The sequence below is a fragment of the Manacus vitellinus genome, unplaced genomic scaffold (genome assembly GCF_001715985.3).
Source record: "Manacus vitellinus isolate BGI_N305 unplaced genomic scaffold, ASM171598v3 scaffold_3_pilon, whole genome shotgun sequence".
NCBI lineage: Eukaryota > Metazoa > Chordata > Aves > Passeriformes > Pipridae > Manacus > Manacus vitellinus.
The window spans coordinates 12693183-12765271 of NW_021940535.1; the positions used below are offsets into that span (position 1 = coordinate 12693183).

The 72089-nt window shown below is 38.1% G+C and overlaps 1 protein-coding gene across 1 annotated transcript; it reads right to left on the minus strand.

Moving 5' to 3' along the window:
- Positions 1 to 9211: 9211 nt before the first annotated feature.
- On the minus strand, positions 9212 to 60113 carry COL6A6 (collagen type VI alpha 6 chain). Its single transcript, XM_029961757.1, is given in 40 exon segments — positions 9212 to 9490; positions 11390 to 11664; positions 11835 to 11928; positions 12747 to 13418; positions 14465 to 14555; positions 16343 to 16830; positions 16942 to 16953; positions 17514 to 17550; positions 18422 to 18457; positions 20654 to 20716; positions 21035 to 21097; positions 21224 to 21259; positions 23214 to 23264; positions 23699 to 23761; positions 25315 to 25377; positions 26261 to 26323; positions 27032 to 27094; positions 31340 to 31375; positions 32335 to 32388; positions 33559 to 33624; positions 34777 to 34839; positions 35085 to 35138; positions 35356 to 35400; positions 37764 to 37790; positions 38204 to 38275; positions 38771 to 38824; positions 38990 to 39082; positions 39179 to 39324; positions 39900 to 39978; positions 42996 to 43339; positions 43529 to 43536; positions 46867 to 46997; positions 46999 to 47092; positions 47094 to 47169; positions 47172 to 47327; positions 47330 to 47417; positions 47482 to 47489; positions 48300 to 48479; positions 49153 to 49855; positions 59988 to 60113. Coding segments are annotated over 40 exon segments (5046 nt in total). The 3' UTR covers positions 9212 to 9317.
- Between the last annotated feature and the right edge of the window lie 11976 nt (positions 60114 to 72089).

The window sequence follows — 72089 nt, forward strand, 5'->3', positions numbered from 1 at the left end:
TCTTCATTACTCAGGAACATGAGGCACCACTTCCTCTTCCTTACTCCATATACAAATGACAATTTACCAGAAAGCTTTGGGTCAGAGATCTGGCACAAAACCTGTCCACAGGATCTCCAAGCTGTGATGTTCAGCAGAGTGACTCTGCTCTTCATGTGGCAATAGCTCTGCATCCACAGAGAATACAGATGTTAAACAGCCTTATTAGCTGAAGCCTCAAGTGTAATACCAATTTCACAGCTCAGTCCTATTTATGCAATTTTCATTGTTTTCAGAACTGGTTGAGGCATCAACCTCACATTTAGCATGGAAAAAACTTTCAGTCTTTTGTCTGGCCAAATTATTCCACTGGATTGTGAAAATCAGTCTATTTACTCTGCTTTTGAATTAAAGAGTTAAACTAGAGTTATACAGAAGAGCTGACGATGCATAGGAGGTTGTATGAAGTGTGAGCACAAACAAGAAAAAGGTTAATACACACCTAACAAAACATCCATACCATCACCACTCTTGAAAGCGAGACCTTACAAAACCCCCTGTGCTACAGCACTTGGAACTAGAGTTACACCCAGAAAGGAGACAAAGGAGCAAAGGCAGAAAACCTCTCTAAGACAGGTTTTTGCTGATGAAACAACTAGAATTCCTAGGAAGTAAATTATGATAATTCTTAGATTAATAACATTAATTCATACTTAAAAGTTTCTGCATGACCAAATCTGTGACCTTTCTTCTTGTTTTCTGTCTTAGCTTACTACAATAAAACTGTCAAGTCCTTTTTAATAGCTTGTTATTGATAACAACAGCAATGTATTAGGTATGATTGCAGAATTTATCATAGCTTGTAAAAAATACTGATGCAAGAGAAGTGCCTTACACTATCACTTTTTTCTGCATTACTTTCAGAAGGTGGAATTATTAGAAATCTAATATTTTATTGGTAATAATTAAGTTTTATAGATTTTTTTTTAATTTCTTTTGTCTCTTAGCAACATGTATCTCATTTTCTGGTCAAAACCATGTACTGATAAGAAACTTGAAAAACAGTGTTATGAAAAACAGTGTTATGAAAAACATTCAGACTTCAATCCTCTGTTGGTTACACATCCAGTACCTTACAACTAAACAATATGGTATGCTTTCAGTATACCCTTACATCTTGATGACCTAACAGAGAGTAACATGTTGGGATTCATTGTATTGAAAAGGTCTGTTTTATTCTTTACATCTTCCTGCTATGTATAACATATTTTCTTGCATTTACAGATGTCAATGGAGACTCCAGAGGATCTATCTAACCAGTCAGAATGAGCTAGCAATCAACACAGCAAAAACAATTCAGACAGTACTCCTGAAACCATACAGTGGCAATGTTCTTGAAATAAAATCTTGTATGTGGGCACTAAAAATCACTTAATACCATAGTCACTGGGAAAGGCTTGCTGAGCACTAGGCCTAGTGGTAGAAACTGATACAAATGAAAAAAGAAATTTTATATATCTAACAATATTTTTACACAAGCTATAACTACCTAAAATTTGTAGTTTTATCCATGCCATATTTGGAACACACTCCTGCAGGTGGTCAATGTAATCACATGAAGCATACACATAAAAGTTTGTTTCCCCATTTGTCTCCAAAGAAAATCAGAAACCTGGGGGTTCTTGGACAGGGAGCAATACAGAAACAGGCACTGTGCTCTATGTTTTGTTCCATGGGTTTTTTTGTTGCTGTTGCTGTTGGTTTGTTTGTTTGTTTTTTACTAAAGAATAAATTCAAAATGCCTATTGCAACGAAACAGAAAATATTCCAAATATCAAAGAACTTGGCTGGTAGGCTATACCACTGAAAGGCATATGCTAGCACACTTTTCATGTTTTGAATGTAGTAGTGCCTTATCTATGAATGACCAGAGTTTTCTGAGTAGCAATCAGCTCTGAGCCTCCTTGGGCACCTGTATAAGGGCAGGTAGGGTAAGATAGTTTTCTCTGGAAGTGAGGTGCCAAGGAGTTATTTGAGAGTATTGTTTTCCACACTTGAAACGGGTATCCAGTTGCTGCTCTTGAAAGCTCAAATTGTTCATGCACAGATGTGTGTGGTGGCTACTCCCCAGCCTGCCATCCCTAATAGCAGGCATTGAACTGTGGAGGCTAAACTGTGATCGCCTGCTCACAGAGCTGCTCCACGCTTTATAAAAACTTTTCTGATGCTGGCAACACAGACAATTAAAAACCCTCTTGTCTCTTATATGCAACCCTGCCAGGGTTCTACGAAGTTAGGAAGCTTCATATCTATCTTTAACCAAATAAAAATTACTCATATGCAGAAATAACTTGATCCCTCAATAAATCTGAGAAAATGCCCACCTATAAGATGGTATAATAAAAATCTAATTATTCGTCAAATTCTCTTTTCAGTAGATACATCATACAGGCAACTATTTCCTGGATATAAACCCTAGTTTCAAAACTACCCACTGGCTATTCATCAGTAGTTTGCTGTTTTTCAGAAGAGCAAAAATATTGTAAGTCCTATAATATCTCTCCTGATAGGAATTCAAATTAAAAAAAAGTGCAAATAATTTTGTGGTACAAGGGCTATGCCTTGTGCTTGAGAGTTTATTAAAGACATTTCTCACAGGGACAGTTTCATGGAATAGCCATACTGTTGTTCTTAAATTCAAACTCTGGCCAATAAAAGATGACAAAATGTTACCAACACCCAATGTCACCCTTTTCCCTTTTCTTTCCAGGAGCCCCAGGAGATGTCTTAAAGACAAAATATGGTATATTATTTCATTTTTATCGCTCAGTAACTTTGAGGTCGAGAAGGTAAAAGAAAGAAAATAATGTATGTCTTCTCCTCTAATTCCATCCCTCCCATCTTCCCCATTGTCCCTGAAATAATAAAAATGCACATGAATTTTTCACATAAACAACCAACCAACCAACCAACCAGAAAAAAAAACCCCACAAACAAAACCCAGAAGGAAAACAAAAACAACAAAAAACCCTAAACATGGGAATTAATGCTTGAAGTTCAATTTCTTGTATGCTCCCTAGGCACAACCACAAACTGGGCACTGCAGCACACATCAGCAATGCAGCCTAAAAAAAGTAGCATTGATTTAACACTCACTGACATTTCTGAAAAACTCTCAAAATCTTCATTTATTGAAGGACAAAGCCCTAAAGAACACCACATTCACAAATTCAGACTGTATAGAGTAATACTATACCAATAAATCCTTTTGCCAATAAATCCTTGAAACCCCTGAAAAGAAAAAATACAGCAAAAGTTAGAAAAACATGTAATAAAAACATTGAAGAATTATTCTAAATCACAATTAAACCGTATTTTCAGATTTTTTTCTTTAATCTTTAAACCTTTTTTACCTGGACATCCCATGTTACCTTGTCCTCCTTACGGTCCAGGTGGTCCTCTTGGGCTCTGAAAGAGAGAAAAGAGGAATCCATTTGTTTAAATTTATGATGTTTACACAATATGGAAGCTAATTTATCTGTCAGAGAGATCTGGTCCTGTAGTCCCAGAAAATCTTCTTCTCAAGAACTGTGGTTCAAGTAAAGTCTGTGGTTGACTGCGCATAAAGGTTGACTGCTCATGCAGTAGGGAAATGTGCAACCACAAGATCCTCATAATTCACTGACATCCCATTGAAAGATCAAATATATCAGTATCTCAGTAAATGTGAAAACATTTTAAAGCTCTCCTGCTATCATCTTGAAATTTTTTTACCTGTACATATTGTTCTGTTAATATTCATGTTATTACAACCCAAAGTCTACAGTTACAATTTTGACAAATCTGTCTCCTGTGAAAAAATGTCACTATACTAGTGCATCTTATATTTGAAACTACATACAACTATGGAAATCTCACAGAGGAGAACAAATATTTGTGTGTCTAGTTTACAGGAGGTCCATGAAAAATTTCTGCTTGCATAGAAAGTAAAGCAAATACAGCGTGATTATGTCATTACGCAATTGCAGGTCTGGTTTTGGAGTATTGCATCTTATTACTGCTCACAAGTCTCACACCTCAAACTTGTCCTGTTGCCATCCAAACTCAACTTCAGCTATGGTGTATAAAATTTTCTTTGATCTCTCAAGCTACTGGTCACTACTTAGTGCAAAAATGGTGAGCTGAGATCTTTTTTCCCATCAAGAATTGCATTATAAAGAGACAATAAAATACCAGTATTCCAGGGAACAGATATGTGTGGCTTGAACAGGATGAAGAACAAAGCCAGTCATATCTTCAACTCGAGGTAGAGTCCTCTGAGCATCCTCTCTGAGGGAGGTGAAAATGGCCATAGTCAGAAAGTTGAAGAAGCTGTTTTTCAACCATGCATGTGTATCAGGAAGATTCAGCTCTACTGAAGTACAGATGCATTCTGCTTTGTTTTTGTTCTGTTTGGGGGACAGTGGAAAGCACTTAACTAGCTATCTATTAATCAAATGGTAACTATTTTTAAAAATGTGTTTTGAACAGCTATTAACCTTTAATGAATGGGCATGTTTGTGATTTCAGGAAGGCTGGGTATCTTATATTGATATACCAATATCTTCCATAAAAGGTTTTCATATTATTTTTTAAAGTAATCTGTGGTGAAAAAACTTTTACAAAATATTAAGAGATGATTCAAGTTCCACCAATTTTAGTGGGAGCAAGACTGCATTCTGAGGTTTGATTTATCTGAACTTATTTTAGCTAAGAAGAAGAATCTGTTCCTATAAGTCTACTGATGACAGAATACTTGCTGCAACAATTCATTTCTTTTTCAGGACTGTTAGTATGTTATTTACTAAACATGTATGTATAAAAACACAAGTGATTCGGAAATAATTGTCAGTGTAAACTACTGCAATGCAATATTTCTGGGCATAAAACCAGTAACTCTTTTAAAACTCCAGCAAGGCTACAGCCAAGTACTTAAATTCCTTATGAGCTCGGGCTCTGGCAGAGTCTACTGCACTCCATTAGAGATGCTGGGGGTTAATTTAGGCACAGCTGAGATAAGGAGGCAGGACCAAAACAGTGATAGGATAATTGCAATAGGGTCTTCCACTACTAGAACATCTTTGCCAGTGCTGGCAGTCCTGAATTTCAATACTTATTATCTAGAGAGTTGGCTCTTGATAGCCCTTCAGACACACCCTTTCTTGGAGTCGTGGCTGCTAGCTCTGCCTTGCCTTGGGAATTCTGTGGCAACCAAGGTACTTCTTGTCACTGAAAGTGTAAAGATAAGAGAATCTCAGAATTTAAAGCTGTGGATTAAATTAGCCAAGAAAAACTAATTAAAGAAGAGGAATTACATTGTATCTCTTCCTTAGATTCCTCTAGAGAACACTTGGTGTTTTCCTTCACAACACTGTTACAGTAAACCCTTGTCCTCCCTTGCTGTAGATCTAAGTTAATTAGTTTTTCATGTGTTCTCAGCTATTTGTACAAGCTAGCAATAAACATCTGGAAAGGTTTAATACACAGCTCTTACCTAACAAATGTTTTAGTTCAAGGAAAGACATCAAACTGCCCCTGTTTTTCACAATCAAACACTGAATTTTTCAAATGAAACTGAAATGATCTTCCATTAGACACACTTTAGAGCTAGCAATAAGATTTTTTTTTTAATTTATTTTTTTATCAAAAAGCAGGGAATGGGATTTAGAAGTAAGTAATCCTAGATTTTCCTTAAGATCTTAAAAACTGCTGACAGACATTCCTGGAGCATGAAACATGCATTCACACAGAAAGAAAGCAGTCTAGGTAGAAATGGTTCATGCAAAATGCTTCACAGCACTACTTGACCCCAGAAAACAGTGGATGTAGATGACAAAGGTGTCTATTATCCAGCAGGTGCACTGAGGTTTGATGTGAGTTGGACTTAGGCTAGCTGCCTCTAAAGTCACTGAGATCTTTCCTTTGGCTTCGAGTGAGAGACACAGTGATGTGCACCCACTAACAGACTGTCCTGCAGAGTTCTTGGAGATGAGCACTGCTAGGGGGCTGCCAAAACACTTGCTGTAGGGTTCAGAGACTGTTTCGACTCTTCCTTCTCTCTTCTTCTGTCTCATGAGAAAGAGCAGGTCCCTAGAGCGGAGAGCTAACCACGTAGAAAAGAGCACAAAGGTCAGCATGGGAAGGTAAAACAGACAGTTAGGGAACACTGACCTTGCACAAAGTAAAGGTGATACCAATGAACAGAAGGTGACACCTGGATGAACTTGCATCTGCAGAGAACCCCCCTTTGACTAAAGACCCTAGTATGGTGTTACTCTATCAAATCAGCTTCTCAGTTCATGAAAATTCTTGGATTTGTCAATGATGGACAGCCTGATACAACAACATTAGCACAATCTTCAGGGCCTTGGACAGTGCCTTCACTTGACAGGCCTGACCAAGATCTGGACTATGATTATCCAAGCATGAAACTATCAGCCTTCACAGAACTATCATAGACTGCTACCAGATTCTTATAGTAACACAAGCTTTGCTCAGAGATTTGGTCTAGTTGAGGGGAAGAGGAGAGATGGGCAAGAATGGCTGTATGATACAGATGACAACTGTATCATAGCAATTAAAATCTGCAGCCTCTGGAGTACTGCCCACTGGAGCATGTGGATACCCCAGGGAAGCTGTAACTCTGTGGGAAGCCCATGCTGCAGCAGGCTCCTGGCAGGACCTGTGGCCCCATGGAGAGAGGAGTCCACGCTGAAGAAGGTTTGCTGGCAGGACTTGTAACTCTACAGAGATCCCATGCTGGAGCAGCCTGTTCCCAAAGGACTGCACCCTGTGCAAGGGAATCCACACTGAAGCAGGGAAAGAGCATGAGTCCTTCCCCTGAGAAGGAAGGAGTAGCAGAGACAGTGTGTGATGAATTGATCAAAACTGCCATTCCCCATCCCACTATCCTGCTCAGGGGGAGGAGGAGGTAGAGAACTCAAGAATAAAGTTAAGCCTGGAAAGGAGGAAAGGGTGAGGGAAAAGTGTTTTAAGAGATGGCTTTATTTCTCATTGTCCTACTCTGATTTGGCTGGTAATAAATTCAATTACTTTCCCCAAATAGAGACAGTTTTGCTGTGACAATAATTACTGAGTGATCTCTCCCCATCCTTATCTCAATCCACGAGCCTTTCCTTTTATTTTCTCTCCCACGTCCAGCTGAGGAGGGGAGTGATAGAGTGGCTTTGATGGGCACCTGGCATCCAGCCATGGTCAGCCCACTGCCTGTAGGGGTGGAGAATGTGCTGGAGTTGGAGTTGGAGTTGGCTGGGGTAAAGTGCAATTTTCTTTTCAATGGCTGGAACAGAGGTTTAGTTGGGGTTTGTGCTGGAAACAGTGTCAAAAATTCAGGAATGTTTTCATTATTGCTGAGCAGTGCTTGCACGGAGTCAAGGCCTTTTCTGTCTCTCCCCCCACCCCACCATCAAGAAGGCTGGAGGGGCACAAGGTGGGAGGGCACAGATGGGACAGCTCACTCCCACTGACTCAAGGGATACTCCATACTGCATGGCATCATGCTCAGCATCTAAAGCTGGGGAGGAATGAAGGGGTAAATGTTCAGAGTGATGTTTATCTTCCCAAGTAAACATTACATGTGATGTAGCCCTGCTTTCCCGGGGGTGGCTGAATACCTGCCTGCCAGTGGAACATGTTGAATTAATTCCTTGTTTTGCTTTCCTTGTGTGCATGGCTTTTGCTTTATCTATTAAAATGTCTTTGCCTCAAGGCTTGAGTTTTCTCCCTTTTACTCTTCCTATTCTCTTCCCCAGCTGTGTGGGGCTTAGTTGCTGGTTGAGGTTAAACCACGACAGTCCTTTCCAGTTGCTGGGGCTAGCATAGAATGGGTTTGCCTTTGCCTGAGTTAGGAATAACCCACTCAGCTTTCCCCAGCACATTTTCAATATGCACTACAGGAATTCTATCCTCCTCTACAGTATGTAAAAGTTTTGATTTGTCAGGGTCAGTCTGACTGGCAGATTCCCTAGTGCTGACTAACCATGTGGCCTTTGCTAAATGTGTATTCCAATGTTCGAGGGTCCCACCACCCATTGCTCTTGGTGTAGTCTTTAACAGTCTGTTACATTATTCAATCTTTCCAGAGGCTGGTGCATGACAGGGAATGTGATATACCCACTCAAATGCCTGACATATATTGCTTTATATCCAGTGGTATCCATCCTCAGATATAAAATATATATAATTTTTTTCACTTTATTTCACCAGTAGGAAACATTTTCTGTATAATTTTTACAGCTCTTCTTCCAGTTTAATATTTTTCTTCTTTTTTTTTCCAAAGAACCATAAGGAAAACTGCTACTAGATGTAATCTCGTATCATCTTTTAGATGAATACAGAGAAGAACAAAATTCCAGGTGAGTACAGCCACCTCTGCAGAGTGGACCAAGGTGAAGTTAAATGCACCATGACTTCTACAGACATAAAATGGGCAACCGTAAAGTTTGGATAAGTCAACGGAGTGTGAAAGTTTATATAAGTTCCACCCGCCTGCACAGCATTGTATTTATTATCTTTAATCAGATGATGTCCTCAGGATCTTTTCTTCCACTCAAGAGCAACCATGAAAATCTAATGTTCTAAAATAAATGCATTTGTCTAACATCAGGTAACAAGGAAAGGGGACCAATGCTTATTTACAAATGAGATGCCACACAGTGAGAATACAGTTATACTTGTTTCAGGAACTAGGAGCAGAAGTACAATATTTCAGAATTATTGATTTTATTGACATGTTGGATTATTCAGGAAAAAAATAATTAAGAAACCAAGAATGACTCTGTAGTAGAAAATCCTTTAAATCAGAGTGAAATAAGTCCTAGGAAGTCTGTCATTTGAGATCTAAATGCTTTTTGGTATTTTCTATAAACAGGATAAATGTAAGCAAACACATCAAAACATTCTGACATTAGTGTCTTGCGTCCAAAGTTATTTCAGGAAAATCTCTGAGGTACTGTTTTATTTTATGGAGTATATTTGGAAAGTGCACATTTTGGTATTTATGGAAGAAAGTCAAATTTCAGTACTTTCATGCCTTTTAAACAATACATTGTTGGCTAACAAATTTCTCCGTACTCAGTATGTTATGTGAGATCAATGGAGTAATAGCTTAAATTTTAATTTTCACAATTAAGTTACCAGGTAATAACTTTATAATCAAGTATTTCCTTCAACTGAAACATGGGAGCCAAGTGGCTATGTAAAGCCTTCTCTTTGAATTCCTTTTCCGCATCACCCTGATAGTCTAACTGAAGAATTAAAGTAACTTAAGTGTCTCTGCACTAGGAAGACTCTATACACAAGAATCCACATTCTTCTTGTGTTTCAAATCTATTTCTATTGCCTCCGCAGCCCCCATACCAGAACTGACCACACATTTTCTGCTCTTTGTCGTAGTACCACTTCAAAATGTAATTCTGACATTCTCCACTATCTTGAACAAGGTCACATGCATCTGGAAAAGGGAAATAAGAGACAGATTTAATGAAAGAAAGGTCAACCTTTCTTAGCACTGTTAAATTCAGGGAAAACTAACATTCAGTACAAACTGTCAGACAAAATAAGTAGCCAGTGTTCGAGATTTTACAAAGATTTACTAAGTATTCATCTACAAACCCACAGTGTCAGCATGGTCTGAAGACCCTCTTCTTATGATTGCTTTAACCAGAAAGAACATCTGAAATGATGAGATTTCAGTGGCATAAATAGAAGGAATGCTAAAAGGTTTTTAGTCTTCTAACATAGACTTTTTATTAAAATGATTGTAAAATGACTATATGTGGTCCACAGAAACTATGTAAATAAACCTTTTAATAATTTCCCTCTTCTTTATTCCAACTTGTTATACTGGTATCCATCAATAATATTTCATAAACAAACATACACAGGTTGTTAAACTATCCATGATAGTCTCTTAGCCAAATCCAATAATAATACAAATTTAAACTGCATAAATTAGCAAAGTAGGTGAGAGTAGCATACTTTGTAGCAATCTGGCATTCCGTAAGAACAGATCTAATCATCTTTCACTAACGTAAATTCAGAGTTACTCAAAAGAAGACAGAAGGGCAGCTCTAGACGTTCGTGCCTATACAACATTGAAGGGGAAGAACTGAGAAGTAAAGCAAAATCGTGATAAAACTACCCTGCTTAAAGATTTAAAATGATGTGACCTTCTGCTAATCAACTGAAAAGCAATAATCTCAAGCAACAGATCAGTACAAAGTATACCTCTCAAAAGACAAGTTCTGGAACTGGGTTTTTAGAAGTAAACTGTCGGGTCACTAGTTACAACACAGGATCGAGAAAGGCAGTTCGTACCTCTCCTCTAAGTGTTCCAGGTCACTTCTTACATTGGTGCAATGACCCTGACTACTTCCTCAAAGGAAATATTTTATTTGTAAAGTATAAACAGTGACATATCTTCCTGTTACTGGATTTCCTGTGTGACCACAGAGTTCATGAACTGGTCAATAAGAGATTAACAAGACTGTACTCATGCAGTTAGGCAACAGGACCAAATCCTATGGTGCTGAGTAAGCCCATCATGCACTGTGGTTGTATGGTGTTCACAGTGGTACACTAGCTCTTAATTAAAGATCCAATATTAAAACAGTATTGCAAAGGCATTGGTACTTTCTCATCAGGGAAGTGGCCACCAGACACTCTGGAGTCGTATTTGAGTGGAGAAGGATGAAAAACAAAGGGATGACAGCTGCAGCAATGAGCTACCACACCCCAAACTATGCAGACACCTTTTCATTTTTTTCACATAAATTCTCTTTAACTGTATTTTAAACAACAAAAACACTCAATTGTGCTAAAAGAATGTTGATGACAAATTATCTCATAATCAGCTTCCCATACCTGTATCAAATGTCAAATCTGTGAAGAAAAATGCATAATTAGGAAGAAAAGTTAAAAACATGAAGAATATGTATTTTGAGACTTCTACCGAGGGATCCTGTTCTTCCTACAGGAACAGACTGTATCAGAGATATATTTAGTTCCTCCATGTTGACCTAAGTTATCAGTAGGAGTAACTCAGGAATTACAGTGCAACTTGGAATTTAAAATGATCATCTGTTTTAGTAAGGGGGATTAGAACTTTTTATGATATTATCACAAAAAGTTACAAATCAAAACTAAAGTCACAATGACACATATAGTTCAATCTTCAGCTACAGACTCTTACTGTATAAATTTGGACTGAATGCAAACATGATGACCAAATGTTTTGGAAAAGTGTAATTAATGGAAATTCTTCATCATGTGTAAATATTCAACCGAACCCTTTACAATTTAAAGCTTTTTTACTGAATTAAAAAAGGATTTTCATATTCTAAAATCATACCATAATCATTACAGGCAGTTCTAGTTTCTACTGTTGCACCTAAGTTTTCCTTGTTCTCCTCCTGAGCTTCTCCACACTCTTGTGGCTTTTCTCCCGCAGCAGCTCCCTCTGTGACATATTCATTCTTCTCCTCATAATCATATCTCATTTCTGGTATTGTGTATACAAGTTCTTTGGTGTTCTCTTTAATACTCTTCATGACTCTACTTTCAGTTTTTTCAGTGTCTTCCAAACCATAACTGGAACCAAGTTCAGCCATTCCAGGAAAAGGCATCCTTCCAAGAAGAGGGGGAAAAGAAAAATCATTTAACTAACAGTATGACCTTGAAAAATGCATCCTGGTCCCATTTCTATTAAAGGTACTTTAAATACAACTACTGACACAAAGGCAAAAATCTTATATTCAGAGATACACACCCAAAGAGTTAAATAGGCAATTCCAAACCTTTCAATTATAGACACTTGCTGTTGTATGTCTCCCCGATCTAAGTTTTCACACTCTTCTTGAAGTTCAGGTGAAGGATAACTGTTCATTTCTTCTGTGGGGAAAGCCCAGATACCACGGTTGAGTTTTAAAGTCCTCCAAACCACAGTATGTTTAGTAAAAAGCACTATGTGAGTTTTTTGTTGTGAACTGAAGTTTGCATCTTTCAGTAAGTTAACACACAGTATCCAGAGTGACTGGACTATGTCCAGGAAAATGAAAATTATGATAGAGGTTAGCTAGGTGAGAATGACTCCTGAACCAACCTTTCATACTTTTGTCTTGCTCTGTAATAACCTATTTAGCTTCCAAAGAAACTTTCAAGTCTCTAAGTACATACAGGATTTTAAATCAGTGACAATTTCCTTCTTGATATCTTGTTTGTGTTTCAAAGCACCTAAGACCTGCTAATCTGCATGAATGTGTCTTGAAAAGTGAAGAAGTCCTTTTTCTGCTCTGTGGAGGAGGAATAACTGCAATAAAGAGAAAATGTGCTAAATATTTACCTGTTCCAAAGCCTAAATAAGCACAGTAAATCTGGACTTGCCAATGGTCTGAGGAGAAATGTGGACCTAATCAGGAATCAGAACTGTGTTCTCTTAGCTGAGAATAGTCTACCTTTAATGAAAGTGGAGTTCACAAAGCCACACATTAAATAAAAACTTCAGGGAAAAAACCTGCTTAAGACTAGAGTATAATGCTGTTCTGTCATTGCTGGCACTTCCATTAATGTCCAGCATCTGAGGCAAACTAAAGGTGAAAGACTGGCAGTTATGACTAGGAATGATAGCACATATATACTGACTACCTTCTTCTACACAGCATTTCTCTTTCTTTCCATACCTTAAGCAAATGCCATTGTGTGATACTTACGCTGTAGAAGATTCAGAAATGCCCGGCTAAACCTCTGAGCGTACGCCATCTCCGCTGTCGAAACCCTGCCCAGTGTCAGTAGGTGCTGCTCTGTGGGGGAACTTGGCAGCTCCATCAACTCATTGTCACTCACATCACTGCCAAGCGCAAGAGTGAACAAAGTGAATCCTTGGCACTTGGCTCCGAGTGAAATCTCTTTCAGCCTCTCTCTGTCCCACGTGCTTGTTTTGCTTCCAACTATTGTAAATATGACCCTGTGTTTCCTTTGTCTGGGGGCTTTAAAGAATACATTTTCGACTGTCCACTGTAGAGCAGAAGCAATGGCTGATGGCCCTTCCAGTTGGTGAACAGACTCTTGGATGTGTTTCTTCATCAAATCTTTACTGCTGTATGTAACTAGATCAAACTCCAAGGCCACAGGTGTCTGGTTTCTGCCAGGCAGGAAGCCCCTAGGAGCTTGCTGCACCAGTGCCACTCTGATGCCTCCGTATGATTCGTTTGGCTGTAAGGAAACAACAAACTGATCTAGCATGTTGTTCACAAAGTCTTTGGCTCTCTGAAAGTCTTCACTGCTGACACTGCGAGAGCTGTCCATGATGTAAGTGATATCCATATCCATCAGAACTGGGGGAAAAACGGGCACCTCACAGTTGGTTCTTGGTTTGCATTTATCTAGAGAGGAAGAGCAAACAGCAAACTACTTAGCAATACAACAAAAGCAAGAGTTAGGAAAAAAATTCACACAGTCCTATACATTTATTTTATTTTTCTTAAATTTTGATTAAAAAAAATAATCTGGGAACTTTGTTCTAGTAATGAACAGCAGATGAGTCTTGCTGAAGGAGGTTTTGAGATATGGGAAATTATTCAGGCATGAGAACAAAAAAACATTCATAAGGTAAAACTTCATAGATCCATAGTTCCCTTGAGAAATTTTCTTCTGTTGAAATCTAAACATTGTAAAGGACACAGAAACAAACCCTATTTTTCATCTCAGATCACTATTCAACATTCTGAAATATTATCATTTAGTAGCATCTCCTCCCCTCACAGTGTACAATCCACAGCAGATGAGCCTGGGTTCCCAGAATCATAATGCTATTTTAAGTTCATTTCTGTTAAAAAGGAAATGCTAAACACAGTAATTCATTTCACATGTCTGAGACAGAAACTAATTAAACAGCTTTTGTGGTTTTGACAGTCTAATTCTTACCATCCACTGAAGAGGAAATTAAAATTTTAACTCCTCAGCACTGATAACTGTAACCAAGAAATGATCTGTCACAGGGGGCAAGAAGGCCCATTTGCAGAAGAGGTTAAGTTAGCTGGAAGCAGGAATGTCAGAAAAAATCCCTGTCAGGGAGTGAAGTTTCTCTGGGTGATGACAAGAAACAGCTACAGCACTCAGGGCCACCTGTGGGCAGCCAAGCTGGGCTGAGTTGCTCCATGCAACCACTCTTGGGATTGGTGCTGGTGCAAGCATATATAAGGAATCAGCTCTTACATTTTTGCAAACTCCTTGTAGAACCATTTATGGCAGTAGGATTCTGCCCAGTGCATTGTTTATTAATATTTTTCTTTTATATTTAAGCACAAACACATTTAAGGTGTACCATGAAAACTTCCCCAACACCACACTGCAAAATAAATACAATAGAATGTGTTACTGAAAGGCTAAATAGACCAATACAACAGATGGAATTTGTAAAATGTCTTACCAAAGCAAAGTGTACAATATGTGATGCCCTCTAAATTTTCATCCTGTTGTCTTTCCCAAACAAATAATTGAAATCTTCTAGTGTCATCAATCTATGTTTTAAAGCAGACACAAAAGTAACATTTAAAAGACAGGTAAAATATATTACAGTTTTTCTTTTTCTTTTTTCTTTTCTTAATAGGGTGTATTTTTCTACAGAGAAAAGGGCAGGATCTCTTATATCTGGGATAAAGAGTGAAAATGTTTTCTTGGGAGAGAAGATTTTAGCCTTGGAACAATGTATGTGTTGCCTGTAATCAGCTGAAGAAAGACAATCTTCCCCAGTAGAAGATTTGACCACAGAAATGCTTGAGGAACTCTGAAGAAGCTCCAACAACAATCCATAATTTCACTGATCACCCAACCCCATCCAAATGTGATTCAAGGGAAAATGCATTTACTTGTAGACTAAGACTAACAAAAATGGCTGTACATTATACTGTAATGGTGAGTAAAGAATTAATTACTTCTTTGCATTAAACTTCAGCTTAAACTACACAATTAGATTCTGATTAATGTCTGTCAAGAATGTTATAGATAGAACTCTTCAAAGGAATTAGAATTGGCAAGGTTTGAATGATCTCTAAACTGAAACTCCTAAAACAAAGTAACCAAAGGCACTAAGTATCTGTGGCTACAGGCTGGCAGGATCATAAAGATTAAACCATCTCTCAACTACAAGAAAAAGGGAGGTTGTATTTACTCCGGGGGTAGTGGTGAGGTTGGTTGCTTTCCCATCATTGTAAACATAAAGCAGAGCTGCTGCCATGAATTTTTTGCCTTTCCCCCTGCTAAGCAGCTCTTTTAAACTTTTCTTCTCTGAAGACTGATTTATGGATAATTGGCACTTTTGTAAATAACAGACATCATCACATGCATTCAGATTTGTAAACTGCTTATACTAAGTAAACAAAATACTGATGCTTGCTCCTGTTTATCCTGTGGAGCAACCCAGTCAACAAACTATAAGCTTCCTTCTCATATGTTAGCAGAATTATTTCATTCTGCTAAATTAACATCCAGCCATAAAAATACATGAATTGACTAACAGATATGAGGCTGCATGAGAATAAATATAAGAAGAAGATTAAATGGCTACTAGATCAGAAGAGACTCCAAGTTTTGCACCTTTTGTCCTGTGTAAGTGAACATGTTTCCTTTTGGAAGGACAATTACAAAGAAACAGCAGCTTGAAAGAATTTTATTTTGAAAAAGTTCAAACTGAGAACAGATGATACCAAAACAAATTGGAAAGATGGAAACTATGGAATCTATGTTATGAAATCTTAAATAAATTTAGAATTGTTTCCTCTCATACCTTGTAAACTGGACTGTTTATTCTCATTTACTGTCTTTTATATGAAGTCATAAAACAAAATTTCATAATTTTCTCCTGTGCAAACGGCAATACAGATATCAAAAGGAGTTTTGCTTAATTTAATTTTCTTTTGAAAAAAACATGGTGTACTTGAAGACTTCTATTACTTTTTCTAGAAACTAGGGCCACAGTTTCTTAGTTAAATGGTCACTACATGTCACATCTTCAGAAGAGTAATGGCAAAGGTAACTAAGTGAAACTAACACAATGTTATGGAAATTCTGTGATTTGGCCTAAAAGCACAAGCCATTCATAATTCGTGTGCAGAAAGAGGTCAGATGATGATCATTATGGTCAAGTGAATCACCGTTTCTTTGTTGAAGTAATATTCTTTAATGTACCTCTTTCTACTAAAGGATTAGACAGTTCCTAGAACTTACTGGACTGAGAGTAGGATTTACTCAAACAATAGCAGACGCTGAGTAAATGGGTGACTCAATTTTCTATCATCTACCTACTTACTGAGAAGGCACGTCTGACATTTGGCACTTCACTGAAGGCAATGACCACTGGAGTGATATCCAAAGCACTCAACTCAAGCACAGCTGTGCTGATGGCAACATCATCCTGCGATGGACCATTGGCAAAAAATAGGGCTACTTTTCTTGTGAGGATGCCCTGACGAACACGTTTGAAGACATTTCTTGCAACAAATCTCATGGCTGCCCCAATATTTCGCTTTCCAGTGGATCTCTCCAGAGGTATTCTCTGGACTGCTTGTTGCAGCAAGTTGCTTTTTTGGAATTCTGAGAATCGGATGAGATAGCGCATATTGGTGTTGAAAGAAACAACGGAGACACGAGCGCCTGTTGGGCAGTTGCTTTCACTGATCTTAATGGTCCTCAGCAACAACATGACAATGTTTCTCATCCTTTCAAATGCAGCTGGTGTAACATCATCAGACATATCGAAGGCAAACACCACTTCAGTTGGGTAAGCTGGACATGTGTCTGTATATTGAAGCAGAAAATTTCTGTGAGAGCCTTTTCACAACTCAAACGTTGTTAGTTTTTTCTTCAAGTCTATAAAAGAATGGATATGCAGAGGCCAGATGGACTTACCTGATGAGCAAGCTGCAAGGAAGAGAGGGAGAGCAAATAAATTATTTTGGGCCCATATTCATTAATACAGTGACATATTCACTTGCTTTCAACAAAAAGCCTGATTCAAAGCTCAGACAACTGATAGAACCCGCCAGTGCAAGACAACACTCTTCTTCCATAATCAAATACTCAAAATAGTACACTTTTACTGGATGGGAAGTAAAAAAATTGTTCTGGGTTCTGCTGCGCACATATGTCTGAAGGGAACGAACACACCTAATTTGGAGAACAGTACACATACAAGTATTGTCTTCTCTCAGAGAACTCCCCAAAGGGTGTTGGCACAATGCCAAAGAATTATTTTAATCTTTAATGAGGTAAAGAGATATTTGTTATGGGTTTTGTAATTAACAGATTAGAAAAGGAGCAAAAAGAGCAAGTCTGCTTCAAACACCTGCTGAAAACCCCTCACAATTAACAACTACCAGTCAAACGGAACTCAGATACAAACCATCAGTTTACAGTGGAGGCTATTCTGTTTAAGAAGAGTGACTAGGTGTCAGAGGTAAAATAAGATGCTCCCTACTTACGGCAGTTTTTTCTTGTAAAATTCACAAGTTCACAAGGCTGCAGGTTCAAAATAAAAAAGGAATTAATGGCAAATCCCAGACCATCCCAGACTGGGAATCTTACTGGTGTTTGAGATGAAGGTCATATCCCAGTTCCTGAACTAACTCTCATCACAGTAAATCCAGATTCACACAATCCAGTTCCTCTTTATTTCAAATAGTACAGGGACACTCTCACTTGCTGCAGAAACTAGGCATATTTTTCTAGACCTGCTCTGTTGGCATTTATGATGTTCTGGAGTACCAAGAAACCATTTATCCATTCTTTATTTCGTGCTAATAAACTGATCTAGGATGTCACCACTCAGTGGCACTTCCATAAAAGAATGGACATTTCAATAGCGACTCACATAGGAAGAGAGGTCCATGAAGGAGGAGAAGACCTCCTCTGGACACAGAACACACCTGCAATAGTATTGCCTGTAGGTAGTCATCCATGCAAGGGTTAGATGGAACCTTTGCTCAGAAGTGCTCATTTTATAGGGGATTACGATTCTGAAGAAATCTTGTACTTCTATTCCCAGTGAAAATAACTGTTGCTGAAGAAATGCCTTCCTTTACAAGAGGGGAAAAAGTAACCCTAAACATGAGCTAGTGTGTAAACTGATGTGAGTAAAGAAACAGGTAAATGAATATTAATGGTCCAACGATTTGTAAAAGTTTGGACATGGTGTTAATCCATAGGCATAATTGTTTCTCATTCCTTGATCATTTGCAGAACAGATGAACGCACTGCACTCTGACAAGAACATGAGAAGGATATTGTTTTATAACAGCTAATTGTGTGCACTGCTGTAAGTGCTGATAAATGGAAGACTAAAACAGATAATTCCATGCAGTGTACAGTTAGCTGTAAGGTTGTTACTTACTTCCATTAAAATGGTGCCCATTGGTCCTTTGGCACCCTGAAACAAAATAAACACAGGTCCAAAAAGTCAGACCCTGATAATGTATTTCCGTCTATTACTCTGTAGCCCAAAGAAAATGCAGGCATATAGTGTTTCCCAACAAGCACTTATGAATTTGAAATATGAGGAGACATCAGTTCCCAGCATAGATTTTTGTGGACCCATTCCAGAGTTACAGATCACTTCTCAGACTTATTTCTCAGTCCATTTTCATTAATGGTTTTAAAATGTTCAATACTTGTTGCCCTTGAGGACCAGTATAGTTCAGAACTGGATTTCCTTTATAAACAGCAGTTTCTGTGCTATGTTCAGTTATTTGGACTTTCTGTACTTTCCAACACCTGATGTGTGACAAGCTTGCCCTCTACTCTTGCAGGGTAAAATCCCTACAGTTCTACTTCAAAAGACCTTGCAGAACACACACACATCATGATAGCTCAACCTACTCTGCATCCTTCTCCTTGGGAGCTGTGGAAAAATGCTAGAACCTCAAGCATCTTTTTTCAAAATAAAAGTATTTTTTAATCTTCATAATGGGAATAAAACAGAGGCAAAGGAATTTTTTTTTCAAAGGAGCTTGAGAGTTCTTATCATGTGTGCATTCAGATGTGTAGGAAGACTACTGAAAATTCTTGCAGGAGGCTGCAGTGAGATACACCAGAAAAATTTCAACTCCACATCCCACAGCTTTTACCTTACCCTCTCTCTACCATAACACTTCACCAAAATTATATACTTCCTTACGTCCCCAGATTACAACCCCGTCTCCTTATTTGTTCCTTCCCCTTCCAATTAATCTTCCATTCCTCCATCTTCTGCCTGAGCTACGCTCCTCACCTCTCCTGCTGTCTTGCTGCTAGCACCATCACAGCCATTCCATGCTTTTTTCTTCTCACGTTTCCCAGTAGGTCAATGTTCTTCTTTGGTACTGTTCAGCAAGAGTTAACTGTGAATTGCCTGAGCCCTAATGCTACTTGCAGCAGCTCAGTGGTGGTGACTGAGCTGTGCAGACTTGACACATACAGACAATCATGTCACCAAGCAGGAAGGACGGGTAAGACAGGCCCGATTTGGCTGTCCCTGCCTACTACCTGTGCTTCTTCCTGCATTCCCTATCACTTCCACTTCCCACAGACTTCCCACTTTCTCATTTCACTGATGCACAGCTATTGTAATAATCCTACCAAGCCCATATATCCCAAGCTCTACTCTCATTTCTACATTTGAGGAGGAGATCTTGAGCTTGAAATCCCTCTGAAGACTTCTTGGACCATGGACTGGCAAGGCCAACGGCTGTGGCTCATCAGCTCACAAGATTTGTCTACCTGTAACATGTGAGTGGCCAAGCAGCTGGGAAGGCAATGCATTCTTAGCCATTCTTGTGTCCAGCATCATAAAATAAAGTGGGACGGGTATATTCATTGACCAGCACAGTGTAATGAGAAGGAAAAAAAGTTTTCTAAGCTGACACATCCCATGGGCCATGTTTTCCAGGTAAAGATACTGCTATCAATAATGTTCCACATTTAAACTAAGAATAGGCCTAAGAAAGTTTAGCATGAAAATCAGTAACAGTAGACATTGTTTCTGGTCACTATGGAGCTGATTTTCAGCATTGCTGCAGGATAAAGGTAGACATATACAGGAATTTTCCTAGCTACCTACAAGGTTAGTCCTAAATCCTATTGAAATCCACAATCCTTTCATCTGCTTAGATAGAGAATAAAACATTTTGTTGTATAAAATGCAGAACACAGACACTGGAAAAGTACATCAGGACATTTACTTGTATATAAGGATTAACATGCTACAATCAATATAAGCTTTAAGTGCATAACTTTTAACTGCAAGTCTGATTTTAAATGGCTTTTCTTTTGAAATGGAAAAAATACATTGGCTTTCAGCAGATCAATCCAGTTCTATATTTTAGTACTCTCTGCTTATTTAGTTAGATATTTACCCAGCCTAAAGACAATACCAAATACTGTGGAAGAAATTCTGCCCTGCACTATATTGTTGCAGTTCCATTTCAACAGCAGGTGCTCCTGTGCACACATATCCACAGGCAAGACATAACTCTATACAACTTCCAGGCAACTAAGCATATGAAACATAATAAAATATTCCATTATTCTACTAGTAAGTCTAAGATCAACCTAAGAGTGATTTTTTTTAAAAATAAAAATATATTACCATAGGTCCTGATGGCCCTTGATCTCCTGGATCTCCCAGGGAACCTGGTGTGCCAGCATTACCCTAAAAATAGGAATACAAGTTTCATTCTTTATAATTGCACACACAGGTGCCAAATTTCATAAGGGGAAAAAAACCCTCCATAACCATATTGTGAGTTGGATCCTGCATTTACATAGACTACCACTATTAAGAATTATTAGCAACCAGCATCTCTGAAGACTCCGACCTGCATTCTCTCAAGACCTGTTGCACAAGGTATGGCAATAAAAGATCAGGGTGGGAAACAATTTAACTTTTTTTCTTTGTGAGAAAACACTTAGGACACAAGGGCTTTATTTATAGAACTCTTCACAGAGTTAGCAAATTTGTCATTCTTACTCTTCTACCCCTAGTTCCTTTGGGTCCTTCAGCTCCTGGAATGCCTGGGTCTCCCTCTTCTCCCTGAAAATTAATGAAATTCAGAACTTTATGGGAAAGGAGAAGACAGATAGAAAGACAGACAAAAACTTCCAAAAAGAAAAATGTAAAACAAGACATAAGGAAAGGAAATATGCCATTTAATCATACCTCTGGACCAGGATATCCTAAGAATCCAGATTCTCCCTACAAAAAGAAAGGACAAAGACTTCATAGGAATCTAGAACTTTGTGATCTGTTTAGCGTTTGATGCCTTTAAATCAAAAACAATTTAAAAATTATTCTTAGCATTCCAGCCCATTCAAGTAACTGTGGCTACTACTCTGGTCTCAAATGACACCATTGTATATGAACACCTTGCTCATCTAAAGGAAGAGCGTTTTAAAAATTTCCAACAGTTTCTGGATTTTCAAGCATTCTCAGTTTCTCAAATATATGTCTTACCAAAACTTATTTATGCATCCTAGTAATATACAGTGGAATTCACATATAGTGACTATGAGTTAATGGTAACATTCAGAACTCAGCGTTTGAATGTAGTTTCAAAATGTTGTACCCTCCATACTAAACAATGATACCATGATATTTTGTTGGCATATCAGAAGTCAGTTCATTAATTGTTTTCAGTTACTTCAGTTTCTGGTGTGTTCTTTGCTCGTATATGAGAAATATGGAAACTCTCGCATAAACCAATCCGAAGTGAAGTACCTCTTTCCTTAACATCAGAATTCACACTACTTACGCATGCCATTGTTCTAAGAGTTCCCTCCCATGGAAGTGGACTTGGTTGTAAAACATCATATGACTTTATCCAACAATTTTCAGAAAATTTCATGCACGTACACCCCCCCATTACATGTAAGAGAGCGTAATGTGACTGGGAACCTGTATAATTAATAGCAACCTTAAGTAAAATTTATACTAAAGGTTATTCTCTTAGCTATCAGGGGAAAATCATTCTTTCTGAATCACTATTCTGGAGTAAATTGGGTTTTGGTTATTTTTATTAACTGCTTTAATCCAGGCCCTGCCAAACCCTGGGCAGACATCAGTGTATAAGAAAGGCTTTAAATTAATCCTTTAAAACAATGAATAATGACTAGAAGATTTAGCAGAAACTTTTTTCCTCCATTCTTCTAACATGTAGGCTGTTCCCTGAAGTGAACAAGTGGGAGATTTCAAGAGATTAAAAGAATTAGTCTTGTATACAATGTATGCATAACCTACGAAACTCTCCTATGAAAAGGAATTGTTGGAGCTAAGAAGGTGAGAAAAGATATTGGAAAATAAGAAGCACCAAGAGCCATTTTAGCAAAAGGAGCTCATCAGTTGGAGAGGCTCCCGGGAAGCCTTTCAAATCTTTTCTGCAGGTTCCTACAACACTCTGTTTCTCCCACAAAAAGGAAGTGAAAGACAGGCCTATCAGAGATCCACTGGGCCACTTCTGTTTTACAAGCAGCAAGAAAGGACTTGTATTGCAACACTACACAAATTCCTTGAAAGGAGGACTGCAGCTTTTTCCAGCATCCTGACCCCTCTGCTCCCAGACTGACCCATTGGTGCCACTGGTGCCGTGATTTTGGTCTCTTCATTTCTATATACTTTTTATTTTAGCTGGATTCTTTTATGTTTTTAAAGAAGTGAGAAATTAATTGCTTTTTTAATTCAGCACTGTGAAGGGAATGATAAGAGTTTCTTAGCAATCCAGAGGTTTATCCCCAGATCTTATTTCTGACCATAGGAGCACAAGGAAGAATATTTCACATTAAAACAATATCCTTACTGTCTCAGTATTCCTTGGTAGTCAAGGAATCCCTCTACCGAAAGAAGAAAAATGAGAAGAGCCCCAAGTGTCTGGACCACCAATATTTGCCAAGAAGAGTGGCTAGTCAAGCAGACTGAAGTGGGTAGAAAGCACTGTGTATCCAAGAAGTACAGTCCTTCATATCCATATACACCCATCAAGGGAAAGAGTGAGAGAGGTCCTCAAAAGAATATCTTATTGAAGAATTTCTCACAAGGACTGTGGGAATCCTGAACCTCTTACTGTGGCCATGTCTTACATTCCTTTTTAATATAATATGGATGTTCCATTTGATACTGCAGAAGACTGAGAGACATTCTGACCTGAAGCACTCACCTTTGCTCCTTTGCTTCCTTCAGGACCATAGGCATCTCTGCCATCCACGCCCTGCATAGGTTGAACATACCGTGAGTTATATTTTAATAGAGGATTAGATTTATATCCAGTTTGACTTTGAAATAAAGATGTCCCATTACAGTGAGGTGCTCAGGCTGTTAAGATTAATGAATTAGGGCAAGCTCTCACTATATGGTCTAAAACCAGCAGCAAATGGTGGTAAAAGCCATAGAGAGAAAATAAGGATTAAGGCCACAGTTCCTTTCCTTGTGTGCCCTACCTTCAGCATATTCTTTCCTCTAGAGAATTTGATGTGAAAGATATTCTCTCTAGCCCACAACGAATCTGGTGTCCATAAGGAAATTGAGAACCAAATGTGAAATAATTTTAATTGTCTCAGAGAAAATAGAAAGGAATGAACTGTAGTATTTCAGCTGGATTGGTATTAAACTACAGGGGCTCTGAATTAGGGGAGAAAGACTCACAGGCATGCCTCTCTGTCCAGGTAGTCCGATTGGGCCCTTCTCTCCAGGGTCACCAGGTTCACCCTGTTACAATTGAAACACAGAAGCTGTTAGTTGGACTCATTCAGGAGAATTCTTCTTTCTGAAACGTGAAGTTGTCTGTTAGACTGAAGTGTACCTATACATTTTATAGACTAGTTGATGCTGGGCAAAAGCATTCCACTAGAGACCATGTTTCATGGAATGTTCCTTATGGTGGAACCAGAAAGGACTATACAAATCAGAATATGCTGAGCATTCATGCAGCTAGACTCCAAAGGCCTTTATTCAGCAAAACTCCCATTGTTATACAGTATTATCTGTGAAAAAAGTGGGGTTTGGAAAAGTTTATAATATAGTACTAGCAGGATATATCCTGGAATTCTACCAGCCTGAACCACCTGTTTATAGCAGATGATATTTCTCAGGCAGGCTGTCTGCAGTGAGCTCTTAGTCCTCTCACAGCGTTTCTTTTCTTCAGTCTCTTTTTTGTTTCCACTTTCCAATCGAACTTTCTTCTAACAAGGAACCCAATATTAAACAGCACAAAATCAGACACAGAAAATAGAAGGTATGATGAAAACTTCTAAGTATTTTTCCAATTTTTGTCACTGTTTCACTGTATGTTTTCACACAGTGACTATTTTTATAGTAACACTTTGACCTTCTGTCACTGAATGTAACAAACCTTCAAAGAGACTGAAAGGCTTAGCTAACTGGTATGACTTATGACTTACATTCAAAGATTCAACAACAACTGAGTTATTTTTATCGAATAAAGTTAGTCTCCCATATTAACATAAATGAAAGGAAAGTAAGGGATAACATTTATTATAAATGAACTCTAATGTAGACCATCTATTAGCATAAGTCTTTCTGTTAAACTTCATGTTGATTTAATTGTTCTCAACATACTCATTCCTCTATGATAGACATCGTAATAGTCAAGGTTCCTTGGACCTGTTAGGAATTTTTAGAAAAACGAGGTGAAAATAAGCAACTACACTTTTTTGAACTGGTAAGGTCAGATTGGACATTAGGAATAAGTTCTTCACAAAGAGGGTGGTCGGTCACTGGAACAGGCTTCTCAGGGAAGTGGTCATGGAACCAAGCCTGTCAGAGTTCAAGAAGTGTCTGGATGATACACTTCGTCATGCGGTTTACTCGCCCTGCAAGGAGCAGGGAATTGGACCTGATGATCCTCATCAGTCCCTCCCAACTTGCGATATTCTGTAATTAACTGGAATGTATTTGCAATGGATTGGACAGATTCTAGGAATCCTAAAATGAGCTTCAGGGTCAGGTCAGCAGTCTTGCATGTTGTGAGAAACCAAGCCCCACTGAGAACAATTACCACAACAGCAATTACATTAGTGGTCATGGTAAAACTAAAAACTTCTTATTATCTCTCTGACACCTCTAAGATTACCTTGAACATATCTCTTGTCTTCCCATGCAGTCTGAAAATGTCTATAGATCTTAATATTCTACACATGTTTCATAGGACTAACAAAATGTTAGAATATGCTTCTTCAGTCAAATTCTTGAATGAATGATACTGTTAGATTGCTGCAATTAGACACCTTAAAAATCTTTACCTTTTCTCCTCTTGCACCTAACTTTCCAACAGAGCCAGGTGAACCTGGGGGCCCCAGACTGCCCTGTAATAAGAAGTATCAGTTAAAAGGTGTGCAGTGAAGAAATCAAGGGCTCACTGCACTCAAGGATTCATTCCCACTTGAAATTACTACATAGTCAGTATAAATAATAGTGCATTTACAAGCTTTCCAGGACCACAGTAAGAGTTACTGGTCAAGCTATCATTCCATTTCTTTCCTGTCTTCTGTACAACTACTGTATAAACCTCAAAATGCTTTTAAGTATGAAATGAATGTTATTTTCAGCCTACATAGATACTTAGTCAATACATGCACATGTGCACAAACCCATGAATGCACACATATAATTGGGGGTGTAATCAGGAACATTATTACTCGATTGAAGCAGATGACCAAGGCTGACAGTGTAGGACATTCCAGTCCTGATTTACACCGATGTAATTCCAGAACAAGAACCTCCAAAATCAAGAGCATCACACAGGGGAGGAGATAGGAGACAGTGCTCAAATGTTACAACCTGATCATACTTCAGCAGTAAATCTCACAAGCCATAATGAAACTACTGATCATTATATAACTTTGATCTCAACTACACCACTGTACATCTGTATTTAACCATGCTGCAAGCCATGCTCTTAGTCCTCATACTAGATAACTGAGAGTAAAATCTAAAGACAAGGCTCCTCACTACAATCATGCAAAAGCTCAGTAACACTGACATTCACTTCCTATTCACCCACCTAAACTTATTTTCAAGGCTGTTATCATATGAAGCTGCAAATCAGTTACAAAAAATCAGTTACGTCAAAAACCCCTCAGTTTCTACCTTCCATAAGTTTTTTAAAAACTCTTTCTAAGAATAATATCAACACTGAGAATGAAAAACCCTAATGTGTACAGTAGGAATATATTATTTAAAGCTAACCAGAGGGCCTGGCATGCCTTGTGGTCCTGGAGGTCCTCTGATCCCTTGTGGTCCTCCTGGGCCCTGATGTAAAAAAGGCATTGAAAAAAAAAAAAAGTCAGTTCCAGACTGTTGACAGTCTTTCAATGAAGATCAGACTCCTGCAATGATCAGAATACAAGTGCCTGTTTCATGAGCCTTAATGCACAGGTGAAACTTCTGGCTGTTTGGTTGTCAGGATTTTCCTGTGTGAAGCAGCTGAGATGGTCACTGCCCAACAGCCTGATTCAGAGATTCACTGAGGTGTCTAAGATACCAAGGGAGCCATAAGCAGCCCGCTATGAACTAGGCACACTTTCTCCAGATCCTAAAACATAAAGTTAAAAGCATCTTTAGAGGATCTAAGAGCATCTTAAAACTGGAAGCTACTATAAACAGTCTACCATGATAATTCTCTTCAAAATTACTCCACCTAGCAAATTTTTAAAACACAAAGCTTTTCACATTAGTTTTGTCGATGCAATAGATTTTATGCAATTTCTAATGATGTGTTGGCTAAATTACTTATTTTTGCTATTCATTTTCCTCTTTTAATTTCACTAGAAGCTGCACCCACATAACTTGCCACATTTAATTCCTCAGGGTTACAGAAGAAATTTGCCAAGGAAGATTTCTTACTCACAAGATTCAGAAGCTGAAGTTAACCAAGCTTTCCAAAAGAAAAACAAAATATCAAGACTGACAATTCACTTTCTTCACAGCTAAAATAAAAACATAAGTTTTATTAGTTACCTGTGGGCCTGGAAGACCGGTCTCTCCTGGGTAACCTGCTTCCCCCAGATCTCCTTGCTCACCCTGCCAGAACAAAACCCAAGAAAACAACAACAAACCCAAACAAATTAGCACCTGTCATCTGTACATCAAAAGATAATAATTTCATATCTGTACATAGTTGATAGAATGTTTTTCAATGCTCCCAAACAGCTTTCAAGCAGCTTCAGATTCCTGTTGAAGAAACTCAGTAGAAAGTAAAAGACTTCAGCAGCTTTTTTTCTTGTTGTTTAGAGTGTGTGATGATTATAAAAGTTACAGCACAAGAAGTCAGTTCTATCTGCTTTGCATTTTCCTGAATACATTTTACATCAGGTTTCAGCACTATTCCTGCATTACCCTTGTCCTTGTCCTTGTCCCCTGCAAAAACCATGAGAAGTTATAAAGTCAGGACCACAAGGGCAGGTCCTCTTCCCCCTTACCCATGAAGAATGACTCTGAGGGGAAACCACAACTTCATTATCGTACTAGAATCAGAGGCTTTTATACTCCACATCTTTCACCCTGGTTATTCAGTGAGGCAAGTCAAATACTGCACCATGGATAAAAAACTTTTTCAGCTCCCATCTCCATATAAAGCTGGCATGTGAGGATGAGTCAGTTTAGCTGACATCCATAACAAATATTCACTGTCTGCTGGACTGAGTAAAATGGTGACAACTAGCACAAAGATATTCCAGGCCTTGCAGATCCCCTTTCACTGAAGAAATCATAAACATATGTCTGAAGATTCTTGGGAAACAGATGGTTCTGGAAAGAATCTCCTGAGTAAAACTGCATTTAAAAGGCTGAATTTCCATTCTCCATCCCATGAATGAAATGAAAGATAAAACAGGGAAAAAAAAAAAGGAAAAAAAAAAGACAAAAGCAAAAAACAAAGACCAAAATTAATTTATAGCCAGAGTAACCATAATGTAAAATGGAACATCAGTAAGTATATGTTATTGCCAGATGTAAAAAAAATTAAATAGGAAAAGATTTCCACAAAAATTGTTTTTACTCTAATGAGGATGGACAAATTTCTTAGGCACACTCTACTAGAACCCAAAACAAATAGAAAGTTTTCACCTATTTAAATTTACTTTGAATCAAACCCAGAAAATTGGTTGTTCTTTTTTCTTCCCCCCAACTTTTCCTCTCTTTCGTGCCTTCCTTTAGTTTATTCTCCCTTCCATCTTCAATATCTTGCTTTGTTTTCAGTACACAGACTGCATGTTCTTCTTGCCTGTGACAAACACCACTCTGACACCTCACCACACCTTCTGTTCCTTCTGCCCTGACTACTTCTGACTGCTAAGAATGGCTAGCTGTGCTTCTTTATGGTTTTTTAACAGAAGGATGGATGCCACTGTCATATTGCAGGGTTTACTGTTCCTTCTAGTTTCTCCAGGAGATGTGGAAGACAGAAGTGTGCAATTCCCTCTGCCATTCACCTTTTTCAGCTCTTCAATGAAGGATATTCACATAAGCTGTGTTCTGACCATGGGTTGGTGCCTAGCTTTTCAATGCCTACCTACCCATACAAATGTGGTTTTTATTATACTTTTAGAAGACAAAGCTGATCATCAGGTACTTAAATGAAAACAGTTTGGAAGTTCCTTGTTGCTGTGAGGTTCAGTCATTTCTCTTGTTCCACACCACATCACAAAAGGGTGGCCTCATCACTGGGTGAGGAGGCTCCCAGGGAGATGATGAGGGTTGACTCTAAAGACTCAGTGAATTCTGCACTCTGTGATTTTACTAAACAAGTTGAACATTTTATTTTCTAACCTCATCAGCATTCTTGTACTTTAGTGCAACAACAACAACAAGGCACAATTCCATTTTCACAGAGTCCAGTTTTGTCCTGTTACCCTCAGTAATCCTGTTACTTGGACTATTTTTTTCTGCTGGTATCTGACAGAAAAACACAAACAAATATTTTTAGAGTTAAGCAGCAATCAAAAGGGGGGGGGGAAGTGCACGAAGTTTCATAATTACCTAAGAAATGGATTTCTGAGTGTTTAGGCAAGAATTGGAATAATTAAGAGGCAGGCTTGATGAATATTCTTCAATATTTTAACATAAAATGTCTTCATAAACCCTATAAATAATTTCTGAGATAGAAATAGGAAACGGGAACTATAAAATGCTCATATTTTTTCAAGTTACTCTGATCCCTGTAGCCAAAGCTTGGTGCTTTCTCCATTACTGGCAGACAGTATCAGAATATTCCAGTCTATTCCTACTTGCAATACCCTAGACAGTGAAAATTCTGGATTCTCAAAGTGAAATCTAAATCATGACTTTGAGAAACCAGGTGGGGACAAGGGTTTTGGTACAAGGCATGCCTGTATATTGCAAAAAGCTGGGATGTGACGGGACTGTAGTTTAGGGAACTTACAGGACTCTCACTTCTGATTGTCATTTCCCAGTGAAATATTAATTTGAATCACTTTAAATGTAAAAACCCTGTGTTACCTGGCTGCAGCACACAGGAAGAGAGTAATAAAGGTACAGCAAAACTGCTCCTCCCAACAGGAGAGGGACAGGAAGCCCAGAAATCAGAGGCAAATCAAACACTGTGCTGCTGAAGAAATATTTCTGCCATAAAAGTCACTGTGCCCTCCCAGTAGTCCTTTTCCTTTGCTGAAATTTATGTTCTATATTGCATCGCTATGGTTATTCTCAGTACTATTTATTAACATTTCACACTTGGTCTTCACTTTAAATGCTTGCTGCTGACACAAAAAACCCCTCACTCAATCCATGCAGAAGTTTCATGAAAAATCATTAACCTTTTGCCAAATTAAGAACACAAGAAGAACTTCAATTTACATACTGCATCCACAATTAAAAACCTGAGAAACTGAGCAAACTTTTCAAACTTTTACTGGCTGTCCTCCAACAGCATATTTTGTACATGCCAAACACTTCATATTGTGAACCTGGATAAAGGAAACAGGGCTTTGGCAAGGACTTTGAAAGAACTGCTACTTGGGCGTTTGCACTTCATCCTGTCTCCTCTTTGATACTATGACTGCACTGATATTGTATGAGTATGATTTGGAAATAAGAGACGGGAAAAGCTGGTCCAAATTTTGCCCTGCCCATGTTTGTGAGTCAAGAGTTGCATAGAACAAACTCTACTCAAAATGCTGGTTTGCACATTTATTCAGAAGCTACAATTCTGCCCATTCCCTAGACTCCAACACAAGGCAGGATTTCGAGACATATTCCATCCTGCTGGTCTGACAGTGTCTTACATGAAATTGTAATGTTTCCCTGGGTTTATATGCACTAAGATATAAGGGAAATGCTATACCAAGGCATATACTGTCTCCTTTATCTCTGTCAGAAGCTGCAGAGATATGGGAACCACAAATGGGAACCACTTGTGCTAAAGCAATGTTTCCTGAAATGATCATATAACCTATACTTGAGAATTCCTAGAATTTTTACTTGCACTAACCCACTCTCGAATATAGCTGCTTTTAGATGTGCTTTGATAACTGTACTTTGTAATTTATACCCAGAGACAAACAAGATTTCTTTTCCAAGAACACTACCTGAATCATCGCTTAAGAGAATGGCAGTGATGTCTTTACCAAGTACATCTCCATAAAGTTTATTGAGATCCAAACTCTATGGGGTATAGATCTAGGAAAACCAGGGCTACCATCCAGAGGATCTTCCTGGAACGATCAATCAGCATGCACTGGGGCTGACCTATTCCTTACATCCTATACCAGCATTCAAACTACAGTACATTCTTTTAGATATTGACTTTGGAAATTAAATTCTTTCCAAAACCTTGATCAGTTTATATGCTTCGAGCCAATTTTCAGAGCTCCAGTTAACACTGTTACATCTATTTTTAGCAAATCATCATTGCCTTAATTTTATCTGTGCTGCGTGTGTGCATCATGCATATATCTGTGTGCATGCAGCAAAGGAGGAATAAACTGTCAGACTTTGCAGCCTGACCACACATTCCTGTCATCTTTAGTGAGTCTCTTCTCTACTTACTTTCCCACATTTGCCCTAATAATAACAGTAGCTGTCCTTTTATTTTGATGAAAACTCTTTTCCAATTCTAAATCCTTCAAGTCAGGATGGCCTCTAGTACATCCACCTGAGATCCAAAGGCTGCCCTGGCTTGAGGTAGACTTTTGATTTTTAAGCACTTGTGTCTCGGATCACAATGAAACCTTCCCTTTAAGAGGAGCAAACACTGAGGCTGGACATGTAGCTGCATATAGATGGGTAGCAGCAGCATCAGCCACTCACCTTTATACCTGGAGGGCCTCTTCGACCTGCTGCACCCTAGGAAGGAGTGGCATGAGAGATTACATCCAGATCACTGAGCAACATGTGAAACAATGGCTTATAATAAAGTACATTATATATACTGTCAAATCAAAGGCAGCTTATAGAAAGCAGAGATTATTCCAAAAGAAAGATTTAAGGTAAAAAAAGAGAAAAGAGTGGATTTGGGGCAGAAATTATTATGCTAGTAAGCCTTACAAAAAAGAAAGAAGGCTTTAGATCCTTAGTGAGCACGAAGGGAAGGCATTTCAACAAAATTCTGGAAAACATCTTCCCAGTCAGCTGCCCTTTGGCTAAAATCAATGGAACAAAAGCCCTCTTCTCTCCCTCTGAGCTAAGAGGTTTGCACCACTTCCTGCTGCACACTGCTCAGCAGCACTAGTGAATGTTACTGTTCAACCTCCGATCACCAGAAGCCTTTAAGATGTTTCTGCAGCCTGATTGAGGAGTGATCATCATTCCAGATTTTGGCATCAAGCACCATTCTGACTGACAAGAAGAGGTGCCTTCATAATTTCCAGTCTCCAGTGAACAAATAAGAGCAGCTTAGCTGCCAGTGTGTTTATATATATGCTTGAACAGGCATACAAAACTTGTTGTCATGGGGAGGAAGAAGAGGTAGATTTACCTACAGCGAAATTATAAAGCAATTAAGGCTCATAGAAAAGGTTGCATTGAGTTTAAGGCTTGTGACTTCGCATGAATCAGACCTAAAATTAACAGGACAGCAAATTCCTGATCTTAAAGAATACAAAACATTTCAATGAACACAAGCTACTAAATTTTAAGCCAAGTATGTTTCGCTAGGAAAATATTAGAAGATTTTTGTTCCCTCTCCTTGCAGGAGTTTGAAGTGTGGGATAACAGGAAGAAGAGAAAAAAGGGGTTTTCTCAAAGGAATCCCACTGTATCTTTTTTTATCAGTAACTTCACCCCATATTGGCTACTATTCTTACATCAGGGCCAGCATCACCCTCCTCTCCTTGGAGTCCACGTGGGCCTGGTTCTCCCTGCAAAACAAAATAATGATCAAGCTCTTTAAACATCTTTGCCTCTTTCTTGTACTTGCACATTCTTCTTAATACATTATTTCTTTTGTTTCTTCTTCTAAGTTTTCATTGCAATCAGTTGTGTCATGCTAAATATTGACCCCTGCTTTCTGCAAATAATTTGCATTCAAAATTATAAACCAGACAGATCATGCTTGCTTTGGACTTCCAATCCATCAGTTATTAACAGCTGATACTCCATCAAGGCTTCTTGAATGAAATAATTTTTGTTGACTTCAGCTTTTCAGTTGGACTTGAGATAAGAAAGTTTGATGAGATCTGCTTTAAACAAGTCATCAAAACCCAATTATTCTCCAAAAATTAACCCTCACAGTTTTTCTACTGCTTCCATCACACTCTACATAGACATATGCACACACGTGTCCAAGCATGTGCACAAAACCCTACTTATTCTGATAGGATTAATCTTCTAAAATAGTGGATTTTTCTCACATGTTGCTAGTTCTCAGCTTCTTAAGCCTTCATCCACCATCATTTATATATACTACTGTCCAACTACTTATCAACTTTGCTTATTCTTTCCAAATAAAGTGCAATAGAGAAATGGGCTGTGCTTTTCTGTTATGTTTCTTTTCTTGCAGTATTCTTCAAAGACCTCTTAAAAACTCAGACATTGCTATATAAGCACATAATCCAGCTCTTATATTCTTGATACAGGTCAAAATGGTGTTTACCCACCATCTTGAGAAATAGCAGTTCCATAGCAAAATGCATATAGTTTGTTGATACCCAATGCATTTTTACCAGCATGATTTTTAACAGTATCCTTATAACCCATTACTAGAAGCCTCTCAGGTGGCTGATGCAAATTTGTGGTAGAATAATATATTCTAGTCCATATTTTCCCTCAGGCCTATATTATGAGAATATTTCCATAGTCTTTGTAAACCTTTTTAATTTTTTTTTTCTTTTATACTGTATCACACACTTCTCAAAGATTTCTGTGCTGCAGACAAACACTAGAGGCAAAATACAAAGCAAATAAGCAAACAAAAAACACACACACAAAAAAAAAAATGACAAAAAAAGAGCTTCTTGGTCACTGGACAGCCAATACAATTTAGCGATTATGCAAATCCTCTCTCCATAATTATAGAACTACTTGCTTACCTGTGGTGCTAGGCTTCCTTTTTCACCTTTAGGACCACTAACACTACTGTTAGCCCCAGGATCTCCCTGGAAAAGTTAAATGGAAAGCTCAGCATTTTCAGTGATCCCACCTTTATTGCTTTGATTATAGAGGCAGGATACGGAAATAATATTAATTAGATTTGTCATTGCAGACAACTAGAAATGAAAAGGCTATTTTAAATGAAGATGCCTGTAAGAACACTATATAGGAAGTTCTGCGAAGTCCACGAAGTTCTTTTCCGAAGAGATTAAAGGCAAAATTACTAACGGGCAAGAAATTAAACCCTGAAAATGTGAAGCTGTTCTGGTTGATTTGGTATAGTTAATTAAGATCATATCTTGTCCGTGAGTTTCAGATGGGGGGGTTACACTACAGTGGAATTCCATTTAGCTGCTTAATGCTAGACACAGGTGAAATCCTGATCTCTCAAAGAGGTAAATTACCATGACACCTGGATTTTAGTTTTCTTTTAATATAATCATTAGAAATCAGGAGTCAACACTATATTTGAATGTTTGGAACAAAATCTTCGAAATATATGTGAGAAGACAAAGTTGTGATACAAGAAGTGTTGTGTCTCCACTGAAATTTCAGTCCTCAGGGAGTGTGTTCATGTAGAGCTCTGGAGCATGCAAGGAAAAAATGTGAGCATGAAGAAGTAACTTACCTTTGTATCATTATAAATTGCTAACCAAGAGTTAATGCTCAGGGTTTTCAAGTGATCTCAAATTCCTCTTTAGGATGGGAACCACCAGGAAGATCGGTCTAGTCCACTTGGTTTTTTCATTAAACCTTCTGGTCTAGTGGGAAGTGTCCCTGCCCATGGCAGGGGGTGTGGAACTAGATGATCTTTAAGGTCCCTTTCAACCCAAGCCATTCTATGATTCTGTGATAAGTAGCTCCAAAAGAAGTTATGTTGTCCACAGTAACAAATAAACAAACAAACAAACCAAAAATGCAAGGAACAAGCAGGAGACCTGAGGCTTAAACACCTGCTTCCAAGCAACATATCAAAACACATCAGTCCATCTACATACAAAGAGTTTAGGACTCCTGGAATATGCCATGCTTCTTGCAGAGTACTACTTATCTAGCACTGTGAAAAACTCTTCAAATCATATAAATTTCAGACGTCACCATCACAAAATCCAGGCACAAATCAGTGCAACATAACAAAAATAAAGGAATACACTTACATAATCTCCTCTTAGACCAGATTCTCCTCGTTCACCTGGTTCTCCTCTGGGGCCTTTTCTGCCCTAAATTCATAAAAAGAACACAAACAATTAGGGTACAAGTAGAAATAGTATCTGTCATAAAGGAAGGCCAGATAAGAGAACACAGATTTGTTGAAGTCAGTGGAGTTATACTGATTTACAGCAGGAGTCACATCATATTAGAGAATAGGCAGCTATTAAACACAACTCAGAGGAATTACAGACAGCATTACACTTTGGAAAGATGTTTCCATAAAATCTAAACATTACTGTAAAGGGTACTTCACCCATTTTCCTCTGTTGCCTTTCTCTCCAGAAGGTCCAGGCAATCCCCGTTCTCCCTAGACTCACAAAAGTGGAAAAAAGAAGAAAAAAATAATGTTTGTTTTTTCTGATAAATGTGGTTATCAGGGTTTATCTGGTAGAATCCAATTTCAATCAGATATGCAATTCTAAACACGTAACAGTGGAATTTCTGTTCAGGATTAAAGCCATAAAACCTGTACTTTTGAACCCTGAGGTAGGTGTCTTTAGTAACACTGCACATGTAATGATTACCTGCTCTCCATCAGTGCCATCGAATCCACTCTCACCATATTCACCCTGTAGCAATAAGCAAAAAACCCCCTTTCAGCATCGGTCCACTTGTCTCTGAGCAAGTGTTCAGCCTACCTTTTTAAACTTGAATAAGGTTAGTTGTTTTCAATGGTTAGCAAGAATAATTAGGAATAATAATTATAAATTTGAATTAATAATTAATATTTTGACAAATTAAGAACATCTTAATTATTTGTTAAGAACAGTTTATAAGAACAACAGTTATTAAAACTATAGATTTTCATCAGTATTTAAATTCTGTTTTTCCTTCTTTTTGTTTTCAAATCTTTTTTCAACTGCAGCATCTTCAATACCTAGATATATTTCAAGCTATAACTACTAGTATTTGATCTATCATGCTGATAACTTTTTAATTTTGATGTCAACCATCATGTGTTTGTATTGTGCTTTTCATTTTTACATAGCTTTATACCGTGAACAGTGCATTGAAAAGCTAGAAAGAATAACCATGACTAAAAAAAATTACAGAAGACTGATCCTAGACTTTACGACTTGTTAAATAAACTTCATAACTCTTTCAGCAATGTGGTGCTTGCTACAAAAATAGCAGTCATCTTCCTTTTCAAACACACATTGCTCTTCTTCTCCCTTTGTCTGCAAAAATGATTCCCCATATTGCAACTGATTATGGAAGACATTTTCCCGCAAAACATCCATTCCTTCTTTAAGGAATTTGCAACGTTAACTTGTGCGAGGCATCTAAATAGACTTACAACTGTGAGAACCTTATTTCATTTATGCATGCTTCACAATGTTTCAGACCTGACCAAATAAGCTTCTTCCATCTTTCTTTACTAGGATAAAAATGAAGGAATTAACCCTGATGTAAATTAACTTAGCAGAGACCACTACTCTGAAAGCTGAAATGATATTCAACCAACCACTGAAAGTGGCACAAGACATCACGACTCTCACTGTGAGAGAGACCACAGATACAATTGCTTCGTAGATTTTGATGCTAAATTGACTTTGCAAAACCACCTAGTTGAAGTTCATGAGAGAGAATTTCTTTTATTTATAATAATTCTGTATGTACAACAGGAAAAAATAGCTGGCTGTACATTTTGATTAGATTAATATGTCACAAACAAGAATTTCTAAATAAGTATTCCAGAAAAATTATGAGCACTAAGTCAGCAATCATGATTTTTATTTGTGTTATTTTTTCGTCACTCATTTTCTACCTCAGAAAACCTGAGCTAAACTTCAAAGCATTAAATACTCAGAATTGCCTTTTTTTCTCCAAATAGCTATGCTAAAATGCCTTGCAGACTTCAATAAACTGCCTCAAGATTACTAAGTTGGCAGAATTGAATCACATTTTTTATGTGTTGAAAGTTTCATATTTTTAGATAAAATCAAATTAGTAGATATAATGACACAATGCCACATATTCATTGGATTTCAGTAGGGTTTGTGCACCTGGTAATTTCTACTCCACTATTCAACTTGGACAAATCAAAATCATCAGCAAGGACTCTCCCTCTTCTATATTCAGATGTTTCAGATATTTAAAGGAGGATAAATTACTTCAGAGAACAGAGAAGAAAATGGAAAAGGAAAGAGAAACATGTGAGAAGATTAAAAAGTTAGTACGGAGCAGGACTTTAAAGAGAGCTGAGGTATCAGAAACACACTCAACTTTCTCACTTCAGTTATGGAGACAAATATCTCCTGAGTCTTTGAGGCTCCCAAGTCTTTTTTAGAAAGTGGGTTTGTGTAAAAGCGTTCAAGTTAATGCCATTTCAATTACTGTAGCTTGGTAACTAATATTGCCATTACAGATCACTGTCTTCCAGGCTTCACATTTTATTAATGAATTGGTGACAATATCTCTTTGATGAACAGGTATGTTTAAAAGGTTAAACGAGACATGCAATAATAGTGGATGACAAGAACAGCATGAAAAGAAGTTTGAATATTGAATAATGTCAATAGTATCAACAATGATCTAGTGAAAGTGCTGTCCAAACCCACAATAAATATTATTCACAATCTTTTTTCCCCCCTCTATTCTGCTTCCTCAACGATTAGAATATGAGATTCACCTGACAAGAATTACCACCTTAATAGATTATCAAATTAATCAGCAAATAAATCCCTGTTAGTTAGAATAAATCAACTACGACCGTAACCACATAAAAATAAAATTATGACTGTTTATTTTGACTAATGTGATAGGTATCTTAAATTCATTCTTAGACAACCATTGCAAAAGTACATTAAATGCTCTGAAACTTTTACACTGTTTTCCTTCTTTGCTGATATTTTCTTACAAGGTAACATGAACTTTAAAGGAAGCAGAACACTGTTCTCAAAGAAAATTGATCACACATGAACACACTTACCTGATTTCCTCTGTAGCCTCTGCCCCCCTTAAATTAAAAATAAACACAGATGAAATTTGGTGAAAGTACTTTTATTGAGCTTGAAAAGCAGGGCACCATAGCTTGCTGTGCATGGGCATTCTGGGCTCCATATCAGTAAGTTCCTACCGTAAACCCTCTACTGCCGCTTATGGGATTTACCCCTTTCCTGTGGGGAGATAGTACAGCCCTCATTTTCATTCTTGTTCCTTAAAGCTTTATAGCTTTAACTAAGGCCAGTCTGGAGCTGTTGGTGAAAAAGTCACTGTCGAGTTGCCTAGACAGCAACATCCTTAGCTGTTGGACCATGCTTCAGTTCCTCAAAATACCTCTCAAAAAGACAGCCCCCGGATTTGTCCCCAGTACAGAAAACAGGTTTGTGGGACACAAAATTAGGAAATATTTCACAGTCACATACTTGCCTTATGGCCTCTAGCACCTGGACAACCCCTGTCTCCTTGAGTCCCAGTGAAACCAGCTGGGCCTCTCTCCCCCTAAGAAACAAAACAAAATGTTCAGGCTCATCCATACAATGATGGTTACTGGTTAATTCATCACATAAGACTAAAGCAAGACAGAATTCTATCACCATTCACTGTGCTAAGGACACAAGTGTAAGTCACCTGGAAATTTTCATACTGACCATAAAAGAGCAGTCAGTTACTAATTTGAGTTGCACCTGGTTCTCTGCTCTCGCTATCATGCCATGTTTCAGACTGCGATACCAACCTCCGACTGAAATCTTTGTACTTGAAGATAGTTTTTTTTAACTGAATAACTAACTCACTTCTGGTGGGTTGTTGTTTTAACTCAATTACTAACTATTGTGATGTGCAGAAGCACAGAGAATCAAATCTGTATATTTACCTGCAGATACATGTTGCTTAAACGCATTTTGGGTTAGCACTGGTGAATCCTCAGTGAGTAAGTGCAGACAGGTTCAGGCACCAACTGTCAGCATAATAGCAGGAAGAAATATGTTTACTTACAACCCCACCTTCCTCACCAGGATGGCCAGGAGATCCTCTGTAACCCGTATTTCCCTGAAAAATGAGAATTTAAAAGATAAGTAGCATTGTTCTCCAAGCACACTATCCTAACAGTTAAGGTCATGGGCACAAGCATGCATGCTCAGAAATATTGCAAAAAACAGAAGCACTTTGAAAAATAAAGTAATTCTTCTGTAATGTCTATGTTAGACCTTCTACCTTCCTTCCCGGACTTCCCCGGACACCACGATCACCATTTTCTCCAAGGCATTTACAAATAACCTTACAGCATTTCCTTTCTGCAACAGTATCCTGAAAAACAACAAGAAACATTTCATTTATGTATATTAATCATAAAGCAAAGACTGATTTTTCTCTCCCATTTGTTTTTACCACAGAAGGACTTACAAGGTTTCTCTGCAAGATGCTTGCAATCTCTGCAAACCCAACACTCAGAGGTTCATTGTATCCAAAGCCTCTGCCAAACTCTATCTCCCAAAATTCAGTCAAGTTCTGTGTACTGTCCAGGCCAACTAACAAGAGTGCATCAAGACCTTCAATATAAGCACAGATTTTAATTAATGAATGCCTGAAATATACTATTTAACCAACAATATATTTTTAAGTAACAGCAATTCTCTAAAAGACTTACACTTCACGGCTTCAACACAGTTATGTTCAAAGAAATCAACCTATTGAGAACAATGTGTAAAAGAAAAATCCAGACCAGTAATTTTCCAATTAACTTCTCTCCCCAGTTGTCAGACCAGATTGCTACTCAGTGCCCAAATATTAGTGTTTTGCACTGCAGAAGTCTGAGTTATGCCTAACCTCTGGTGCTGTACTCGTCAGTGAGAGGGGGCTGACCTGAGTCACATCAGCTGTTGAAGCTGGATCCCAGAAACTAGAACCTCAGCACACCTATGTGTGTTTTTCTGCCATCATCTGACGAACAGTGACAAGTCATGTACTTTGGTTCACATGGAGAAACAAACACTCTCCCAGGGACTCCTGAGGAATGCCACGTGAGAGTGGAGAGGTAACATTATGTGGAAAATTTGCAGTGGGGGAGCAATACACTGGGCCTTGGGTAGGAGGAGGTGGGAGCATCAACATCATACTGTAATACCTTTAAAGCGAAGTGAGTCAGATGCTTTCCTGAGATCTTCCAGCGAATCATCCAGCCCATCTGAAAATACTAACAGAACCTGTCAGGAAAGGGAGTAATGCCAAGTCAATTGTGAAGGGACTGAAAGTTCAGTCATTGTAAAAAGTACAGTTTGCATTGAAAGCTGGCTACAAGGTGGTCAAATTCCACTTCGCTGTGTAGATCTGAAATATGTGCAGGAAAAAAGTGCTGAGGAGCAAGGAGAACAGAACACAAAAGTCTGTTCTCCCTGACAGCACTTGAAGTTGAGGGATTTGTCTTGGTGAACAGTTCATAGCATGGCTATTATGTCTGTCATCTTTTTAGCATGCCAGGAAGGCCAATGCTGCTGTGACTTATCCACTGAAAAACTTTTTCTGATGTCTGAAGAGTTCTCCATTATGTGAATGTGGAAAAGAACTTAGAGCAAACAAATTTTCCCCTTTCTGCAAGAGTAGCTCCAGCTGGCTGTCACTGAGCCACACTAGGAGATGTATCCTCTCTACGTCCAATCCTTCCACCCCAGAGATGCTTATGTTCCCTTGCCCTTTCCACAAAGGTAGTATATCACCCTGCTCCACTCTCTGCCATATTTTATCCTGTTAAGGCATAAGGCTTAGCTCACCTATGGATGCTAATCATTTGTACTGGCTATATTTCCACCTTTTCAGGCCAAAGACCTATAGTTAAGCCTCTTCCACAATGGAGGATAGCATAGTTTTCTACAATTCCCCCTGAGCTACCAGTCTCTTCCTATTTTTCTCCTCCCCTTCCCTCTTCTAACCAGCAGAAGTCTTCTCAGGACCCACTCATCCAGTAAATTTGTTTTCCCAGAAAGAAGCTGCACAGCTAAACTGTCTCCTGTCCCCAGTGGTAATGACTTCAAGTCCTCCTATACTCTGACCAACAAATGGACAAGCACAGCTAGAGCTTCTTCCCTCCTATTCTTCATATTTTACATTCCCTATACAAGACACAGCTTTGACCAATGCAAACCCTTTTGCTCCTGTTAAGATAAATTTTTCTGCAGGTGACAGAGGCAAAGAAAGTGACTACCACACCAAACATTCCAATTCCGTGCTAAAGCAGCAAGGAGACAAGAATTTAAGAACAGGCAGAGCTCACTGGTTTTGGTGGTGTTCCCAAACATCCCATATGGAGGCACTGGTACTGACTCTACATTTGCTCAAGCAAACTGTGATACACAGGAGAGCTGGACCATGGAGGGTTAAACACATCACAGACTGTCAGGAATGACACTGTAGGCCTGGGCTTGATGATTTTTTTCTATAATCTTTTAATTTTAAAAACTTGGGGAGCAGGGAATATGGGGTGTCAGTGCACCCATTATATGTAAGTATATGTAAACTTATGTTTACAAAGCTTTTCTTTATTTTTTTTTCTATTTTTCTTTATTGTATTGTTATTATTGTTTTGTCAAAAAAGGCTGGAATCATGTCCAACTCTTTCGGTGCAAAACAAACAAATAATAAAGAAAAGAAGAAATGCAAACAACAGCAAATCCCTGTCCCCGATGAGGTTTATAACTAATAATCATTACAGAACAAGCATATTATTGCTCAGGATCCTAGGGAAATTAAATTGTGATTTGATTTGCATTCTAAAGTCTTCCATTTTCAATTTGCACATAAACAGTATCAGAAAGAAATATTAATCCATTGGTAAAGTCCTGAGATATGCAGCATTTTTATTTCTAGTAATAATGCATAAGCAGAAAGAAGCCTTGTTTGACTCTAACCTTCAGAATTGGCAATTAGGAGGAAAAAAGCACTGCTTTTTACTGGTATGTCAAACAAGTTCTCACTCTGAGGCTCATAAGAAGCAAAATCTTATGTGGTCATCTTCCCCATTCAGACATTTTAAGAGATCTTTGGAAAAAAATGCTATTAAATATGCAGCAAATTACAACCTAAGCTGATAAGCCACACCTATGCAAATGCTGTAAAAAATGGAATACCAACTTTCATCTGAAAGCAGGGAAATCTGTAATTTGGCTTTCTCATTCCACATGATATTTTAAAATTAACATTTTATAAAAGTTAAAATAAGGCTGAAAGAGGAAACCCCTTATGTATTTTGCAAGGTCCTTCTTCAGTAGGAAGGTCCTACTGCATGGAGACCTTAGTAAGTGATAACATTCAATAGCTACTACAGGACATGCTCAGTGTTTTACTGCGTTAGGGCCTTATTAAGGATAAATTGTCAGGGCACTCACCCTGAAACACTCCAATGAGAGCTAAATTTCTTGAACCCAAGTTGAAAGACTCCCCACTCATGTCAGAAGAGATGAAATGAAGCTTTATACTTTTCCCTTCACTTCAAGATGGATGAATAAACTGCATCTATGCAGATTTTCCTTATCATCAGTTACCCTTAAGTAGAACTCAGCTTTGCTACTGGAAATTATTTGATAAGTTAGCGACATGAATAAACCTCCATAAACAAATTTCTCGGATGACCTTTTTCTGTGACTTCTGCTTAGAGCTGTCGCTGTTCTGGACAGAGATATAGCATCAGGATTAGGAATTCCTAAAAGAGAACAACTTTCCACTACTCAAAGTACAAACATTTCATGGTAGATATAAGAAGGCTATCTGTACGAATAGTTGTCATCATATGTATTAAGACAAATGTTCTGGGTACCATCTCACTGCAGGAGCGCCTAGGAAGCTGGAATTGAAATACATATTTATATCAGGTCAATGAAAAACAGGAGGTTCTATATAAAAATAAGGAAAGACTTTTTATTACATGGGTGACTGAGCACTGGCACAGGTTGCCTGGAGAGGCTGAAGAGTCTCCATTCTTGGAGATACACAAAAGCCATCTGGACATGGTCCTGGGCAGCCTGTTCTAGCTGACCCTTCTTGAGCAGGGGGGTTGGACAAGGTGATTTCCAGAGGTTCCTTCTAATCTCTACCATTCTGGGATTCTGTTTATTAAATTCACATATTCCCAAACAACATTTTTTTCTCCCTGGAGTACTCAGCATCAGGAACTGTAAACATCAAACTGTGTAAGTGCTTTCCAAGATACATGCTCATACCATTAAGTTACCTTAACTTCAGCAGAGGTCACATTAAAGAACTTCTCCTCAAGTGCCTGCAAGAAATCTGTATTCAGGTAGGTATCCACAGTGGCCTGTGCATCTAAGAACTTCTGGATGATCTCTTCATTGTAGTCTTCAAAACCAGAGTCAAAGATTAATTGGTTGGTCTGTGCCAATACTTGGAACTTGAATCTAATGTTGACTGGAGCTTTACAGCTGGTGTTTGGTAATGATTTCATCTGGAGTAAAAGTCTGGGGAGGAATGCTTGCAATCTCTGTTTCAGGAGCACTGTGGGTTCTGGTTGCATGCGCCTTGAAGCATCAACTGCTATAGAAAGATCTATGTTGCAATCTGAAAAAAAAATATATATAAGAAACACAAAACTACAAACATACACTATTTGTGATCTTGGGGTTTTTTGCCAGAATCATGGAAGTGGAACAAAATTCAATATGGTAGATTTAAAACCAGAAGTCAGAATCAGTGAGATTGGTTTTCCATAAACATAAAACACCATTATCCCACAGGTTTCAGTGGGACCACGTGAACTTGAAAATAGTAAGAACCACATTACTGGATGTCTGCACATACCCAAACTGCAAAACATGTCATTGTTCCATCAAATGTCATCAAAAGGCCTAATCTTGAAAACGCTCCTGTGAGCTTTGCTACCGAGAACACGCAACATGTATTCCAATTGCAATAGGAAGCTTGATGGCTGACTGTGGTCTGTCACTTTGTCACTAGACCAGGTGATACATACAAATGTAGAACAGGCCAAAGAAATATGAGAGAAAGAGGCAGCATTGCCTACATGTAATGTTATATAACCACTGTGAAAAACAGCTGCTGTAAGGTGAGGAATTGCTTGTATAGCTCCTTATAATAACAGCAAATACTGTGATGTGGTTAATTCCTTCCCTCTCCCCAGTCATCTTGCCCTCATTAAACAGCTAAACTACATGGCTTTTTTCTTCTTGATTATTCATTTCTCATGTTGTTTTTTGCTGTGTTCCTAGATGCATTAATATTCATTGTCATACTTCTGCAAGGAAGTCAGAGGCAAGCAATTTTAGCTGTAAAACAGCACTACCTAATTTTTTTCCTTCTTCACTCATTGCCTCTGAAACACTTAGCAATCACAAGGTTGTTTTCAATATTGGTTTGCTAGTCTGGGCTAGTTCCTACAGACCATTATTCCAAGTTTTCTGAGTTTTCCCTCTCTCATGAAAAAGATGAATGTGTTCAGTTCTTTAACCAAATACATGTAGAAATAATTTCACCTCAAAGTGACCATCGTTACATTTCAGCAAACTCACCTGTGGTACAAAGTGCCCCCTAGAGGGCATGATCTGCTGGAAAGCAGCATGAGAATTTTTAAATGCAAAAGGTCACACTGAATGAGTCTTTATGGCTAAAATATTCAGGCCTCAGAGCAACATCAAAAATCTATACCTTATCTGTTTAGTCCAAAACAAGACAAACAGTTAAATATATCTATACATGCACACATATCTACACACATTCATGAACATAATATTTAATGGATATTTCTTTCGGTATGTGTTCATGTCCAGGACACAATGAGTATGTTTTCAAAATGAGATTCTTTTAAAACCTGGGTCTTTCTAATGACATAGTTTGGAGACAGTGTGCAGGGCAACCACGGACTCAGCAGTTTTGCCCTGACAATTGGTAATCCACACTGCTTAGCTCTTAAAACATTCTCTGTCAAGTCCCCAGTGTACCAGCAATAACAATAAAACAGCAGTAAAGCATTCACTTCTTGTGCTACTGTCTTGTGGATGAGAATGTGTAAAACAGCTTCTGGTATGTACTCTATACTCTCTTGATAATCTCGATTTGTTTTCAGGAGTAAACACCTCTGTGCCGCCAACCTCTTTTTCTAATCATCTGTTCTCCTACAGACATCCACATTGTTAAACTTCTCTGTCTTGCTGTTGCAAAGGTATCTTTTTCCCCTGTTGACATGCTGTACCTCAAATGTGTTTTTTTTAAATTGAAAAATCTGTTATTTTATGGGAAGGTGACTGGAGAATGGAGACTTAATAGTTTTATTTCAGGCAAGAAGGTCAGTGAATATAAGAATACAGATGAGAGTACAAGATAAAACAGTCTTCACAGAAAGTTGATATTTGTTCTATGAGACAAATTTATGCAGAACTTAGTAATAAATAAACGCGTCACTGAGATCAAAGCCAATATGCTGTTCTTAACTTCTCTCTCTCTAAACAAGTGTGCCTGTATATATATAAACTTTACTGCTGTATCTCCCATTAAATCTCCCTGTTTTCTGGCTATGAAACACCAGGAGGTGCTCCTGCATCAGCCACGGTCAGGCTGTTTCATGGTAGTGCACTCTATTTCCACAGTAGCTCTCTCCCTCTCTCTACTTTCAGGAGATGAGGGATGCCTTTTCATCTGGGGGTCTGCTCAGCTCTTGATGGGAAGAAGGGTGGATGGAGGTGCAGAGCTCATAATGAATCAGGCCTGGCTGTCCTCCTCTCTGCAAACCACCTGAGCAGACATAATTCACACAGTCACTTCTGTCTTTAGGAGGGAAGGCTCAGCTTTTCATTTTGGCCCCCCAGCACCCCAGCAAACACTAGTCAGTTTTGGAATGCTTAAGATCTTACTAGCTTAGGGTACAGGAGAGGCTCAGATGTTCTTACAAAAAGCCTTAGACAAGCAGAGTGGTCATCCCAGCGTTCCTTTCTCACGGTAAGTTTCTGGTCACTAGGGGAATGAAACCTGGAGAACTGGGTTGGATCAGCTTTATGGCATAACAGAGAATGAAAAGCACACATCCAACACATGTAAAATATCACCTACATAGTGAAAACACAGGGAAGACAAGGAACTTTAAAAGACAGTCACAGTCCCTGTAAGTACGAGTACAGAGAGAAAAAACACTCCAGAAGTCTCTTCCTGCTATGTCCAATCAATGCCATGCACTTACACCACAGCAGGTCCCCCTCACCATCAGTAGAGGAAGAGACCAGCTTTTTGATTTGTCATTCACTCCATTTTTCTTTTTACTACTTAAATGCATCTACAGTGTTATCTAACTACATAACTGGTATGAATATGTAATGTTAAAGAGCTACTGTCTATGTTCTCTGCTTCAGTCTTCCCATAGGACAAGGCGACTGATACTGCAGTACTATGTCAGAATAAACTCAGATAAAAAACCAGCATCTGACATCTGATAGAAATTGTTATTTTAATCAAAGGCAATACTGAACCTTTATTTTCCTTGGGGGTGGCAGCCTCTCAGGCTGTGTGGCAGCCAAGCCATTCTTGCCATCAAGAAGATGTAGTAAGAGATACCACTTTCTGTTTCTTATCTAGGAAAAGCTTTTGGGTAGCATCTCAGCATTACTGTGGGTTTGCTGTTCACATCTTGCCAATACCTCCTCACGCCCCCTCTCCATAGAGCCTCTGCGAGACTTCAGTTTTGTCAACAGTTGCTGCTGACAGTCCCAATGAAGCAGTATGGTCAGCTATAGATGACAAAGTTAGGTTTCTGAAAGGTTCTTCTTTAAATATCACTGAATTGTCTGTTACCCTCTTTTGATTAAGATACTCACTGGGGATGTCTGCTTTGGCTCCTCTCAGACACTGAGCAGCTATGAATATGAAAGCTAGATGTGAAGTACTGTCTTACCTCAGAAGCTATTTACCATAGCAAAGAGTGTAGTGGCTCTTGACTGAAGCAAGGTGCAAGTTGCGAGTTGCAAACGGAGTAACATGGGAAGTATTCTTTGGTTAAACAGTTAGATTGCTGTCCATCCAGCTGAGATACTTTTATCAGGGACTGCACAAAGCCATTATACACCTAATAAAATGTTTTTTACTCATCCTGGTCAGGGAGATGTTTGGATTGACAGACCCAATCGACAATATTCCTTTCGATGGGTTTCAGTGTGTCAAGGCTTTCCACTGTGAACATTCCCCTTGCATCATCAGCTATTAAAAGCAGCTCAAAGGGAATTTATAATCCCTATGCCAACTTCAAAGACATGGATCTCATTGCTACTCAAAGCCATTGCTGCATCCTCTACCCTGTCAGCAGAGTAGTCACTGAAGAAGGCTCTGGACAAGCCTCAGGCCTTTGCCATAAACCACAGCAGACTGCAATTGCTTTATTCTGTTGATCGTTCCTTTATCGTGGTGCCACTGTAGAACTCATTAAAAGGAAATTCTTTGTGGGGCTCTGGGCTGTGCTGGACTACTCCAACAACTACTCTGTCCCTAGAAATAACAAAGTTGTCCACAACTTCCATCACGAATGTCTTTGTGACAGAAAAGTTTTTTATATGCTTTCTGATCCTTTCATCAGGAATACAAGATCTGCCACAAGACTGCTGCAAACTTAGAGTAAAAGCAGTGGCAAAAAGGTGACCAACTAACACAGCATCTAACCCCTAACTTTTCCTTTTCATTGAGATAAAACTAGTGGAGGTACCCACATTGAACTCTGCAAAATCAGGAAAAAAGGTAAAAATTTAAAATTGTAACTATGTTACCTTTTAAACATTCATTATTATTTTGAACACCATTTTTTTGTTCTGATTTTAGTTTTTATTTCTCACCTCTTTTTATATCCCTCCCCCTTTCACCATTCAACAATAACAGTCCTTAAAGAAACAGGGAAAATACATGTTCTGCAAATTTTGCTGTTCAGCAAATGTATTGAACAGGAAAATATGACTTCCCTTCATTTTTGTAACTCCTAGAATGTTCAATTTATGAACTAGGTTTTTAGAGGAATTAAAAGTTACCAAAACCATAGCTTAATCAAGAATAAATACCCTGTTCAACTGTTCAATTACATCCATTTTCTAAAAATGACTCCACCAGCTCTGAGATGAATTGTTCTAAAAAGAACAAGAGGGAATTTTTCTTTTTACCTTTCCCCTGCATCACTTTAAAAGAAACATGTTGAATGAGGAGCCGAATATACACCACAGAATCTGTGAATATGACCCTGATTTTCTTTACAATACATTAAGGCTCAGCTTCAGAGAGAACTGAGCACAAGCTTACCTTCCTATTTTACCAGTTAAACCTCTCTGAATTCAGTGCAGACATTGAAATGTGATAAAAAGGGAGGTCAGCCTGAACTGCAACCTAACTCAAAATTAGCCCTATTGTTTTCAGTCATGTTACATGACAAGAACACTGATGTAAATGACAGCAAAACCAGCACCAAAGCAGAAGCTTCCCCAAAGTCTTGTGGTGAGATCTGGAAGGTCATCAAAACTACCAGCACTACACAGATACCTACCAAAAGGTTTGCTGGCTCTTTGCTGAAGATTAGCTGTATCCTGCACACCAGTTCCAACAACATAGAGGGGAATGCCTCTGATGTTCCTCAGTTTCCTGACAGGCAATTCAACTTCACGACTGGATTCTCCACCAGTGATTAGAATCACTAGCTGTGTAACAAAGCCCTTAGCCTTGCTTTCTGTAGGTTGAGTGAAATACACTGGTTTAAAAAACCCAGAGCTTTCCCTATGTAAGTTTTTCCACTCCTTTACAGTAAATTATCAACCTGCTCCAAAACATCACTTTTCATATACTGATTCAGCAAGAGTTCTTGTTAAGTCTCATCACTGTATTGTGCCAGTCCAACTTGGTCTTGCACCAAGGCCAACATCAAAACTTGAAACCAAGATGAAGAGGAGGAGTTCACCTTGTTAAAGTTTTCCTGATCAATAGGCATTGAGGTATCCACTAAAGACAAAACATCTAGTTAGGTTTTCCTGCTAACTGCCCAAGAAAAGGTAGATAGAAGAATTAATTACTATAGCTCCTTCTCTGGCTTTGTTCAGGAGCAAGGAAGAACTGCGTGTACATTTTATTATTCATGAAATAAATTGCAACTGTGTTGCCTGTTTCTGCCTTTCCCCTCCTCACCTCACCTTCTCCCCTACCACCATTATTTTGAATATTTTAATGGTAGACAGGCACTCAAATTTTACCAGTTATGACTTGATATTATTGAAAGCTGGTTAGCAATATATGGAAGATGCAAGAAGTTAAAACCCGTATTTTGGCAACACACTGCAATTTCATGTACTTAGTGTGTGGATAGAGAAAAATAAACCTGGAAAGACAACAGCTCTTTCAGGCCATACCATGGGCAACCTGGGTGGCTGGTCCAGTTATCTCCTCTAACACAGTACAAAGCATCTGCAGATTTACTGGAGAGAGTCCTTGCAGAGAATCAGTATCTTCCACTTCATAGGCATGCTTATCAGCTGGCTCATTAGCTATTTCTAGAAGCCCAGACAAAGCAGATCCTTTCAGACCTGTGGTGTACATGATGCCAGCATCTTTGAATGCTGTGGCTGGGTTTTGAATATTGTTTTCAGCCTCTTTTTTTGTAATCACCAGATAAATTTGAGGAACCCCTTTAACCTTTTGGCTATCAACACTTGCTACAAAGTGATTCTCTAGCATAAAATGGAGAGTCTGCCCAGTTTTGGTGTCTCCTTCTTTGTAACATAATTTCTGTATCTTCTATAAGGAATCATTCTTGTTACAGAAAATGTTCAACAAGAATTCAGTGTATGTCACATCACTGTACTGAATTATACCAACATAGATTTTGTCTTGCCCAATATCAAAGCCATTGACCATTGTGTAAAAGGTATCTTGAATGATCTTGAAGTTCTTTATCCCTGCAGTCCAGAATTCATCCACCAGGAAGATGTTGTCCGTCACAGAAGCTTTTTTACAGACTGAAGAAGTATATTGTAACTTTCCTCTTCTCCTAAAGGTTGTATAATCTAATAGAAGAGCAATTTTGAATCCTAATTGCTTTTCAGAATCCAAGATCTATTGGCCTTTTACAAAAAAAACCTTTTCAACTAAATTCTCAGCAACCACTACTTCCTTATTTTCCTCTGTTTATCACACAGAGGGTCAGAAACCACGTCCTTCTGCAACACCATTCTCAGGAAAAGGAGAGATGCTGAAATCCACAACACAATTTCCATTCACAGCCTGCCCAGAACTTGTCTGTAGTAAATGCATATTACACACTTCTTTATATGAAACACAACCATAAGAATGTGTTTGCCTGCTGTCAACTGAGCAAAGGAAACCTTACTCATGCACTTTGAACTCCACTGTGCACACATACATTACTAATAAATATTTGTTTTCTGAGGGGCAAAAAATAAGGTCACATCAATTTGAAGAGTACTAACCACATTTTCTTGTAGTGAATATTAAATTCATGTGTTTCCACACCTTCCAGAAGCATATGACATTAGTACAGCATGGATGAAACACTTATCATTTCCTCAAACCAACAGTCATGCAGAAAATGTCCTGCAACTGGACAGAACACTTTCTCAAACAGATCTTCCAGAAGACCCGACTACCAAAATGGAACTGCTAAATCCTGTGACTTATCTTGCTTTTAGCAGTCATACTGCTAAAGGGTTTTTGTTGCTTTGGAAAATATGAAATCTCAGCATTCACGAACAAAACCAGATTTTAATGAGCTGTTGCATTTAATTTTGCATTTTTTATGACAACCCTCCTATTATAGAAACTTACAAATATAAGTTTCATAAAAGCACAGCACGTTATCCCTAGTTAGAATACATTTTCATCAATTCATCACATCTCTCTGACACTGGGCATAAATGTAAAAAAACAATCAAAGAATCATTTCTTTAATGTATTACCAGTCTCCTGTGCATCTATAGAGCAGGTGGAAACACAGAGAAGAAGAAGAAGAGGTTTCCAGCCATCCATTTTGAAAACCTTCCTAGAAAAAAAAAAATCAAAACCAAAGACAGTGAGAAATACAGAGCATAATTTCCTCAAAAAAAGGTTTCTAATTGTGGAGGAATTGGGTAAGTGCATTTTATTGACAACATGGAGGCTTTCTAACTGTATGCAATTTAAAGTAGCACTTTAAATTCATATTTTTTTCCCCTTAGCTTTTAACATGCAGGCTTTTAACACAAAGCTGTTAAGACTTTGACACTGATGTAGAGCATATAACCAAAATGAACTGTTTACTGCTCTGCTTTCACAAACATGCTTTGTTCTGATTCAAACAGCTATATTTACCATGATCTAAAATTCAACTAAAAGCAAGATATTCACAGTGTAAGATTAATGGTAGTTATGCCTCTAAGATTCCCTTCTAGCCTTGAAATTCCCTACCCACACATCAATTTAAAAGGAAAATTTGGTAATGGTATCTGTACACAATGCACATAGGTAAGAACAAGCATTCATTTACAAATGAAAAAAATATGCCAGTTGGGCAGTAATAAAGACACTTGCCATATAAAAGTGACAAAGCCCAATGCTGTGGGAAATGGGAATCAAAATCTCCCAGCTGGAAAGTACAAAATTAAGCCATGTTGCATTTAAGTACAGTAAACAAATGAGAACAAACCAGTTATGGATAACTTCCAGTTCTAGGACACACATAAACTTAATGGCACTGTTAACAACTCATTATCTTATACTGTAACTCAGATCTGCAAAGACAATTTAGTAGAAAGGCTACAGCTAGTCTAACATTACAGTGTAGGGTTCAGTTCCAGGTTCTTATGGTAACAGTGTGTGTAATATTATCCTAGGTCTTGTAAATAACAGAAAGGAATGAATAGAAATCCTCTGCTTGAATCTATATTCTGCCCTCAGGCAAGAGCAAAACTTCATTTCCAAGTATCACCACACCAAGCTCCATTGTAGCTCTTGAAGTGTTCTTTGGAACCTTTTCCTGTGGGGAGAATAAAGCCACATTTCCTATATTTCAAGACATTTATCAGATATGGGCAATCTTTACTATTATTAGCACTGCAGTAACACAGAGATTCTAGGTCTAACTGAGGTCCCTATGCAACAAAAGAGGTTCCAAGTATTATGTGGTCCTTAACAAAAACAAAATGTTGGGGTTGGTGCATTGAAGAAACTTTCTCATGCCTCTGCGCATCAGTTTCCTTTAATAAGCACCTCTAACATAAGGGAAACTGCAGTTTGTCATGCATGAAAACACAGCAGATAAAAACCTTTTGTAAGCATCTTATATGCCTCTTCATGATTAAATTTTTCTGGGATTTAATTAATTTTTCTGTATATATTACTGAGAGTTAATGGCTCTCTTAAGAGCTCTCCTTGATCACTTTGATAGAGATTTGATCCCCAGTTATCTATTTTCACTACTATGCCTCATTACATGGGCCTCTGTTTTAGACCTTATTAAGCTAAAACTTTTTACTGAGGGACAATTAAATATTTTAATGGTATGCAAAAAAAAAAGCTTACTAACTTCCATTACCATATTACACAATACCTATTTTGATAACACAGTTATTGTGCCACAGCAGCATTCACATCTTGAACTCTTTGGTTTTAATAAATTGCACACAGATCTACAGACCCAGCTAGATATGTACATATTCAAGGGCAGATAAGTAAAATGCTGTCAGTATTTACAAAGCCTCTAATTAGTGTTTCGCTCTAGAAATATTCATTTTGTGAAAATCTCAATGGTATCAATATGACCAAGCTTCCGTGTGGCTGCCCACAGTCAGTTAAGCAAAATGCAGCTGGAGTTTTAGCAAGGGGCTAGACTTCCCTCAATTATGTAAACATTGAAATTTCATACCAAAATCTAGATCTTACTATTACAGTATACAAAATAATCAGTGACTGTTCAGTTATGCAACTATTTCCATACTTCCTAACAGCTGTCAGTCTATTTTCCTCTTTTAGCTTCTTCCAGCCTCATGACTCAAGAACGTTCCCTGCTCATTGGGTCATATACCCTACACTAACAAAATCTCTCTCACTCTTCCTAAACAGTGAGTGCAGATGGGAACATATTTCTTACTTGCCCTTTGTTTTATCCTTCATTAGCCCCAACTGAGATCAGGCAGCTTCTTTAAATACACAGGAACATTGCAACTTAAAAAGGCTGCACACTAATATTCCTATTTGTACCATTTATTTATTTTGCCTTATCTTCACATAGGAAATTCCAATCATGAATTACAAGCTGCATAAAAAACCAAGCTGCATAAACAGAAGTACTTTAGGCTTTCTATGTGCATTCTTCATTATTTGCTAATGTAAAGCGAAAGAAGTAATTTAATGGAAAATTTGTGTCATGCAGTTCATAGATATTATGGGCAAAAGCCTAAATAAACTAACTTAGAAACATGCACTGTTACACAGCATTCCCAATTCTGCATATTACACTAGTAATATCTTAATTCTAAAACTTATTTGAAGGTAAAACTGAATATACAAGGTTCTAGCATAAGGTACTTAAATATGCATACCTATAGTTGTTTATATAAATATATATAAGTATAATCTATGTAAGGTGCTAAGACGGCAATTCTCAAAAATCTAAGACATCTTTTATTTTAGGAGACAACAGTGTGAAAGTTATTGAAAGTCCTAAGAAAAACACACATATTTTAAAGTTCATTTTACCGCCAGCATTTTTCCTTATTTGTTCCCAGAGATCCAGCAATATGTATATAAATCTCGAAGGAAAAATAAGATCAACAGTATTCCTGAGTTCTTTAATTGCTTTACAGAGATTACTTGACACTATATTTTGTTTTTCTTTTTTAATCAACTACTGTACCAATTTTATCTTCAGCTGCTTCAATGTTTTAGGCAGGTAAAAAAAAGTAATTCTGTAGATTTTTGCTGCAAGAACAAAATGCACCATCAAATATCAATACACTTCTTAAGCACACTGTATAAAGAATGAAGATTTTGAAGCAACATCTCTTTTACACCTATAGTCTATAACCATGTTGCATACAGCATCTTCCTGCAACACCCTGATTTGGGGATATTTTCCCTCTTCCATTTGTATATACTAAGAAAAGGAATATAAACTTTCTTGTGACAATTTAAAATTCCATCTCTCCCAGCACAAATAAATGTGATCACATAGTTTTCTCCTACCTACTGAAGTACTCCAATTAGATTTCTTCAACTTTTACACGCTGATTTCATTCCTTCTGAAGTTTTTGAAATAAACCCAAGTCCTGAGTGCAGCAGACAGACAGATTCAGCTCACATGCCCCAGTTAGTTATCCCTTTCCTCCACCTTCCCCTTTTCTCTCACTAAAGCAAATTTAAAGCCTGGAATCCATCTGTGGAAGTTCCTGGTTTCACCAAACAGTAAACCGAGGGGAAACCCATCCCATCCTCCCACTCCACCACTCTCCTCATACATCCACATGCTGAACTTTCACATTGAGACATCACAGTACCAGAGGAAAGACAAATGTTGCTGTAAAAATAATGCAAAATATTTTCTAGGTGTCAGCTCTTTATATAAAGGCAGAAATATTTTTGTCAGTTATCTCGTCTCTACAGGCACATTTTTTTCCCTAGAAGTACATTATCTTTTTGCTAGCCCTGAAATGTCTCAGGAAGAAAGTTGCAGCTTTACTTATTGCAGGTTTCCTAGAGAAAAGAAGAGTTTCCTAACTATTCCAGGTACAATCACGTGGCCAGACACTGATTCAAGCAAGAAGACCCTGGGTGACTTACCTAACTTAGGAAGCCAGCCTGGTCAACATGAAATGCAAGATGTTTCGAGGAGTGGTTTTGTTTAGCAGGTCAAGCAGACATAGCTGAAAAGGGTGTGGCCACAAGGGCAGAAACACCCCCACATACAGACAGAGGTACATACAAGCACACAACCAGCCCCTTAAGTGTCTGCACCCTGTTTTAGAAGGGAAAATTGACTGACACTAAAAGTCAGTTTATTTACTGTTGGAATGAGCCTGTCTGTGAGCAAGTGGGATGAATGTTTACGTGATGACTTACTTTTAAAGAATGGAGAGACATAATGATTTTCCATTTCAGTATTTGGTGCACCTTTTAAAAGCCTATTGTCTATTTTTCCATTTCTGAGTAAAGCTTAATAATTAGCATTTTATGATCCTGTAAGCCTTAAACATTCATTATCATTCATACTTCTATCTTCCTAATGGCTTAAACAGCACAAATTACGATGAGTACACATTAACAAAATTTTAAAAATGGACCCTGGTATCCTAGCAGCCTCAAACAGCTCTTAACCTACCATCTACCTAAGACCACATCTGGCTATTCTGAGAGCCTGACAAGCTTTCACTTCTTCACTTTGCACACTCTGTAATAGCTGTTTATTAATCACACCCTAATTTAAATTGTTCTATTCAGTTGAAGCATTTGAAGTTAATTAAAGTTTGCCTTTAGGTGTATGAATTCAACAAGACTATACCGTGCTGTGACAGAAATATGAACAGTACTGCACCCAGGACTATGGCTTTAGGCTTTTCTCCTGGTTTAGTTTCCTCAAGAAAGAAGTCAGGCTGAATGTTACATTTCACCTTTCATCCCGGATGGGGGAAGGAATTTGAAAACCAAACCCTGTAAACGGAGCAGTGAAGCTGGAAAGTCTCTTAACCTTGTTAAATGAGTTCTTACCTAGCAATGACTCATTCTGACCCAGAAAGAGTTCACATTCAAACTCCTAAACACTTTGTGCTTTGACCCTAATAAAAGAAGAGCAGAAAGAGACCTCATATGACAATTTGGGACTATAAACAATAACATATGTATATATATTTCACAGCAAGGTGAGTTTGCCTCCTATGAAGGGATTTCTTCGAAAGGAGTAAAGGAGATCAAAAGAGCTCCTTGGTATGGAAGAGTAGTTTTCCCACATCAGAAACTCATTATGGAGCTGGAGATGCATTTGTTATTGTTCTTCTCTCTCTTTCCTATCAATCCTGGCTTTAGAACTACTTCGCATAAGACATGTAGCATAATGTCAGCACCAAAGCAAAATCATGGCAGCACCGTGGATCAAGTTTGTTTACTTACAGAAAAGAATATAAAAGTGATCAATAAAAAAGCATTAAAACAGGAAACAAAAACCATTCAATGGGTCTTGTAAAATGGGCCAGCTAAACCTGGAGGATGATACAAGCAATTTGTCATATCCTTGCCAGTTCCTCTGACTGTAAAGTAGACAAATGTGAACAGCATAAATGCTAAACTTTACCCACATGTGCTTCACTGACTCATTTAGTAAAGGATATTAAGTGAACTAAACACAAACATTCATTCATGAAAGCAGCTTCTGAAAGCCAAAAGAAAACCAGCAGATGTGACTCTCCTACTTCCAGGAATATTGAGTAGGAAAGCATCCCATACACAGGAGTAAGTACTCAAACCCAGTCTCATCTGGAACAGATTAGTTTTATAAAAAGTCTTTTTTTAGAATAAAAATAGTATTAAGTCGCCTCGTGTTGAACTACCACAAAATGGACAATTCAAAATTAAGGGCAACAGTTAACACATAATGTTTCAGAAGCTTTAGAACCACCAGAAAATTATCTGCTAGCATCAGCTAGATGAACCTTTGAAATAGGACTCTAAGAATATGAGCTACTGGTGGTGACGAGATGCAGATTCTTGTTTTATAAAAGCTTTATGTTAGGAAAATGAAGTAAAACTTCTACCAACATACTTGCTAAAAAACCCTAATTATTCTCCCATTTCTAGTGCTGAAAATCATGCAATTTTACTGGAATCTATCACTTTTGATAGCAGGAAAATACAAAGCTAGGAAGAATCAAGACTTTTGCTTGTGAATATCTTCACAATGCTACAATATCACCCATATTTTGTTCATCATGTCAAATTAAATATCTTTGTAATATGAACAAAGCACAGAGATGTACACGTTTCTGAAGCATCCTAATATTATTATTAGGTGCCTATTTTATTTTTAATCATTTGGAATAAATTTTGTTTATCCAAAGGCTCTTTGCTTATTCACTGACACAAAGGAGATTTGTTTGACTGAATGATACTGTATTTGGATTTGAATGTGTGGAAGAATTATGTAAATGATTGTATGCAGGCAAATTAGAGCTGAGTAGCTTTGTGGCAATCATCTTTACAACTGCAGCTGTTGCAAAAGCAATGAAAATTAAACAGCATGTTTTATATATTGCCACATTGTGAGTAGAATCCATAATAAATGCCAGAAAGTAAGTGTGGAAAGCTGACACTTTCTCAGTGTCTGCATACTTATGCAGGTAACTTAGAAAATGTTTTCTGTGACACTTAACAGACACTACATATATCACGATGCAGTAGATATAATGTAAGTTAATGCATATGCAAGCATTTATTAATGATCCTCAGAAATGGCATCTCAATATAGCAGAGCTTGAAAAACAGTTTTGCAAGGAGCTAAGAAATTTTAAAAATGTGGCTTTCTACTGAACCAGAATAAGAGCCAAAAATTACAATTTTACCTTGTAGGTAAATTAATTTTAATATAATTTCGCATCCCTCAAGTACTGCATTTTCTCAAAAATTAGTGTCCTCTGATTTTTTTTTTTAACACTTACAAAATGAGAGTTTGTCATACGTGATTAGCCAATATTCCACAGGATTACCTTGGCATATGCAGGAACATCTCTTGAATCTCCAGAGTAATATTGAAGGTGTTGGGCTCTCTTCCTTCAAAGCTCTGTCCCTGATGTCCCAATCCAGCAAGAATTGTGCACAAAAACTCCTTCACTACTTTTTTTTTTTTTAAATCTTCAAAGCACATTGAAATCCATTTCTTCTCCACAGAAAAACCTATGTTGAAAAAATATTTTAAGATAACATACAGATAATAATAGTAATGGAATTTGGCCTCTACAGCATCATCTACAAAAAGAATCCTCTGTTTTCTTAGGACCACACAAAACAAAACAACTATAGCATCACTGTTTTTTCCTTGAACGCTACTAACATTTCCTGACCAGTGTTTCCGCTCAAGACTTCCATATGCCTCTATTTATTTACTGATTGGAATTTTTACATGGTAAATTATGTTTTGGAAATTTTGCTTTGGAAAGTTGTAGGTTCGGTTTAGTTGTAAAAGGGCTTCTAAACAAGTGGTTTTACTTTGTCTGCTGTCAAGAAAGCTTAAAAGAAGTGGAATCTTACACACTGTACTGTAGAAGTAGTGACATACAGATAATTTAACTTCGGTTCAGTCCCTTTTCAAAACATGTTAATTACTTCAAAACACTGTAAGCAGAGTTCTTGGTGCCCTCTGAAAGCTGAGAAATGGGTTGAAATACCACCCAGTGACTCTGTCCTCAACAGATAGTAAATATCCCTTTGATGAAAGGGAGACAGCAGCAACTATGCAACCAAATCTATCTGGAGTCCTTCTAAGTAAGAACAATGCTTGTTCATGCTGCAGAAACGTTTGAGATGTCTCAAATTTAAATGGGAAAGAAAATGCTGAAGCTCACTTGTGCACATCAGAGATAATGACTGAACACATGATTCCAAAGGGCAGAGTGCACAAGCCTAAATCTTAAAAAGAAAAAAAAATTAATTTAATAAATATATATATAACCTTGTACTATATTAAAAATAACAGTCTTCCTAGGTATCTTCTCACTTACATGTTAAGTACACCAAGCTTGTGCTCATCAGCTATATGTAGTACAGCTACACCTCAATACAGCTTCTCTTTCAGATTTGCTCACTAATGGATCGGGGATGAAAAAGCACAACACCCTTCAAAATTGCTTCCGTAGAGGGTTATGTTGTCCCTTGACACCTTTTTATAATGTATTCGTCAAATTAAATTAAAGAAAAAAACAAAACAAAACGAAAATTTTAAACACATAATCTCACCAGTAGGATCTTTCTTTAAAGTAAAATGCTCTACAACGCAATCAATCAAAGTTTTACTTACATGGAACTTTTTATGTATCACCATAGGCCTGACAGATACCAGGGCTTGTAAAAGAATACTGTCACAACAGCTTGATAACAAGGCTAAGTACAGGCTGCACTCCTTCAAAAAGCAGTGGTCCTACCATATGATACCCTACCCTATTTTCTACTTCATGAACAAATTTGTATCTTAACCTGTTTGTGGTAAGAGTTTTGGAATTTATCAATAAACCTGTTGTCAATCACTAAGCAATGTTTTAAGGGATATGATTTTTCTACAGTGAATTATAAAGGTATTTGAACTGCATTAATACACATAACTAATGAATTTGTAATGTTATCTCCCAAAGAACTTTTTGATTTTGAAATTATGTCAAGGATCAGAACACACAGCATTTATTCAGTGAAGGAAGAAAGCTGGAAGAATCAAAGAATCATGAAATCACAGAATACTTTGCCTTGGAAGGGACCTTAAAGCTCATTTAGTTTCAACCCCCTCACCATGGACACCTTCCACTAGACCAGGTTGCTCAAAGCCCATTTAACCTTGCCTTAAACACTTCCAGGGATTGAACATCCACAGCTTCTCTGGGCAACCTGTTCTGTTGCCTCACTACCCTCATGGAAAAGAATTTCTTCCTCATATCTGATCTAAATCTACCCTCTGTCAGTTTGAAGCCACTGTGTCTACTTAGGATAGGGATGAACAGTACAGAATCACAGAATATGCTGAGTTGGAAGGGACCCACAAGGATCACTGAGTCCGTCTCCTGGCCCTGCACAGGACCATCCCCAAGAGTTACACCGTGTGCCTGAGAGTATCATCCAAATGCTTCTTGAACTCTGCCAGGGTTGGTGCTGTGACCACTTCCCTGAGGAGCCTGTTCCAGTGCCCAACCATGCTCTGGGTGAAGAACCTTTTTCTAATATCCACCTAAACCTCCCCTGACACAACTTCAGGCCTTGTGCTCCTGATTCTTTAACCAATCATCCCAAGGCCTTGCAATCTCTCTTGATTACTCTTGAACTTTTTGTTTCAACTTCACGGCTGCCTACCTGAAAAATCACTGATGGATAATTAACTGAGGGGCACACCAGAGTAGGAAACTTTCTCTTCATATCTTTATTCTGGGTCCCATGGAGGCAGCAGACTTCCCTAAGAAATGGGTCCAGACTGCATACTGGGCCTTCTGTTCCCTTCAGAAGGGAGTCTCACCTGTCTTTTTTGCTGTATGGAAGCAGTTTTGATGCGGGGAGTAGGGCGACTTAACCTCAGTGCTACCGTCAAGCTAGATGAACCGTCTTCGTCATTATTTGGTTCCAGTTGCAGAGCCTCATACATGTTGTGCAAAGGCACCTGGAAGGTGGGGATGGAAGGCACAGGCATCTGGAATAGGTATGACTTGTGCACATTCAGGTTCCTTAGCTGGTCTCAAGCCTGATCTTCTTCTAAGGTATGCAGTACTTCTTTTTCCCAGTCCCTGCCTTTGGATTCTACGAATTGAGAAAAAAAGTTGTTGAGTATCTCAGTCTTGTACATATCAGTTTTAGACAGGTCTCCCATTTCTCACCAATCAGGGACGGTACAGTTTCTTTCTCTTCCTTTGTTGTCCCATCTACCTGAAGAAAACCTCCTTGTTATTTTTCATATCCCTAGCCAGGTTCAGCTCCAGATGTGCCTTGGCTTTCGTGATTGCCTCCCTGCACCCTGACTTCTTCTCATTCAACCTTTCATTTTATTTTCAACTACAGCTGTGTAATCTTTTTTTCTCCAGGAAATATCTTCTATGTATCATACAGTCTCAAAACCCACACACTTTTTGTTCCATTTTATAGCAATCAGCTGTCTCAGTAAAGACAGGCAGCAACTTTGCTTTTTTCCTGATTTATTTCCTATTCAACATATCCTTTGGGATACAAATCAGCAAAGCATCACAGACTTCAACAGCACAGTTCACAGTAGATAAGGATCTGGTGTACAGATGGGGCTTTTATTCCAACCTCTCCAGTAATCTCTTCCCTTAGAAGGAAAAGGAAAAGCTGTTGTACTTTAGACTGCCTGGCACTGGCAATGACCAGCTATTGTAAGAGTGACTCTACAGGTCACAATACTTCGAGGTACAAGAGAGATCTTTTGGGTTGTTTCCAGTGAAAGAAAGATTTAGTGAGAAAGTCCATTCCTTCTGAAGATGGTAACTAACAAAGATGTAAAACCTGAAAGAAAGATGAGCTCATAATGCCACTGTAATCAAGGCTAACGCTGGAACAGAGATCACGTAGTTAATATTTCTGTCAAATCTATCCCTGCTCCCATCAAAAGATGTTCTACACAGTGTGAACTGTATTACATCAACTAATGGGGCAGTTGTACTATTTTGTTTGTTTGTTTGTTTGTTTGTTTGTTAGGTTTGGTTGGTTGGTTTGGTTTTGAGTTTGGTTTTTTTGTTGGTTTTTTTTTTTTTGGTTTTTTTGCACGCATGTGTGGTTTTTTTTAGAGATGATGTAGTTGGTTTAATTATATTTTATGGTGTCTTTTATTGAAAAACTGTTTTCAGGTATTAAATACTGTAATATTTTGCTAATCTCTCCTGTATTTGGAGGGTAGAGAGCCCACTAGTCAGTGTATGGGACTGAGACTGCTGAATGTTTGCCCTTCCTGATGGATCAAATTATATCTCTTTGCAGAATATCTGAAAAAGTTTCAGGATCACCATGATGCTATGGCACATTTGTGGGAAACCAAACAGGTGTTCAGGCTAGAGAGCCAGAGGCAGCTACCCAGCTAGAGGCCTCAACATTCACAAGATGACAGTACATGGGTAATGCTTTAATCCTCTACAGGTAAAAAACCCTAGGAAGGTGAGAATTCTTCATAAAAACACATCTAAAAACCTTCCTTTTAAAACTTCCTACAAACACCTCTGGCTCAGTTTTCAACCCTGCAGTGACATCTTATGGCTCCATGGTAGTTCCAGCAGTGAACACATGCCATCAAAGAACATAGACAAAACTGAGGAACACAAAACATCTACATGTAGAAAACTGGGTAGCTGTCATTGCTATGGGATGACCTAACCCCATTAGTTGGTAACACTGAGCTCATTTACCCTCCCAAACAAAACTAATACAAAATACCACCTGTTACAAGGTACTTAGGTCTCTTTGCACACAGGCTCGCATCCCACGTCAAGAATTAGGCAGGGCTTACTGAAGTTAAGGAGCAGGGCCAGAGGAGCAACATTAGCTGCTAGAAGAACAGACTCCCACCCATCCTAACACAGACAAACTGCCATGACAGCTGGTTGATGCCTTAGGTGGCCACCAGTTTCAAACAGAAAAAAAGACATTCTCTTAGTTTCAGAGGACTGAAGCCATCACATGAATATCACTACAGGGAGTTTTATATCTGCATTGCAGAAGCCAGGAAGAGGTGAATTAATACTATGTATTACTAAAGTTAATTTTTCTTACACAAAAACCCTGTTAAAATGCTCAGTCAGAACTGAGTCCTAGGACTCAACCAACTCCAGTCTAAAAAATGAATGCATCTGTAGACCTTTCCATAGTTTAATGTAAGATCAGTCTTTATTCCTTAATTAACTCAAAGCATGATATTGTTTTCTGGGTCAAAAGAAAACTACTATATAATTTATTTTCTTATGATGAATAGCAAAGCTTTTAGCTAGGTCTCTTGGGAACCAGGGGGGGGTTTTGCATAAATTGCTGGGAACATTAAGGTGCTTCATAGATAGAAGCAAACTGGGGATGTGGAGGGAAAGCAATAGGCAGGCTTGCCTTGTTGTAGCTGAGGTTAGCTTTTGAGCACAATACAGTTTTTGTGTGATTACTGGTGAAGGGAACAAACTCAGGCTTATGGCGAAAACTCCGCTGTCCTTATCTGTACTAGAATGCCACGCCTGCATCATAACCTTTTAACCCCAGCAACATAAGTCTTCACCATGTCTTTAGTCTTGATCTGAATGCATGTGCACTGTCTAGAAGAACATACATTGAGCTCTAAATAAGCTCTATTTCCATTTGATTAATTTTGTGCCTTACTAGAGATATAGAAAAATCTGAGTATTTCAAAACAGGAAATTCAAAAAGTAAAACCTCTAAAGCTTTAACACTGAAAAAGAGTAGTATAAACTTTAAGGCTATACATTCTGCATGATCTCTACATTCTTGGCTTTTGACATAGATCATTCCTGAAGTCAAACCTTGACGTGGCAATATTGGTATTTAGCAACAGTAATTGGGATTTCAACCAGAGAAGAACACATAAAGAAATTCCTCAAAGATACACCCACCTTCTACAGAAATATGTTTTCCTCCTCTGGCAATCACCAATTTTCATACAAAAGAAAGGAAATTAGAACATCTGGCAAAGTGAACCTTGCTATATTCCTAAGAATGGAGGGTTTATTGAGCTCTAATAGAAACTGGAGTACTTCCCACTCGACTGGTACATAAAGATGAGATGAGATCAAGTTAATAAAACATGCACAATTGCACACCCTTCCTACTTCATTGATTTCCCTTTATTGCTTCGTAACCCATATCACCCTCACCTAAATGTTGATTTTGCTTGATTTTTACTTCTGTTCTTGAGACATATTGTTTGGTTTTGAAGATTTTGATCTATTGAAGGGTTTCACATGAGAGGAAAAAAAAGCAGCAATGTTTGCATAGTTGCCTCCAATTAGAGGAGAACTTGACTGGACAACTCAGACCCTTCAAGCCCATGTGCTTTTTTCCTGCTCTTTTTTTCTCCCAGATGATCAAATCCCCATGTCTCCAGGGGAGTAAAGTAACAGTGATTTCAGAGACCAGCAATAACTCTGCAGATTCATCCAAGCACAAGGCAGGGTAAAAGGGCTAAACAAAAGGTATAGAAAGACTTTTTAGGAAGAAATTTTTTACAGAGAGAGAAATCGGGTATTGGAATGGGCTGCACAGGGAGGTGGTGGATTCACCATCCCTGGAGGTTTTTAAGAGACTGTATGTGGCACTTAGTGCCATGGTCTAGTAACCACAGCGGTGTTGGATCAAGGGTTGGGCTTGATGATCTCAGAGGTCTTTTCCAACCCAGTTGATTCTATGATTCAATGATTCTATGACTTCCAAGTATAAAATGACTATTCAGTCTAGTGGAAAAAAAAGATGACTGAGTAAAGATATGATGGATGTTTATAGAGCCATGAGCAGCTTGGAGACAATGGCTCTTCAACAAAAGGACAGGATATCAACTGAAGCTAGATGCTGGGAGACTCACAGCAGGTCAGATGGAGGCTCATGTATTGAGTGCTTAAGTTGTGAAATGCTTTGCAGCAGGGTGTTGTGAATGCTAAGACTTCAGATAAGCACAAATAGTCGATGAATTGGAAGTAAATATATCAGAGATATATTTAAAGATGCCACCTTTTAGCTCTAAGAGTCTCTGATCCTTGAGCATTACTACAGGTCTGCTGTGTTCTTTTGCTCTTCCTTACATATCTGCATTTGTTCATCAAAAACAGGATAGCAGCTTAGATGGACAGCGGCTCATATCAAATGTTGCCATTCAGAGGTTTATGGTTAGTTATCCAAATGCTAAAATTGCCATAAAATGAGAAGCAAGCTATCCAGCCCTGTGGATCAAGAATAGTCCTGTTATGGCATTTTATTTATCACCTCTGAAAAGCAAAAGATTATGCCTGTTAAGGAACGACAGTGTATTTTACCAAGTGGCACTCATACTTGCCTAAGGACAAGAGCTCTCCCAGCAGCACATCTCACACAGACTTCCTGGGAGGGTGGAAAAATGATTTGAAAAATTTTTGCTAAACCAAGGAGCTGAAAAATTTATCATCATACAGAACACAAGGATTCCTCTTAGAACTCAGGTTAAAGATCATTGAAGTTAAGCTCTAACAGTAGGGTCCACTTTAAAAAAACATATGCTCGAGCCGCTTGTAAAGCACAGCAGAAAGACAATTTCCTGCAAGAAACACTGGGGATTTTGCCATAAACAGTTATAACTTCCAGACTGCTCCAGTTCCAGCTTTAAAGTGCTTCTTTGTCTGTTTCTAGGCAGCAAAACAGGCAAAGAAATGTTCACCCACCAATACTTACGGAGGTCACAGTTCTGTTTTCTAGACCATGTTCAGTGCTAACTTCCTTGCCTGCAGTACTTTAAAAATAAAAAAAGCACAGGAGTTGTCTTAGTTCTGAGGGACATTTTTATATCATCTTTCTGTTCATTCAGTCATGTGAAGCAGACATAATTTCATTGAAAACTAAAGAAATATCTTATTGCCTTTTAACTTTAAAACATTCAACATATAAGTAAAAACGTAATAAAAATGAGACAGTCACATGTAAAGCCCACCACCGTATGGAAGGGTTATAGGGTATGACAGTCAGATCAGAAGTGACATTTCCAGGTCATGGTTTTCTGTCCTTAATTCCTTCTGATTGTACTCACACATTTTATTTTGGTAGTTCAGAGCAGACATGCTGCAACAACAAGGATTATAAAACCTTCTACGTACTAGGCTCAGTGTTATTTTATCACACAGTTAAATACTGCATAATGGTCCCACAGGACTAAAGGGATACTCTGGTTTCTTACAGAAGGAAAAAATAATAGTTGGGTTTTCATTGAAAAACTGACTAGATTTTTTTTTGCATGCTTTTTTTATTAATAGCTGTAGAGTTATGGTTAGACTAAGGGATTCAAAGGTAGTGTACCTATAATTTCGCTTGTTCCAGCTGTAAAAACACTTATGCACATGAATCCCATTGACATTTGCAAGGGTAAAATAAAAGTTTAGCTATACAATAACTGAATGAGGTCCATCATTACATACACATTTGTGTTCCCAGGACTTCACTGTCCTTATTTTTTTTTGCTGCATCCCTATGCAGTGCAAATGGCTTTATTTTAGCAGTCGTTGTGGAATCTGCCTGCTGCCTGCCTTCTTGCTGCTTACAGTAATGTGTCTGTCCTTATTTTAACTAAACGAAAAATTGTTTCTTAATTAGAGTAAGCACATCAAGCAAAAGAATCAGGATGTTTCCAGGCCAACTGTATCAGTAGTATTGGCAGGAGGGTAAAATACCCAGTCTTGTCATATTCTGAAGAAGAGACTACCTCTGCCAAGCTTCTCCAAACGGTTTGGAATTGAAAGGGAGTTCAATTCAGATGAATCTACCATGTAATATAAGCTTCAGAGGAAAGAGGGGGAAAAAAAAGATAGTTGAGACCCATCATGCACCTGAAAGAGACAGTCTCAAATAAGGTATGATACACAAACAAAATTAGTGTTTGGGAAGGTCACATGCAAACTCAGTCAGCAGTTGCCCCAAACACATTATCCTCTCAAAGGCACTATGCACAAAGTAGTTTTTCTTTCTCACTGATCTCACTATGTAGTATTGCAGGAGGAAAGCATTTACACAGTACCTGGCACAGTGGGGCTGACATACATCAAGTTCAGACTGTAGTTTTCTTACATGAATATCCTTCCAACAGCAGAAGCAAACACCCTTAATACCCAAACCTTCACAAGAGCAGCAGCCACAGGAGAACACCACCTGTACATGAAGGACAATGCACAGGAGGTATCAGTGGTTTCTAACTTCTGTTCCCTTGTTCACCAACATGTTGCAACTAGGTCTTCAACAAGGGTCTTCCCTCTCAGGCTCAGCAACATCAGCTGAGGCAACAGGGACTGCTTCCTTCTGCAGCTGTGGGTTTAGTTTAGTCCATAACCTGCACTTCAGGGTACACTCACTGCAAATAGCAGAGGGTAACCCTACAAAGGGAACCTGGACTCCATGTAGCCTCTCTATGGGTCATGTTGCCCTCAGAAATATTTTCAGTTGTGCCTTACATGAGTTATATCAAACAGTAGCTAATCCAGTCCAACTGACTGCCTTAGCTTTACCAATTTTCCTGCTAACAAATCTGAGGGGGAAAAAATCCTTACTTGTAATTATCTCTTATTTCCCTTCAAGTTAATCCCTTTGTGAGTGCACTGGGTAAAAAGAACACTTTCAGTAGTGGTGGCGGGGCTGCAGGAGCGGCCTCTGTGAGAAGGGGTGTGTCAAACAGCTGACTCAGCAATGGACCTACCGCAGGCTAAAGCTGAGCCAGCCAAAGTTTGTCCCACCTCTCTGAAAACAGTTTTAAGAAAGGGCAGAAATAGCTAAAACTGAGAGGATCAATGTAGGGTAGCAAAGGAGCACCAAGGTCAGAGTCAGAGGCTGAAGCAGGTGCAACCCCAAAGGGACTGCAGCCCATGCTGGAGCAGGTAAACTCCCAATGGGACTTCGGTCAATGGAGGACTCACACCAGAGCATAGTGAATAAATAAGCACAAAGGAGTAGCAGAAGACAAAAAAAGGAACAGCAAAGAGAAACTGCTACATACCAACCTCTAAATCCTGCATCACACATCACCTCACTAGTTACTAGGTGCAACTTGCATCAGTAACAGGAGGGGAGGTAAGGTGTCTGGAGTGAAGTTGAGTCTGAAAAAGGGAGAAGGAAAGTGTTTTTACAAAGCATTTAAATGTTTGTTATCTTTGGTTTCCAATCCCCAAACCACTAATTAAACGTTTATGTTAACGAGCAATAAATTAATTTAAATTCCCCAACCAGAGTCTGTTTTGCAACAACAGTAACTGGTGAATTATTTCCTTGTCTCTATTTTGACCCATGAGTTTTCTCACTCCTGTGCTTCTTGTTTTCTCTGTTCCTCCCCCAGTCCTATCCTGCTGTGGGGGTAGAAGTGTGAGAGCTTGCCTGCTAGCCAAAGCCACCCCATCACAATGAGGAATGTGTTTTAAATTTTTAATTCCCTGGGAGTACAAATCTGACAGTATAACAAGCTGTTTTCAGTAAAAGACTTGCTTGATTAAATTCAAGTTTCTTGCAAATAACATTATTCATGCTAATTAAAATGCCTTCATTGAAAATGAGAAAATAAATAGCACCAAAAGAACACTTTAAAAAAAGGCCCCTCTTGCCCAATGCATAGAGTCTGAATTTTAATTTTTCTTCAAAAAGAAAAAAAAAAATCAGCCAATATTAACCCTTTAGAAGTTGCTTCCTGTAAAAATTTGCTATCCTGTAAAGAATACTGTTTTCTTTACAGAAATGTTTTTCAACAGATGAGAGAGATACATTTGGGCATCTATTTTAGAACCTTTCTGTCCTTGACATTGAGAAAATTAACCAGGGCTATGTTAATTATTTTAATTACCTTGAGCAGTTTTGAGGAGTAACCTGGGATATTAACAGCAAGAAATTGTCAGTGCCCAGGTGTTAATTTGCTCCAGAGCTTTTCCTTGGTATAATGCAGCACACAGAAGGGAAAGAATTACTGTTAAGTGACAACCTAGTTTTTATTATGACAATGTTTTACATACAGCAATCTATTTACTGAATAGAGAAAATTAGCATTGAAAAGTAGGCAGTGATTGTGATAAAAGAAGGAAAGGTAGAGGAGAGAGCTCATGGCAAGAAACTGAACTAAATTACAAAGAGCATACCGACCAGCGTGCTAGATACCTTTTGGTGCACAACAGAGTAACCTTTCTAGTTCCATGTCAGCATAAATAAGTGAAAGAAAACATAGGAGTCACATTTCACCTTTATATTGTACTGACTCTATTGCTATCACACTTGTCATGTCACACTTAAGAGAGATAATAGTGTTTAACAATTTATTTTGGCACTAATGATGCCAGCTAGACCTTTGATTATCAAACACAGTTATATTAGTTTCTCCCACCAGTCCCTAAAAAGGGAAATCTTGTCCCTGGCAAAGTCATTCAACAGACTCAAAATGCCACCTCAGTTAAATATGCTCATGAATTCTTAACATATCGCAGCTCATGTGTATGAGGCTCGAACAAAACTTGTATTCCTCTTCCTCCCACATTCCATAGCATTTTTATATTAGCTCATTTACAAAGCACAACAAAGGTTCTGGCTTTGGTTATCCTGGTTGATAGTCTGCTTTTTTTCCTAAACCAAAACCAAGTTTTGTAGACTCCTTATAAAACCACAGAATTAATCTTTGAAATCTAAGTAAAGGGGAGAACACTGCAATAGTGTCAGAATTTAACATTTTCTACAATTCTCTGATGACTAACTTCTAAGAGTCAGCAACCCGATAATACTTTGAGTAAACTGAAAAACACCATCCTGCCATAATTCACTGCATATTTTTTTATATGCAAGATTGCATAAAACTTTGATTTATATAAATAATTATATACATATATGCGTAAATAGCATGTGGAGATCTCTTAGTTAATGCCCTAATTCATAGTGTCATTGGTGCCTTTCACTCAAACTTTTTTATATAAAGTTTTATTTCATTATTAGGCTTCTCTTCCCAGTCAACACAGTCAGAAGAAAGAATCTGCAGATGCAATTCCCAAAAGAAGTGCGTTCACTAACTACAAAGGTGAAGAATATTCTTGTTATCAAGATATATTTCTCCTTTTTCTTCCCTCTTTCCATAGTTAGGATCACAGTTCCTGTCACCATAACTGTTGTTTCTAAACAAATGCCACAAGTTACAGCCCATAAAGTTGAGAACCACTGTTTTGAAAGTGTAAGGAAGAAATCTTTACTTTTAGAAAATTGTATTACTTTTTGTATGAAACTAGTTAAAGAAATTTTAGAGAACTGCAATAATCTCTGCTGAAATTGTGCTACTTAATTAAAAAAATCTACAGAATCTACAGTTACATGATTTTATATTTCATACTGCTATTTCTTTAGTGTTTGGGGAGCAGCAGGACCCAAAATTTCTGACCAGTTTAGACTGCAAAAAACAAATCTAAATCTCTGTGACTGAGTCAAGAAAACTTCAAAACCAAAATTAACCAAAGCAAATTCAACCACACTTGTAGCTAAACCAGAGCCAAACTAAAAATGTATTTGTTCAATTTCTGTTCCTTTAACCATGTAAAAACTTCTAGCTTCAATCTAACTGTAGATGGACATCTAGTGGTATAATATAATTGATTCTTTTTTTCAAGTAGTTTCGTATATTCAAAGTCCTCTTTATAGAAGGTATTTCTAGCATATGAAACATTAAAATACTATATACAAACTTTAAGGCTTTATTTTCAGCTGTGCTTTACCTGCCTTCTTAATTTCATATCATTAAGCAGCATCAGAAGCAGTCAGGGGTCTGGATTCATATTCAGAAGTCCTCAATCAAGGAAAATTTAATTTTCTAGCAAAAAGAGTTCCACATACTCTATATGTAAGGGTTCAGCCCTGAAAATACAATACTTAGGTACCCTATGTAACAATAAATTGGTGGTACTTCACAGAAAAACGAGCCAAGATCAGTTAGTCTGTTTAAGAAAACATTTTATGCACTAGAGAATATACACAGACTCCAATCATCTGTTAACACAGATTTGCTCTGGAACAGCCCAACCAAAGTAGACCCACAAATATAGATACAAGGAGTTTCTCCTACGTAGCTGAAAAATATAGGCAGCATTTCTCTAAAGTTTTGCAGAATCCATTTAACAATTGTGCGTACACGTCCAACAAGTTATTGATGAAACAGGTATTGATTTTCAGTGATGTTCTGAACAAATAGCAGTCACTGTTTAGTAACACACTTTACCTTCCTTAGCTTCTTGTCACTTCAGTGCATGCTCTAAGTCTAAGGTCTGTCTCAGTCTTTAAAATATTAACCATCATATGTCTAAAATAATTTTACCTGGCACTTACTGTACTGAATCAAAAGGGAAAACACAAAGAGAGAACTTTTTAATGTAGAATAAAAAGATTAGTCAACATACTTAAATGACTGAAATAATAAAAATTACATGAAGGGAGGGAGGCCAATACAGTGATTAGTTTTATTATTTATTTTACAGTAGTGACAACTATCATATTTTGCTCTACTTGGAACTAAAAATAGAAAGAGATTACCTATAGTCTGACCCAACATGAAATAATACAGTCCATGGAAGCAATGAGATAACACTGTCCTGGCTAAGCAATAGGGTCAGAATATGAACAACATTTCATGTAGAAGTTTTGGTAAGCAACTTGTAAAAGGATAATCTCTTACGTCCTTCATAAGAAAGTGAAAATTTGGAAGGCAGTTCAGTAAAGGGACACTTAGAGATTCCCACACAGTGCCCTTCTCTAACAAGTAGAGGAAAATGAAATCATTGGTAAAATGCATGGGATGCCAGTTCTTAAAGTGTTAAAGGGGAGGCCTCTACGAAACTTAAATACAGCATATCCAACTTCTGTTTTCGAACAAAGTGGTCAACTACTGTAAAAACTCAGAAGTTACCTAGAAATGGCAAGAAATAATAGGGAGAAGAGGTATGACAGTGCTGCATTAGAGTATGAAATTTGGCAGAAACTAACCCCCCTTGCATTCCAGCTAGTCCTCAGAGATCAGAGGGGCTGGGTGCAGCTAGGCTGAATTTCTGATTATAACCAATGTAGCACTATAAGTCTAATCATGTTCGATAAGAACTTTCCCAATCACAAAGTCACAACCGGTGTGGTTTATTGAAGCAACAGAAATAAAGATTTGGAATAGCCATTGATAAATATACTTCCTGCATTAGCGCTAAATATATTAAGGTTAGCCAATGATTATTAAGCTAAGTTAACAATTCAAACCAAACTAATAAATTCAGCTTTTCACCAAGCTTAACTTCACTGTTAATTAGCTTGGTTTCACCCAGGTGTGCTCTGACACAGTCAGAGATGCAAATCTTACCAAAGAGTCTTTCCTGCTTGTTCGTGAACTGTGGTCATATTTTCATCCTCTACATGAAGGATTCCAGATATCAATTTTATTCTTGTGGATAAATGGAAGCGGGACTGTAGTCAAATATAATTGGCAAAATGTTGTCATCATAGACGAAGGGGCAGACTCTTTCTCATTTTCGTATTGATGGGTGTATTTTTTCACGTGTAAAGGAAGGACAATGACAGTTTTGGTTACCTTCGGTCAAGCTGAGCTATAGGACTTAGAGTTGAATCAAAGGCAGAATAGAACCATGACACTCAGTATCACTTCCTGCTCCACACAGCTGAGGCAGCCATAAAGGCTGTCTGATGTCCACCTGATAGTCTAATCCCATCAGCATGTTAAAACTGCACCTCACTATCTCCTCAAAGGACCAGATTTATACTTCTAACAAATACTCTGGTTTGTGAAAGCCTACTACAGAATGTTGTGCAGGGATCTCTCCTGTGTATGTAGTAAGCAGCCTGTGAAATTAAATGCTGCCAAATCACAGGGGGGAAACAGCACATTAGGTAC